The sequence below is a fragment of the Pseudonaja textilis genome, chromosome Z (assembly GCF_049901715.1).
Source record: "Pseudonaja textilis isolate UNSWEBS1 chromosome Z, rPseTex1.2, whole genome shotgun sequence".
Classification (NCBI taxonomy): domain Eukaryota; kingdom Metazoa; phylum Chordata; class Lepidosauria; order Squamata; family Elapidae; genus Pseudonaja; species Pseudonaja textilis.
Window position 1 is genome coordinate 111,929,723 of NC_142008.1, and position 72,089 is coordinate 112,001,811.

General features: G+C 34.9%; 2 protein-coding genes and 1 pseudogene across 2 annotated transcripts; all 3 read right to left on the minus strand.

The window, feature by feature from the left end:
- Positions 1 to 13,162: 13,162 nt before the first annotated feature.
- On the minus strand, positions 13,163 to 28,540 carry LOC148124267 (vomeronasal type-2 receptor 26-like). Its single transcript, XM_087917252.1, has 5 exons — positions 28,404 to 28,540; positions 18,403 to 18,694; positions 17,215 to 18,069; positions 14,307 to 14,433; positions 13,163 to 14,064 (listed from the first exon to the last, which is right to left on the minus strand). Exons 1-5 carry the CDS (start codon positions 28,538 to 28,540, stop codon positions 13,163 to 13,165), a joined length of 2,313 nt encoding a protein of 770 aa, XP_087773378.1.
- Positions 28,541 to 29,619: 1,079 nt separating this feature from the next.
- LOC148124268 (vomeronasal type-2 receptor 26-like) lies at positions 29,620 to 43,028 on the minus strand. Its single transcript, XM_087917253.1, has 6 exons — positions 43,025 to 43,028; positions 41,558 to 41,609; positions 40,441 to 40,732; positions 39,242 to 40,102; positions 30,759 to 30,885; positions 29,620 to 30,515 (listed from the first exon to the last, which is right to left on the minus strand). Exons 1-6 carry the CDS (start codon positions 43,026 to 43,028, stop codon positions 29,620 to 29,622), a joined length of 2,232 nt encoding a protein of 743 aa, XP_087773379.1.
- A 17,669-nt stretch (positions 43,029 to 60,697) lies between these two features.
- Positions 60,698 to 64,839, minus strand: LOC148124269 (vomeronasal type-2 receptor 26-like; annotated as a pseudogene).
- Between the last annotated feature and the right edge of the window lie 7,250 nt (positions 64,840 to 72,089).

Sequence of the window (72,089 nt, forward strand, 5' to 3'; positions counted from 1 at the left end):
ACAAAGAAGAATTAACGGTACATGACCACCAATAGTAGTTAGAACAATAACTAGAATTCCCTAGTTTTTTTTTTATATGTGCTGAGCAGCATCATAATCAGACCAATTATAAAGCCAAGTGTGTTTAGCGTGACAACAGAAACACAGACCCCTTGTAAATTGACTAACTTTCAAGTAACGCCAATACATAGAATTCAATTGCATAGTGGGTTTAGAAAATAGCCAGGAGTGTGGAATAGATTTTAGTTGTGAGACAATAAATGTAAAAGACATGATCAAGTTAGGGGTAAAAGAAATTTGACCAAATGCCATTGGGGGCTCATAGTATAAACTAATATTTGTGCCATGAGTCATAAACATGTATTGGGCATGACAAACCCACAAATAAGGGTTAAGATGAACCACAGAAGTGTCATTTTGAGCAGAAACACCATTAATCATAAACAAGAGAATACAAAGTAAAATTGTAACAGAATTAGCAGTAATAATAGCAAAAACAGCAGCAACAAGATTTTCAGGAGTCTGAGGTAATGAGGCTTGTTGCAGTTGTTGTTGAGCTTGATATGTAGTAGATTTAACCTGTCCCCAAGTGATGGGTTGCGGGCGCTTCAACCTTGGAAGCCGGACTTCTGTGTTCAGATAAAGATTGAAATCCGGAATCGGGTTGTGAAGGCCCTGATGCCATGCCATGCCATGATACAGACAAACACAGCGCACTGGAACCCACACTGTTTGTCTAGTAGAAGGATCTTCCATGGCAGCGTAACCACAACCCCAGGTGATCAGCAGTGTAGGGCCTTTCCAGGTTGGATCTGGAGCTTGGTGATACTTTACCAAAGGACTTGCTAAAGATTCAGTAGTTCGAAAATTTAAATTAACAGGTGAGTCTGCAAGAGAATCTAAAAAGGTTAAATAATTCCAAGTATATAATGCTACAGCAATGAGATTTTGAATCTTTCACAGATGGTAAGAGCCAGACTCAGTTTGTAATTGTTTTTGAAGCAATTCATTAAAAGCATGATGAGCTCGCTCAACTATAGCTTGACCCTGAAAGTTGTAAGGAATTCCGTGCACTAAAGTAATATTCCATTTCTGACAAAAGGTTTGAAATTCCTTACTAATATAAGCTGGGCCATTATCAGTTTTCAACTGAGAAGGCCAAACCATTACAGCAAAATAGGATAGGCAATGAGAAATAACATCTGAAGTATGTTCATGTTTTAACACAGTAACCCAAAGGAAATGTGCATGAGTGTCAATAGACGTGTGTAGATAACAGTATGGCTTAAAAGTTAAAAATTGAGTTACATCCATTTGCCAAATTTGATTAGCTTGGATTCCTCGTGGTTGACACCCACTGGAAAGGGAACTGCCAGTTGCTGACAAGCTGGACAAGCACGGACAATATCCCAGGCTTGAGATAATGAAATTTTAAATTGTTTTGCAAGCAACTTAGCAAAATGACTATCAACAAACAAAGACACAACATCCTTTAAGGATTCATCTGCATTCTGATTTCCTTCAGTCAAGGCATTAGTAAAGAGAGTATGACTTTGAATGTGTTCTACATACAAAGAATACAAGCGAGTTTCCAAACTATTCTTTTAAGATTAAAACAAGGATAACAAATTCTTATCCAGAGAGAGAGCACAATAAGAAAAATGCAGAGATTGCATATCTAAGTACACATATTGAGTATCAACAATCAAGTTAATAGGTTGTTCATTGAACAATTGTAAAGCTAAAATCACAGCAGCCAGCTCAGCATGTTGAGCTGAAGTCTACGTGGCAGTAAATTTAAAATACCATTGTTGTTGAATCTGCCAGACAACCACACCCCTTGTAGGTGAGCCATCAATAAAAACTTTAAGAGCTTTAGAAATAGGATTTCACACAAAAATGGAAGAAAAGGCCAGATTTAAAGTAGTAGTAACCACTATTCTAGGATCTTTGGGTAAAGAATAAAATAAGTTTCCCATATATTGAGAAAAGACTATCTGATATGATTCTGAAATCATCATCAAATGCTCGTGTTCAACTTTTGTACGAGTGAAAGCTATGCTAATGAGATCCTGTCCTGTAAGATGTAAGACTCTTTTACAACCTTTGATGATCAAATCTTCTAATGTTGATTTGATAAGGATAAATGTTTCTAGGTGAAGTAGCTGACAAATTAATCCATTCATGAATGTTGACTGCTTGTGGAAAGGCATTAGAATAAAGACATCCTGTGGTTAAGGGTGCAGTGGGAAGAATAGCTAAATAAAGTCCTATTGTTAAGGATGTTATCCTGTCCACATATTGATGCTTAAACTTATTCAATATTTCTTGAAGGCATGTTCTTTGAAGATCAGTTAATACAACTAGATCTCCTGGTGCTTGTGCTCCCTTCAAAGACTGAAATAAGGGCAACATATCACCAGTTGTAATGTAGAAGAATGAGCACGCCCAATTAATAATGCCAAGTAATTTTTGCCATTGTACTAAAGTATATGATTTCTGTACTTGTAATTCAGGAAGAATTGGAATGGGGCAATTATGCAACATTCTATGTCCTAAGTAGGTATAAGGTTCTACCTTTTGAATTTTTCTGAGGCTATGTACAATCCTTGTTCTGCCACAATATCCATTAACTCTTTTAACAATTTAGATTCATCAAAATCTGGGGCTGCTATCAATATATCATCCATATAATGATAGACTAAATAGGAAGGACATTTATTCCTAAAGGGTTGAAGAGCATTATCCACAAAATATTGACAAAGTGTAGGGGAATTAAGCATTCCCTGAGGCAACATGCACCAATGATTATCATTTTGTGGGCATGCTATTATTAAAAATTTGAACAGTAAATGCAAATTTTTCTTTGTCTTGAGGCTGCAAAGGTATAGTAAAAAAGCAGTCTTTAAGATCAACTACCAATAATTTATAAAAATTAAGAATTAAGTTAGGATTTGGTAGACCACATTGTAAAGGACCCATGGGTTGGATACAATTATTAATTTCTCTTAAATCTTGCAAAAGGCGAAATTTCCCATTTTTCTTTTTTATAACAAAAACAAGAGTATTCCAAAGACTAGTAGAAACTTCTATATGACTAGCAGCCAATTGTTCTTGAATCAATTGTTGTAAAGCAGCAAGTTTTTCCCTTGATAATGGTCATTGTTCCACCCAAACCAGTGTATAACAGAGCCTTTTAAGAGAAAGAGCCATCATCAAGAATCAAATGAGCATTAAGAAGAGAAAGGATATCACGGCCCCAAATATTAGTATGAATATCTAGAATGTATGGTTGCAGGAAAAAAAACCCTTACCATCAGATGTTGTAACATTAATTTCTTGAACATTCTTCCAAGCAGCTGTAGAACCTCCTATTCCCCACAATGAAGAAACTGTCATTTTTGCCACTGCACTGGCCATTGTAAAGAGGAGATGACAGTAACATCTGCTCCAGTGTCCAATAACCCTTGAAATGGTTGTTTATTTAGTAAGAGAGGGGAGTTCAGCTGATGAAGTAAACCTACAGATAAAGAAGTTGATCCAAATCCTGCATCCACACGGTTACCTATACCAGGAGATGGATTTTCATATAGAAGAAGAAACAATTGAACAACAGAAGAATTACAGGAACAACTTGAGGAAGATTCACCCAAATCTGAATCATGAGGAAACCAGTGTAATCTGAATCTATTACACCAGGCACAACAAAACAGCTCTTTTTGTGTGCAGAAGAACGAGGCAAAATTAAGCCAACTAATCCTGAAGGAAGAGGTCCTTTAAATTGAGATGGAACTATTTTAACTTCTAAAGGAATTTCAAACTCAATTACCTCTTGAGTGATTAAATCAATCCCAGCACTACCAGCTGTAGCTTGGGAAGAGTGAGATAGACTGCTGGAGCAGTCAGGTAATATTTGCTTCCCATCTTCAGGAATCTTTGTATAACCATTTTTTATTCCTTCTACAAGTCCTCTTGTAAAATTTCCACTAATCCCATAGTCTGTACCTACCTTTTTAAACTCTCCTAAGATCTGATAAGGCAGACCCTCCCATTCTGCTACTTGCAGTCCAAGCTGTGACTCCTGACCAGGATGATATTGTACTGGACAAACAGACACTAATTTTGCAAGTTCTGTTCCTGAGACAGAGGCATATTTTTTACAATCCTCAACCATTTTCTGAAAAGAAGACTGAACAATAGAGTCAGGAGGCTTTTGCCCTGTATCTGCAGAAGCTGAGGGAATGGAAGACATATATTCAGGTGAAGAAGGAGGATAAATCACAACATTAGTATAAGGTGAAGGTGGAGGTGTTAAAAGAGAAAGTTCATTGTGACCAAATTTTATAATTGCATATCTACATAAATACCACACCTGCAAGACTTCTATTTCTGCTCTAGGTTCAGTATGCAATGTTTTCCCTATACATTCCCAATCAGTTAATTTTAAAGACCCCTCTTCTGGATACCATAAGCACTGAGCTGCAATCTCCTGGACCAGCCTTAAGAAATTTTTCTGTGGTACCTGAGTATTATTTTTCTTCAACAAATAGTCTAATTCATCTACATGCTTCCTTTGTTCCTCTGAAAGTGAGAACCCCATACTTACAAAAACCAATAATGGTTGAGAAACCCCAAAGGGTTGAAGGTGCACCAAATCCTTGCCGGATGAAGTAAGAGGGTCCCTGTTCATGCACCACTTGTTGTAATGACAAGACAGTCGAGGTGTTTGATCATGATCACATGAATCATGATGACTTTATTGGAGTTTAGTCTTGTATTTTTAGTAATACACATTTTTAGTAATCCTCTAACATTGGTTAACTTGGGTTGTTGCTCAACCTTTGTTACTGTCTAGCATAGTAATTAACACAATTAATTATCTCTAGTTAAAGTCTAATCCATGTTTACTTCCTCTCTCTAATCCTTCTTTGCATTAGTGATTTTGTTTGCCTGAGTTGTAATTACATGTAAACATTCCTAATCTGAGGTTTGCCATCCAAGATAAGAGAGTTCCTGCAATTACAACTCTACAGCTACCCCGTAGAGGTAGCTGAAGATAGGGGAGATCCGGTAGGGTTCAGAGGGAATTGCAACTCCCCTCCTCAGCTGGCTTAACTCCCTTTTCCTGAAAGCGGTAGAAGCGGCGGTCAGAAATGGCCACCATAAAGAAGCACTCATCCGGAAAAGAATGTGCAGGAGGAAGCTGAGAAAGTGAAAGTTTTGGCTGACCAGAATAACAAGCAATATTCAAGATACCCTGGAATTTTAATTTTATCAAAGATACATTGCTTCCAAAGAAGATCTGGAAGCAGCGAATGAAAGTGAAAAGGAAAGTTTATTTTTTTCTCACTCTCCTTCCTTACGGTGACAGCAGATGAATGAGAAATTGGAAAAACCCTCTTTGGCATCAGCAGGTAATTAAACTGGAAAATTAAAGCTAAGGGGACCATAAAGATTTTTGAACATTGAAAAAAAAAATTTTTTCTTTGCTGTAGGTGGGAAGGGAGAGGAAAAGAATTAAGATTAAGATTTTGCTGGAGGAGGCTGCTTGGAATTTAAAAGACTACAGCTAAATTGTAACAAGACTTCTAAAAGATACATTTTAATTGGAACTTTGTAACTGAATTGCAACCAAGAAGAGAAAGTGAAAAAAATAAGAAAGTGTTAAATGAAATAGCCTGTATGTATTTGGACTGTTTGGTGACTTTGGGACTTTTGGAAATTATTATTTGAATGATTAAAAACATTTGGGTTGTTTAAAAGTTTTTTCTTACAATGGCATTACTTGTGGAGGAACTGAAAATGGAATTTAAAAAAATATAAAGAAGAGGAACAAGAAGGGAAGGGCTCTTTTGGCTCTGTTTTTTATTTTTTAGAAATGGCGATTTCTACTTATGAGAAACTACAAGAACAAGAAGATTGGGATGATGAAGAAGCCATCTTTAATGAATAAGCAACTTTATCTGGGGAAGAAAGGGGAAATGGGGGGGGAAAGAATGGAGAATTTAAGACTTAAAAAAACAACCAAAAAAGGGAAAAATAAGGTGAAAAGTGGATACAATGTCAGAAAGCAACAGAAAAGAGGAATGCAGAAGAGGGTGGATATCAAGAGACAAGGGGTAAAAAGGGTAGAATGGAGAAGCAAGAGAGGGAGCAAGGGAAGAGAAGCTACAAAGGTCTGAAACAAGATGTAAAGAAACAGGATTTATTTAGAGATAATAGGTAAAAATATAACTGAAAAAGAGATTCTGCAAAGGTACATAAGACTGAATTGCTGTATTTGGATTTGAAATAGTGTTAGAAAATTGTAACAACCTATGACTATAAAATGGGATAAAATATTTAATGTAATTTAGTGAGAAATTTTTTTTATTTTGAATAAAATAAATGAAATGAAATATGAGAAAATTGAACTAAGAAGGAATGGGAACATTTTAACTACATAATATTTTAAAATATATGTGAAATGAGGGGGAAATAACTAAACAAAATTTATAAGTGTTCCTATAGAAGCATGATATCTATCTGAAAAGGAATGTGTAAAATGTTTAACATTTAAATGAATATTAATTTTAACAATACAATTCAATTGTTGTGGATTGTTGTTTTAATTATATATTTATATTTTTTTCTTATTTTAAAATATGGTGTGTAGCTTTAGAATATACTAAGCAGAATCTAAATGAAAATTATGTATTATTTTAAGTGTTAAATTTAAGGGAAAGATACAAAGGCATCATATTCCAACAAATGATTACAGGAGAAATTTTGTGTTAATGAGAGGACAGTAGATGGCTGAAACAGGACAAAGGATATAAGTATAATGATTTGAGTCAAGATGAAACAAATAAAAGAGAATTGAGAGAGTGAAAAGAGGGGAGAAGCTATACAGAAAGTGTAAAATGGTAAATAAGATATGGAATGGTATATAAAGGTGAGCACTAAGTTGAATTTATGTCTGGACAAAGAGATGTAACCCGGGATCAGGCTGCTTTCCAAAAATATGTTTTATGTTTTTATGTTTTGTGTTTTGTTTGTATATGTTTCTTTTTTAAAAATTAATAAAAATTTTTGGGGAAAAAAGAAAGAAACATTTATTACAACACAAAACAATTCAATCCATTTTGCAGTAATTCATTAAGGATTAGATAGCTCAAGATTTTCAGTCGCCATAATACTGATTAAAAATTCAACCCCATTTATATTATTAAATCATCCATATATTCAATATATTCCTTTCCTTACACATTTGGTAAGTTATCTTCCCTTAGGGAAACTGTCTACAGTCATAGCAGCAGGATAATGTCCCTTCTATTTTTACCTTACTGTAGCCAAAAGGACATTTCCCATTACAGATGGAAAGAGGAATTGGAATTCTTTCACATGAAGAGCTTACAGGTTGGAAGTGTTTATTTTATCAGGTATATATACCCTAACTTTTCACATTCTCATCAAAACTAAGTGTCCCATTTCCCCATTTTCTTTTTTTTTAAATTTTAAAAAGAGTATACTCGGAATATTGCATCCAATTTTGGTTGCCCCAATATAAAAAGATGTGGAGAGTATAGAGAGAGTGCAGAGAAGTGCAACCAAGATGATTAGTGATTGGAGGCTAAAATATATGAAGAACGGTTGGAAGCAGTCTTCCAATATCTTAGGGCTTTCTACAAAGAAGAGGCATTCAACCTATTCTCCAAATCACCTGAAGGCAGGATAAGAAGCAATGGGTGGAAACTAATTAAGGAGAGAACCAATTTAGAATTAAGGAGAAATTTCCTGACAGTTAGAACAATTAATGGGTGGAATGGCTTGCTCCAGAAATTCTGAATCCTCCAACAAGAGACATTTTAAAGAAGAGATTGGACAACCATTTGTCTGAACTGGTGTAGAGTTTCCCAAGTAAAGAGGGTTGGACTAGAATACCTCCCAAGTTATTCTGTTATTTCCCCAAACAGCATGCTGAAGTTGGGAGTTGAAATCCACACCTCATAAAACTTGCTGGGTTGAAGAAACACTTGTTTAATTTTTCCTTTTTTTCTTGTTTCAATTGAATTGTAGTCAATTCTGAGAGTCTGTCTGGAGAAGTTTTCTTGCAAAGTTTTTCAGAAGTGATTTGTTATTTCCTCGTTTCTAGAGTCAGAAGATACCCAAAATAATTCAGCTGTGGTTGTGGAAGGACTAGAACCACACCTTCTCCTTAATGATTTGCATTTCTTCTTAATGTGCAATAATATTCCTTCACTTGGATTACCATAACTAGTTATCTGGTTAGGCAGAAAGTCTATGCTAAAAGAATGACTTTTTTTGCATTGGAACTAAATAAATAAATAAATACTATTTCATTACTTCAATACTTAAACACTGATTACTTCATTACCTCAAAACATAACTTTTCTACCTCATGACCTATACCAATGATTAGATAATGATGTCTCTAAAACAATTTCTATAAAATAATTAATTGATCAATTGATTAATTGATAAATTAATCAATTGACTTATTGTTTGATAGATTAGTGTGGTTAGAATGTTTAGTGCAAATAGTGCGATTACCGATCAGTGTAAATGATCAGTGATTTATGTAATTTAATTGATTAGTACAATTAGTGATTTAATGAATTTAACTGATGAGTGTGATTAGCGATTAGTATAATTAATTGATTAGGCTGATTGTGATTAGAGCTTAGTGTAATTAATTGATTAGGCTGATTGTTGTTTAGTGAAATTATTTGATTAGCGTGATTATTGTATTTTATTAATTAGTGTGATATTGGCTATATTGATTACCCAAATATCTTGTTTGATTGAACAATTTTATCAATGTACCATCTCAACAAACCTTCCATGCCAGGAAAAAAACCCAGTGCCAAGCAACAACCCAAAGAGAACGAAATCCCCACCAATGAACCACAAGACTCCGGCCCGTGCCTTATATGTAAAGAAACTCTAAAGGATAATGAAAATTCCACCAATTATGACAATTATGCTCACCATGGCTGCTTGGGATTACCCAAGCAAATGACTCAATTCTTAGAATCATCCAACCATGCATTTCCATATTTAGCCCTGTTGGGCTAAATTGTGGTTGTACATTGAAAACTATTTGTACTGTATATAGCTAGTCCTTACTTACAATCATTGGTAACTTTTGAACCGGCAACTATTCAAAGTTACAAAGGCACTGAAGAAAGTAACTGATTGCTGTTTTTCACATTATGACTATTGCAGAATCCCAATGGTCATGCAATTGAAATTTGGATGGTTGGCAGCTGGTTCATATTTATGGTTCTGTGTCCTGGGGCCATGTGATCATCTTTGGGACCTTCTGACAAGCAAAGTCAATGGGTAAACCAAATTTACTTAAAAACTGAAGTTCCTTACTTAACAACTGCAGCAATTCACTTAACAGTTGTGGCAAGAAAGGTTGTAAAATTAGGCAAATCTCACTTAAAACTATCTTACTTCACAACGTAGATTTTGGGCTCAATTGTGGTCATAGTCAAGGACTTCCTATATAGTCCCTTGTATTATTGACACTGCTCAGAATCACTACATGAGGAGGTGTGTTATAAAAATTTGATAAATAAATAAAGGGGACATTACAAACCAATTAGTAATTTACTTTTACAAATAAATTTCTTTTTCTTTTACTTTATTTTCTCTCTGCCATTTGTAAACAACAATAAATAAGAATTCAGTGAAGATCTTGGTGTAAAGGATTGAACTTAAAAAAAAAAACATTTATTGCCTTATAAAATAAGTTGGGTTTTTTTTAGTTCTTTTTCTTGGACTCTGGCATCTCCTGGTACTGAAATATCAATAAATTGTACTTTTCAGTTTTCGACAACTGTAATATCTGGCATGTTGTGTTCCAAATGGAGATCTGTCTATATTCCAAAGTCCCACAAGATCTTCACCTTCTCATTTTTAATAACTTTTTTCACTTTATGTTCCCATGATTTTTGAAATACAGGTAAGTCGTATTTTTTACATAACAAAAAGTTGATTATTTTAGGAACTTAGTCGCATCTAGCTTTGTAATCAGTTTGTGCAATTTTGCTGCATTTACATATTAAATGTGAAACGGTTTTAACTTTGTCCTTGCAAATGGACCAGCAGCCCCAGCAGCTGGGAGACTAATCAGTCAGTTCAGTCAGAACTTAGAACTTTATTCCCTGGAAACGTTAGAAGTCTGATTGAACTGGTAGTCACACGGTCTTTTTTTGTTGCCCTGCATGAAGGAGAAGAGTGCTGGAAAGCAAGTTAGGGAAGGATTGGTGTGTGCTCTGGAATGGATTTTGCATTATCATTATTTTGAAATGGGGTAGAAATGAGGATATGGCATTATCTTTTCTCTTGGATGGGGTAGAAGTGAAAATTTTGCATTATAATACAAAGTCTCATTTCTACCCCATTTCAAAAAATGAAGTTCTTCAAAAAAAGAAGCACTTCCAAAAAAGAAGCTCCAACTTCTTTTTTGGAAGGTCTGATTGAACCTTTTTTAAACTGATAGTGACATAGTCTTCTTTGGTTGCCCTGCATGGAGGAGAATGGAGCTGGAAATCAGGTTAGTGAGGGGATGGGATGGAAGTGGGGATTTTCTATTATGATTGCTTATAAGTAAGTAAGAACCAGTAAAAGAGGAATAGAAAAATCCCTCTCTGAAGATCAGCATTTTTCAGTCTTCGCAAGTTTAAGATGGGTGAACTACATGCTACCCTGAGAATTCTGAGAATTGAAGTCCATGCACCTTAAAATTGCCAAAGTTGAGACCCTTGAGTCTACACTATTGCTTAGGATTTTCCATTCCTGATTTATTTTGTGGTTTCCTTAACAAATAATGATTAAAGCAATATGAACCATAGATGCAGATGTTTCCTTACCATACTAGGTAACATCATCAGTACTAGAAGGAAGTGGAGTTTGCTCTTCTTTTCATATATTGGTGGCTTACCCTCAGTGTTGATCAGTTGCTTCACAAACAATATTTTGATTGGTGCCAGATCTCTATAACCTCAGGCAGAGAAGAACTATTTTGCACACCTCCTTCAAATGTTCATTAAAATACAGAATTTTCCAACATTCCTTTTGGAAACTCCAACATGCAAACTGTGATTAATCCTCCTAAAATGAATCTTCTTTACCCAGGGCAAGGCAAGGCACCCCTTGACATGAGTGATGTGGAGTTAGTCACATGCGCCCAGTCACATGACTACCCAGGCATGCCCACCCAGTCACATGAACACTAAGCCACACCCACCAAGCCATGTCCAGAGAATTGGCAGTAATTTTTTAAAAATCCCACCACTGATTAGTTTGTAGTTCTTGTCCTTGAGCAGCAAGTATTAAACCTTCCATTTCTTCCTTGATGGAAGAATAAGCCATGCCCATGTCAAGTTGTCATCACATTTTCCTTCAATGTTTTCAAGTGCTGTCCATGCAAAGCTTTGGTTTTCCATCTACTTAATCTATCTTCCACCTGTATTTCCTTATATTCTGCCTCTGCTTCTGTTGTTTTTATAATGTTCTCAGTTTTTACAACTGCAGCAATTTTTCTGTACTTTGGTTCACATAATCATTCTGGTATTGTTATTGTTATTGTTGTTATCATTATTGTTATTGTTATCGTTGAAGCTGTTGTTGTAGCTATTATTATTATTATTATTATTATTATTATTATTATTATTATTATTATTATTATTATCATTATCATTATCATTATCATTATTATTTAAACATGAAACTCAGTCAACTGAACATTTAAAAATGTATCACAAATATCACTGACTGGCTCCAATGAATGATACAGGTTGCTGACAGCATCCTAGGTATCAACAAGAATCTTCTTAAAATGTATGTTGTTTTGAGTAGCACAATCTTTTTCAGCTTGCTGGCATTATAGCAGGAAGCTGCAAATTCTTGACGTACTTTGCAAAATTCTTGGACATTGTACCAAGTACCCCAATGACAATGGGTATCACTGTCACATGTTTCATCCAATAATTGCGTAGTTTTGATATGCAGGTTGTGATATTTCATAATTTTTTCCAGTTCTTTTTCATTAGAATTATGACTGTACATTTTTGTCATTCTAATAAAGGCAGCAAAATGCTTGGGCCTTCTGAAACATTTTGGGATTTGGCTTCTTGAAATTCATTGAAAGCAAGAAACAAAACGCAGATATAAAACCACTATTAGACCAATATCTTTAATGAAGATTTAAGGCAGTTACATGAAGGAAGCTAAGAATTAATTCTCCATTACAACCTTCTCCCAAACTCTTTATTCAATTGCCACAACAACATAACTGTGGATGCTATCATGCTTCAACGGGGACTAGTATTGGTTGTCCAGAATTCCCAATTTCTGGACAATGATCTTATGCATAACACCAACATCTGGGTCTTAACCATCCAGATTTGGAACAGTAGAAATTAGAGGGTATTTTCCTCTATTTTTTTTTAAAAAAAACATACTTCTGAAGAATATTAGGATGGTTGGCAAGATTTTTTTAAATCAAATATATTATCAGGCTTATGGGTTCCAGGACACAAATTCAATAAGTATGAGACAACTGAACATTGTAATATTAAAAACCAATTTTTAAACACAATTATCTTCTTGATTAGCTATTCCCATTTATTCTTATTGGAGCTCAGAATAATGATCTAATAGTTCAAAAAGAAAAGATCCATAGAAACTCTCTAGGTCCTAAAGTTAACTTGGAAATATAATCACAGCTAATGGTTTGAAAGTCGCCTTCTTGTGTGACTCTACCTCAATACCTATCTACACATCCTGAAAATTATGAAAAAGTTGTTATAGAAGAGAAAAATGTCTTAATGTTATATGAGAGTTTGCAATCACACAGGTTCTCTGTATGTTTATTTTTCCAGTACTGTCAAACTTCCTGGTTTGACTTATTTTCATGGGAATCTTCATGCAAAGCAAGAGTGAAATGCTAAATTATCTGTCATAGTTTCACAGAGTGAGTGTAATAGGGACATATATCTGTGTCCCTATATATCAAGGTATTGTCTTATATGTCACATGATATGCTGATATGAGGGAATAACACAGAATCCCCAAAGCACCCCCCAAAACCCAAACCCTTTATATTATATGGAGAATAACCAATTGATCTTCATTCAAGATATAAATATCAGTTTTGTTTTTTTATTAATTGCTCCTTCTTATTCAAATCAGGTCTCAGAATAATGATATAGCACTTGGGAGAAAAAATGCAGCCCAGCAATCCAGCTGCTGAAGCCAAAATGGAGAAGATCTCCACAGCAACCACGTATTTTCCCTTGGTGCTCAAATAGGTGGGAACAAATGACACCCAGACACTGCAAAAGACCAACATGCTGAAGGTGATGAATTTGGCTTCATTAAAGCTGTCAGGTAAATTCCTAGCCAAGAAGGCCACTGTGAAAGTGACAATGGTCAAGAGCCCCATAAAGCCAAGGACAGTATAAAACATTGTGGTTGAACCTTCGTTACATTCCAGGACAATTTCTTCAACCATGGAGTGCATGTCTGAATCTGGAAATGGGGGAGACATTGCCAACCACACTACACAGATGGTGAACTGAACCATGAAGACAGATAGGACAATAGTGTTGGCCATCCTTCTCCCCACCCATTTCCTCATTTTGGAGCCTGGCTTTGTGGCCATGAAAGCAAGAACTACTATGGTTGTTTTACCCAAAATACAAGAAAGAGCTATAGAGAAAGTGATGCCAAAGGTAGTTTGTCGCAAGAGACATTTCACTCGATCAGGTTGCCCAATGAAGAGAAGAGTGCAAAGGAAGGAGAGCAGGAGAGCTATAAGAAGTGTGTAGGTGAGGTTCCTGTTGTTGGCTTTGACAATGGGAGTGTCCTGGTGTTTAATGAAGATTCCCAGGACCGCAGCTGAGACGACAGAAAAGGAGACTGCAATCATTACCAAAGAAATACCCAACAGCTCTTGGAAAGTTAAATAAGTGACAGTTTTTTGAAAGCAATTATCTTGACCCTTGTTTGGATATTGATCCTCTGGACATGGGAAACAGTCATCTAAGTCTGAGGAAAAAGAACGAATAAAACTGTTTCACAGAACCATGATAGGTTTTAAGTATGAAGAATTAATAGCATACTTTGTTTACTAAGATATTATGACTTCATATTATTTTTTTTGAAAATCATATACAAAATGCACTAAAGGGTACAACCTATCAGATAAGATTTTCAGACACCATAATACTTATAATAATAAATTGATATTTATTAAATTATCCATACATTCAACATATTCCTTTGCTTACCCATTTGGTCAGCTATCTTCCCTTCTGGACACTGTCTACAGTCATAGCAGCAGGATAATTTCCCTTCAATTTTTACCTTGCTGGAGCCAGAAGGACATTTCTCATTACAGATGGAAAGAGGCATTGTCTGTTATAAATAAAATGAGATTTCTTTCATATGAAGCATGTATGTGTTGGGAGTGTCCATTTCATCAATTATACATATCCAAACTCTTTCCATCCTCATCAGTCTTTAGTGTCCAATTTTACCATTTTCTTTTGTTTTAAATTCATTAAAATTCAATTAAGTTCAATTAATTTGTTCCTCAATCTTCAGCAAGTAGAAGAGGTGTGAACTTCAACTGCCGAAATTCCCCAGCCAGTATGTTGAAGTTTGGAATTGAAGTCCACACCTCATAAATTTGCTGAGTTTGAGAAACAAGCACCTGCTGTTTTTGATCTGAAATATTCATTTTTAATATATATTTGCATTCTATTTTATAATATACCAATTTATCTTATTGGTTTGTCTTAGCTTATCTCAATTTCATTGCATTGAACTCAATGCTAATGCACTGATATGCTCAACTGACATCGCAAAATCTAGCACTACAATTTCTGTGATGATTTTGCATTGGAGATAATCAAAAGTTATGGGCATTTCAATTTTAAGTCACCCATTTATATTTTAGCAGCTTATGTTTACACCACATATAAAAAATATTGTGGCTGCTAAATCCAAAGGTTGTTGTCATGATAGTCATTTAATCATTTATTTCTGTGGATGAATGAAGACGCGATTTCTTACAAACTGAAAAATGAGACACACCTGGTTAAATACAAGGGGCCAAACAGCATCCATGGTAGAAATGGTGTGGAACTTGTCTGGGGGAGCCATGGGATCAATGCTTCCAATTTGGACTCTTACAAAGGACTTGTTTGGAAATGTGACCCAATTGAAAACATCAAACCCAGTTTCAAATTCTCCATTGGGGCCAAAAGAAACCTGTTCTCCAGCACTGTTGTTAAAAGAGACTTGCTGCAAAAAATGGTGGAGCTGAATGAAAAATCAAAGTAATATAAATATTAACTGGATTCCTTGAAATCATATGAAGAAATCTCAGTTCCTTCTGTTTTGCTTACAGTCAATGGAATGCCATTTTTTTCTTCAATCTACACTGTTTTTAATTGAAAAACAATTAAATAAAAAATAATTTAGAATCGTTTGAACTTGACATTTTCTTCATGCTATTGATTGACAAAGTTTCTAGATTTGAAACTGATTAAATAAAAATCCTTTACATATTATTTCATACATAAAATACATATTCAGAGTTTTGCTGCATTAATTCAGCTCCAGAAAAATAAACATAGATGGCTGCATTTATTTACAGCTCTTGTAAACATAATAAGTAGATTTTATAAACCAGTTGTAGATTTTTCCAACATCCAGCAAACTCAGACAGAAACATATTGCAAGTAAGTTCAGCACACAAGCAAATTAGTTTCTCTTTTACTTTAGTTCAGCAGGCAAGCAGAAGAGAGAACCAGTTCATTTCAATAGACAGATTCAGAACTCAGTGGCTTCAGAGCTGCACAGCTTAACATAGAGCCATGCCTAGGCTACTTCTAGTTTCAGTTTCCATCCTAGGCTATTTCTAGTTTCAGTTTCCAAACTGTCCCCTTTGGCTGATTTAGTTACCATGCCCATTCATTGGCTGACCTTGTTACCAAGCTCTATCCCAGTTCATGAATATACAACATAAATTATATATTTAAACTTTTTCAATATCTTCATTTTATTTTCAAACTTCATCCAATTTTGCATGCACGAACTTTGTTATTCAGATCATTCAGATCATATTTGACAATTAATGATAGTTTTTTTTAAAAAAAATCTTTTCTTCATATAACAAAGCCAATAATTATATGTAAAAGGATGGACCATGAGGGGCGGTATTTCATAAAAAATATGAAATACAAATAAATAAATATTCTTTCATTTTTTAACTGTCCAAAAAAGAAGGAAATGAGAAAAAAATCCAGATTACAAACTGTGGAAAGGGAACTTCATGAGGACAGTGGTGACACACAAGCAGGAAAAGCCCAAAGGGAACATCAGGCCAGCCATAAAACAAACTTGCATAGGAAAAGAGATTTAATAAAAGGTATTGAAAGAAGCCCCCTAGACAAAAGCCAAATAATTAAGAAAGCTAGGGAAACAAGAAAAAGAAATCCCTTACAAACAAAAGGTCATGCCAAATCAGCAAAACAAATAGACAAAAGAAACAAAATAAATTCCATAGCAGACAGGAGATTGCCACCAAACAAATATAAGAAAACATTAGGAAGACAACCCCTGACAGGATTTAAAACATTAAGAAAAACAAACACAAGCACACACACACAAAAGGAGAAAAGGTATAAAAATCAGGGGTTTATTATACTAACTCTTGCCTTCCTGAAAAATAAAAGGAACCCACTTCCAAGCAGTTGTCTGTGTCCTTTACCGGAGCCCTCCTAGCAGGAAAACCGAATCCTCAGAAGAAAGGCATTTTCCAGCCTTTCAACAAAACTAAGCAATGTGGTATATGCAGTACAATGCCGTGAAATATGTGGAGATTTCTTCATTGGGGAAACAAAAGAACTTTTTCATAAAACAGGGCACAACATGAGAAAATAAATCCATGAGGATATCAACAGTTTGCATTTAAAAAACAAATTTTGAAGACAAAGAAGTCCACATTTTGGACAGAGAAGACTGCTGGTTTGAAAGAGGAATCAAAGAGGCCCTATGTCAAAATTGATCAGCTCTCTCTCAACAGAGGGGGAGGGATACCACATCATCTATCTCCAGTCTACTACACAGTCATTTAAATCCAGTAGCTTTATACCTGATCACCCTTTATTTTGCATTAGCAAATGTTACCTGCCACGTTGATTGAATGAAATGCTTCTGCCTCCTCGGATCAAATTTTTGACCATCTTTGAGTTGGGAGGCATGCAAGGCCCTCAGAGCATGTGCCACAGCATAGACTGCATTGTAGATGCTGTAACTAAGTGCACCCATGGTGGTCTCAAAGACAGAATTAGGAAGAGTGTCCAGCTTCTCTTCTCCAGTGCAGATCCTTTCAGCATTCTCATCTGAAATAGCACTAGAAAATGAGCATTCAAATGCATCTTTCCAGAAATCCCTAATAAACCCATTGTCTTTTTCAAAAATTGGGTTTTTCATCTGCATAAATTTTTGGAACCCTATTAGCTCTTTTGAATGAAGTGCAAAGGAAATTGCACCATGGAGAAAATCAATGGGCAATGGTCTTTGTATTAGAATAGAGGTGAATTCCATTTGAGCTGACATGATCCAAACTTTGGCTTTTCTCTCCTTTGGAATATCATCAGAATCTAAAAGAGAAAGCATCATCCTCAATGGCACTGTGTTTTCAGCATTCAAGATCACAGCAATGACTGTACTCCCCATGATTATTCTATATAATTTATCTGCTTCCTCAATCATTTCAGCAGCTTCATTACCGTACATCATTTGGGGAAGACATTCTGTAAAGTCAAAGCAGATTCCTCTCTCTGAAAACATGGAAAGACTCTTTTGAATGAACCTCTCCCTATATTCCTCAAATTGAGAAATCATTCCAACCCAGATCCATCCAAAATGCAACAGTAAGTACAGGATTCCTTTAAATTGGTGGATCTCATCAGGGAACATCCATTTTACAAAAAGTGCTGAATTGTCATTATATGTCAAGGGTGGTGATCCAAATGTGATCTAAGTGGGGAAAAGACAGAAGAACCAGGGCTTTTTAGAAAAAAAATATAAAGGACTAATACATATATCTTTATGTATTAACTGGGCCTGAGTGGGTGTTCCAGGCAAGTTCCTAAAAATGAAATTTTTACCAAATAATGTCTGCAAATATAGTACTGCTCATCAAGCAAAAAGTAGAATCCTTGCTTTGTAATCTTCATACCTATGAACTTCCTCATTAAATAACGCATATTTTTTGCTCCCAGAATCCTTTTCATAGGAGTGATTATCAGGAATAAACATTTGAAAATAATAGACTTGTGGACTTTCCATCTTGCTCCATATTTTACTCACCTGGGAAAATTTATAGTTGCACAGAGTGGTTGCCATATTGAGACAGGTTTTAGTTTGGGGTCCTCCAATGATAGCCACCATATTTGTCTGGTCATCACATTTGTAATTTGGGATAAATTTATCTTTTGTAGATAAAAATTCCATTGCTAAAAGGTAAGTTGTATAATCCTCAAGATAGTTCGTAGCGATGTGGAAACCGAGGCTAACATTGGACAAAATCCCAGAATTTTCATTGATGTCCTTTACAGCAAATGCCAGAGCCAAAGTGTGTTGGTAATTTTGGGTGAGGAAGCTTCAGGGGAAAATTATAAACTGAATGAATATACTTCTGCTTTAGATTCAGACAGTAAATATTTTAAACATGTCTGTGTGTATATATACATGTCTGTATATATACACACATGCATTTAAAATATCTACTGTCTGAAGATATCTACTGTCTGTCATATAGACATATATACACAATGCATACATACTTAATGTGTGCATGTATGTGTGTTTGTACATGCATTCATATAAACTTAAACACTAAAAAGAATATCTGGAAAACCATAATTTGATTATATGATAGGGAATCATAGATAAGCTGGAGCAGTAAGCTAAAATTGAACTGAGAAAGCATTTGTACCCTGCTTTCTTCTGTATTTAAGATTCTTCTTCTGTACTTAAGATTTTAAATTCATGATAAAATGTCTCTTCCAGAATGAATTTGGATGCTAAGGTAATATTTGATTTCAGTTTTGTCTATATTTTGCCCAATTTTTTCTAAGAGCAGGAAGTCAGTTCCATTTTTCCACCATAGAATTATAAAAACTAGAAATGTTTCTCAAAGACATCAGAGGGCTTAGTGTTTTAATTTTTGGGTCAGATGAAATGTGAAGAACCTTGGGATTATACTGAGATCTCCAAGTTTTGAATTTTTCAATCTTTTTAGTGTCCTAGAAAGTTGATTTGTTTCAATTTAACCTCCAGTAATTGAACAAGCTGATTTTCTCCCAGTTATGGAAATAAAAATGGCTAACCATGGACACTGGATTAGCATACTGACCACTAGCACCTGAAATGTTTCAACAGAAAAATGGAACATAGATAATACAGTATAGGTAGAAATAAGGAAAATAAGAAGAGAAGCTGGAGTAGTAGTAACGGGGATACTTACATGTACTGATCAAGTACTTCATGAGAAGGAAGGCTTTGGAAAGTGATCTCATTTGAAAGAAAGAATACTTGATAAATAATTGCAGCAATGATTAAGTCTCCAGACTGATAATACTTGTGAATGACTGGAAGAGGACTACTGAGCTTGCAATTGTAAATAGGAGAAATTAACAGGGTAGGAAAAAAAGATAAAACTACAGTCCTGATCATAACCAACTCAGTGTAATATATAGTCATTAGAGACATTAAAGAGCAACTGCTATGTTACCGTTCAACCAATGCCATGAACTGGGCACTCATTTACATTATGAAAGATAATACAATGAAGGTTATCTGGAATTAAGACTAGGATGTATCACACATCAAACACAAATCCTTCTTTTTCTCCATGCAGGCAGTTCTTTATATTTCTGAACATATGTGAATGCAATATAATGTTTTAATTTTAAGGTCATAATTTTGTCAGTGTCTACTGAAATTCCCTTGAGAGATAGAGTAGAAGGGACACTGACAATACTTAATTAGTAATCAGTACTATTATTTTTTCCATAAGTACAGTCTTTGAAGAATATCAGAAGGAAGCATTTTTACCACATCTCAGTACTCACTGCAGCACTGCTATGAACCTTTGAAACTAATACACAAAGTAGAAAATGGTGCAGTGGGAGGTTATATCCATGAAGAAGAAAGCAAAATACAATTAGAAAGAAAAAGAAACATGTCTGCTGAGGTCATAGTGTTCTCTCTTTTGTTAAATACAGGATCTACCTTATAAAGTGGTACTGTAACAATTATTTAAGCTTTAGAAGGATTTACTGATCCCATATCCCATAAACCTGTGCATTTTGTTAGGAAAGCACTTTCTGCCCTGGCCTTATCTTGGAGATCATTCTTGCTCTCAAGATGTGGCTGGCCCCAATCATGTTATCCTTCTGAAGGCCCTTAAAAGACAGAAAGTCAAATGTCCTGGGGATCATATCTTAGAGGGGATCCCTACTACATCATGTTTTATGACAGAAAAAGGTCTGTCTTGACATGGCACAATATGATATTTAATTGAAGTGCACTGTCTGTTATCCTATTTTGCCATTTAGTTTCTATCTTTGTAATTTAGTATGGATTAAACCAACAAATGGAAATTAAAATCAAATCCTAATCTACTTTTACAAGCAACTGCTATTTTATTTTTTGTTCTTTTTTCTTTATTTTTCTTCTGCCATTTATAAAAAACAATAAGTAGCAATCTAATGGAGATTTAACTTTTTAGTATGTAGCTCAAGAAAGAAACATTTATTACACCACAAAACAATTCCATCCATTTTACAGTTATTTATTAAGAATTAGACAGCTGAAGATTTTCAGTCACCATAATACTGATTAAAAATTCAACCCCATTTATATTATTAAATCATCCACATATTCAATATATTCCTTTCCTTCCCCATTTGGTAAGTTATCTTCCCTTCTGGACACTGTCTACAGTCATAGCGACAGGATAATGTCCCTTCTATTTTTACCTTACTGTAGCCAAAAGGACATTTCCCATTACAGATGGAAAGAGGAATTGGAATTCTTTCACATGAAGAGCTTACAGGTTGGAAGTGTTTATTTTATCAGGTATATATACCCTAACTTTTCACATCCTCATCAAAACTAAATGTCCCATTTCCCCATTTCTTTTGTTTTAAATTTTAAAAAGAGTATACTCAGAATATTGTATCCACTTTTGGTTGCCCCAATATAAAAAGATGTGGAGAATATAGAGAGTGTGCAGAGAAGTGCAACAAAGATGATTAGGGATTGGAGGCTAAAATATATGAAGAACAGTTGCAAGCTGTCTTCCAATATCTTAGGGCCTTCTACAAAGAAGAGGCATTCAACCTAATCTCCAAAGCACCTGAAGGCAGGATAAGAAGCAATGGATGGAAACTAATTAAGGAGAGAAGCAATTTAGAATTAAGAAGAAATTTCCTGACAGTTAGAACAACTAATGGGTGGAATGGCTTGCTCCAGAAATTCTGGATCCTCCAACACTTGACATTTTAAAGAAGAGATTGGACAACCATTTGTCTGAACTGGTGTAGGGTTTCCTGAGTAAAGGGGTTGGACTAGAATACCACCCAAGTTATTCTGTTATCTCCCCAACCAGCATGCTGACATTGGGAGTCGAAATCCACACCTCATAAAACTTGCTGGGTTGAAGAAACACTTGTTTAACTGTTCCTTTTTTCTTGTTTCTATTGAATTGTGGTCAATTCTGAGAGTCTGCCTGGAGAAGTTTTCTTGCAAAGTTTTTCAGAAGTGATTTTTTATTTCCTCATTTCTAGAGTGAGAAGATGCCCAAAATCATTCAGCTGTGGTTGTGGAAGGACTAGAACCACACCTTCTCCTTAATGATTTGCATTAAACATTTGCTGATAATTCCCTCACTCAACTCTTGCTACAAAAATGCTTATTAACTTAATGTTAGCCCTAACCCTTTTTTTGTCCATAAGTCAACAATGTGGGGAAATGTTTCTATGCAATTATTAAGTTGAACTGTGCATGATGCCACTTATAAATAAATTCCCTCTTAGGAACCTGCAATCTAATTACAAAGCAGTTTGCTGTGTCATATTGTTTTCTTCTTTTATTCATATAGGTTATATAATTTTTATAAAAATAATATCTCCTTCCCCCTTTTAATTATTTTATATTTATTTTGTTTGTTAAATTTACATGCTGCCCTACAGCACATAAGTGCTATCAACAGTGAAAGCGTGATTTTTCTGCTTAATGTGCAATCATATTCCTTTACTTGGATTACCATAACTAGATAGCTGGTTAGGCAGAAAATCTATGCTAAAAGAATGACTTTCTGCTGCCTGTTTAATTTCTTTCCGGGAGGCAAATATAAGTTTAAGTTTAAGGAGATTTTACCTAAAACCATGTTCAAGCCATTTTAAAAATAGTTTCATTCTGTTGCAACAAATGGATTCTTTCCATTAAGCTATGAGCATTTCTAGAGTGTCATTATGTGTAGTTAAAGATACCTGAGTACTTCAGATGTCCTAATTACTTGTCCATTATATGGAAGCTCATCAAGGGCTCAATACATAGAGATATTGCTTCACAAAACCGACATACTAGTTTTCAAAGAAACAAACATAAAATAATTCTATTTTGTTCAGGACCCAAATATATATCTAGCCACTTGGACTGTTAAGATGATAGGATATCTTATGCACCACAAATTGAGTTTATATTTAAAAGTAATTAATTCACTTAAGTGCCTACTGTTTCCTATCTCTAGGATAAATTTCGTTATACATCTTGCATTATTTTTTTACCATATCCCATTTTATTTTACTGTTTTATCTCTGCGGCTTTGCTCCGCATTAGGAGGGCTTCTCATTGAGTCCAATGCATCAAGAAAGAGACCAAGCCGGTTCAGTCTTGGATGAGCAGCCCCGAACACGCGCTCAGGGAAGCTCTTTTATTGAACACACATTGTTAAACATCACAAAAGAGAGAGTTCAGTCTACTTTACATGTTAAAAGAGTGGGGGGTCTCAGTGGATACATTGTAGCGCCCCATCACAGTGCTTAAGGGATACAAAGTAACCAATCCGCGCCTGCAGTCCAGCCAGTAGCCCAAGGTGGGCAGCATCCTTTTGTTCCTGATACCTGCTTTCAGCCTACGTGAGGTCTTGCAGGTCAATCTATGAAACAAACCTTTGCCTATGTGAGGCTTGGCATATGCCCAGGCTGTTAGATGTGGATTCGCTGCTGCATATCTCCTATAATTTTATTGTATTTTACTGTGTCTGATCCTCATTTTAATAATATGACCCACTGAGTAATTAGTAGAGATTACTACTATGGTATGTACTGGGATGATTTTGCACTGGAACTAACTAACTAAATAAATACTATTTTATTATTTCAATACTTAACCACTGATTACTTCATTACCCCAAAACATAACTTTTCTACCTCATGACCTATACCAATGATTAGATAATGATGTCTCTAAAACAATTTCTATAAAATAATTAATTGATCAATTGATTAATTGACTTATTGTTTGATAGATTAGTGTGGTTGGAATGTTTAGTGCAAATAGTGTGATTACTGATCAGTGTAAACGATCAGTGATTTATGTAATATACTTGATTAGTAAAATTAGTGATTTAGTGAATTTAATAGACCAGTGTGATTAGTGATTAGTATAATTAATTGATTAGGCTGATTGTGATTAGAGTTTAGTGTAATTAATTGATTAGGCTGATTGTTGCTTAGTGAAATCATTTGACTAGCGTGATTATTGTATTTTATTAATTAGTGTGATATTGGCTATATTGATTACCCAAATATCTTGTTTGATTGTACAATTTTATCAACGTACCATCTCAACAAACCTTCCATGCCAGGAAAAAAGTCCAATGCCAAACAACAACCCAAAGAGAAAGAAATGCCCATCAATGAACCACAAGACTCCGGCACATGCCTTATATGTAAAGAAACTCTAAAGGATAATGAGAATTCAACCAAATGTTCCCTAGGTGACGATTATGCTCACCATGGCTGCTTGGGATTACCCAAGCAAATGATTCAATTCCTAGAATCATCCAACCATGCATTCCAATATTTAGACCTATTGGGCTAAATTGTGGTTGTACATTGAAAAGTATTTGTACTGTATATAGCTAGTCCTTACTTACAATCATTGGTAACTGGTTCAAAATTACAAAGGCACTGAAGAAAGTAACTGATGGCTGTTTTTCACATTATGACTATTGCAGAATCCCAATGGTCATGCAATTGAAATTTGGATGGTTGGCAGCTGGTTCATATTTATGATTCTGTGTCCTGGGGCCATGTGATCATCTTTGGGACCTTCTGATAAGCAAAGTCAATGGGAAAACCAAATTCATTTAAAAACTTGTTAAGTTCCTTACTTAACAACTGCAACAATTCATTTAAGAGCTGTGGCAGGAAAGGTTGTAAAATTAGGCAAATCTCACTTAAAACTATTTTGTTTCACAACATAGATTTTGGGCTCAATTGTGGTCATAGTCAAGGACTTCCTATATAGTGTCTTGTATTATGAACACTGCTCAGAATCACTACATGAGGAGGTGTGTTATAAAAATTTGATAAGTAAATAAAGGGGATATTACAAACCAAATAGTAATTTACTTTTACAAATAAATGTCTTTTTCTTCCTTTTTGTTTATTTTCTCTCTGCCATTTGTAAACAACAATAAATAAGAATTCAGTGAAGACCTCAGTGTTAAGGATTGAACTTAAGATAAAAAACATTTATTGCATTATAAAATAAGTTCATCCATTTCACAATTGTCCACCAAGCCACATTTAATGTACAATTTAAACAACCCTTTATTCGTTAGTGTTCCAGAAACCATAGTTCATATTTACATTATTTTCCCCTTATCTTTAAAATTTTAAATGATGTAAATCATCCTAGGGTTAACTTTTTATAATTACTACTGGATTGATGCCAATACAACTGAATATGTGCTTTTTATTAGAAGACAATATATTTAAGAAGTAAAAAAAAATGCTACACTCATCAATATAAAAAAACCAGCCTCCCCTACATTTTAGCTTAATTCCAATTATGATTATCATTTTTTAATCTATTTTATTTTTTTCCAGATTTTGTTCTATTGTACTTTATTAATTTATTTGATTCTTTTTGTTAGATTTTATTGTTTTTTTAAAATTTTAAATATGGTTTGACACTTTGTAAGCTGCTTCGAGTCACCATGGGCGAATAGACAGCAATATAAAATAAGTAAATAAATATATTTTATTCATTAACCATGAAATTCAGTCAATTAAACATTCAAAAATGCAGCACAAGTACCATTGACTAATGCTAATGGTTGATACGGGTTGCTGTTAGCATCCCAGGTATCAACTAAGTGCCTTTTAAAGATGTACGATGTTCTGATTAGCAGTTTTTTGCAATTCCGCTGGTGATAATGCAGGAGGCAGGAATTTCTTGATGTATTTTGTAAAATTCTTGGACACGTGCCAAGTGCCCCAATGACAATGGGTATCACTGTTACATGTTTCATTCCTAATTGCATAGTTTTGATGGCCAGGTTGTGATATTTCATGTTTTTTTTAGTTCTTTTTTCTTGGACTCTGGCATCTCCTAGTACTGAATATCAATAAATTGTACTTTTCAGTTTTCGACAACTGTAATATCTGGCATGTTGTGTTCCAAATGGAGATCTTTCTATATTCGAAAGTCCCACAAGATCTTCACCTTCTCATTTTTAATAACTTTTTTCACTTTATGTTCCCATGATTTTTCAAATACAGGTAAGTCGTATTTTTTACAGATCGAAAAGTTGATTAATTTAGCAACTTAGTCATGTCTAGCTTTGTAATCAATTTGTGCAATTTTGCTGCATTTACATATTAAATGTGAAACGGTTTTAACTTTGTCCTTGCAAATGGACCAGCAGCCCAAGCAGCTGGGAGACTAATCAGTCAGTTCAGTCAGAACTTAGAACTTTATTCCCTGGAGATGTTAGAAGTCTGATTGAACTGGTACTCACAGGCTCTTTTTTTCTTACCCTGCATGGAGGAGAAGATTGCTGGAAAGCAAGTGAGGGATTGGTTTGTGATCTGGAATGGATTTTGCATTATCATTATTTTGAAATGGGGTAGAAATGAGGATATGGCATTATCTTTTCTCTTGGATGGGATGGAAGTGAGGATTTTGTATTATAATGCAAAATCTCATTTCCACCTCATTTCAAAAAATGAAGTTCTTCAAAAAAAGAAGCACTTCCAAAAAAGAAGCTCCAACTTCTTTTTTGGAAGGTCTCATTGAACGTCTTTTAAACTAATAGTGACATAGACTTCTTTGGTTGCCCTGCATGGAGAAGAATGGAGCTGGAAATCAGGTTAGTGAGGGAATGAGATGGAACTGAGGATTTTGCGTTATGATTGCTTATAAGTAAGTAAGAACCAGTAATAGAGGAATGGAAAAATCCCTCTCTGAAGATCAGCATTTTTCAGTCTTGGCAAGTTTAAGATGGGTGAACTACATGCTACCTTGAGAATTCTGGGAATTGAAGTCCATGCACCTTAAAATTGCCAAAGTTGAGACCCTTGAGTCTACATTATTGCTTAGGATTTTCCATTCCTGATTTATTTAGAGTTTGGTGCAATTAAATAAATCAGTTGTGGTTTCCTTAACAAATAATGATTAAAGCAATATGAACCATAGATGCAGATGTTTCCTTACCATACTAGGTAACATCATCAGTACTAGAAGGGACTGGAGTTTGCTCTTCATTTCATATATTGGTGGCTTACCCTCAGTGTTGATCAGTTGCTTCACAAACAATATTTTGATTGGTGCCAGATCTCTATAGCCTCAGGCAGAGAAGAACTATTTTGCACACCTCCTTCAAATGTTCATTAAAATACAGAATTTCCCAACATTCCTTTTGGAAACTCCAACATGCAAACTGTGATTACTCCTCCTAAAATGAATCTTCTTTACCCAGAGCTTCAACACTTGCTGTTTGGTGGGAAGATATGTAGCTAAAACTCATTCTACATTGAGTGTACATCTGATTTTGGGTTCCAATTTTAGGTTACATTTTTGGCTGATTATTTTATTTCTACTATTAGTAAGGAAATGAATGAGAAATCATCATTTTTATAATTACTCCTGAAGTGTGTGTGCATAAAAGGCAGCACTGATCACTGATCATAACAGCACAATACAGGCACGAAGCACCAGATCTATAGTAGCAGGGATTTATCACACTAGGTGGAACCCAAGGGCTAGATCATTGTCACACAGCTGAAAGATGTATGGATTTTAACCTCCAGAATTCTCTAGCCAATTTCCACAGAAGATTGTGGAGAATTATAGAGCTAAGAATATCTGAGAGTTCCAGATTCAGAAGAACAGGCAGGCATTAGATAATATACCAGACACTGTAGTAGTAGACAGATTAATAGACCAAGACCAGAAGAGCGCAGGAGGCCAGGCAAGCCGGGCAAGGCAAGGCACCCCTTGACATGAGTGATGTGGAATTAGTCATGTGCCCCCAGTCACATGACTACCCATCCATGCCCACCCAGTCACATGACCACTAAGCCAGGCCCACCAAGCCATGCCCAGAGAATTGGCAGTAAATTGTTTGAATCCCACCACTGATTAGTTTGTAGTTCTTGTGCTTGAGCAGCAAGTATTAAACCTTCGATTTCTTCCTTGATGGAAGAATAAGCCATGCCCATGTCAAGCTGTCATTACATTTTCCTTCAATGTTTTTTAAGTGCTGTCCATGCAAAGGTTTGGTTTTCTATCTATTTAATCTATCTTCCACCTGTATTTCCTTATATTCTGCCTCTGCTTCTGTTGTTTTTATAATGTTCTCAGTTTTTACAACTTGCAGCAATTTTTCTGTACTTTGGTTCACACAATCATTCTGGTATTGTTATTGTTATTGTTGTTGTTGTAGTTGTTGTCGTCGTCGTTGTCATTATCGTTATCGTTATCATTATCGTTAAAACTGTTGCTGTTGCTATTATTATTATTATTATTATTATTATTATTATTATTATTATTATTATTATTATTTTTTAAACATGAAACTCAGTCAACTGAACATTTAAAAATGTATCACAAATATCACTGACTGGCTCCAATAGTTGATACATGTTGCTGACAGCATCCTAGGTATCAACAAGAATCTTCCTAAAATGTATGGTGTTTTGAGTAGCACAATCTTTTTCAGCTTGCTGGCATTATAGCAGGAAGCTGCGAATTCTTGATGTATTTTTCAAAATTCTTGAACATTGTACCAAGTATCCCGATGACAATGGGTATCACTGTTACATCTTTCATCCAATAATTGCGTAGTTTCGATATCCAGGTTGTGATATTTCATAATTTTTTCCAGCTCTTTTTCATTAGAATTATGATTATACGTTTTTGTCATTCTAATAAAGGCAGCAAAATGCTTAGGCCTTCTGAAACATTTTGGGATTTGGCTTCTTGAAATTCATTGAAAGCAAGAAACAAAACGCAGATATAAAACCACTATTAGACCAATACCTTTAAGAAAAATTTAAGGCAGTTACATGAAGGAAGCTAAGAAGTAATTCTGCATGACAATCGTCTTCCATACTCTTTATTCAATTGCCACAACAACATAACTGTGGATGCTATCATGCTTCAAGGGGGACTAGTATTGGTTGTCCAGAATTCCTAATTTCTGGACAACGATCTTATGCATAACACCAACATCTGGGTCTCAACCATCCAGATTTGGAACAGTAGAAATTAGTGGGTATTTTCCTCTATTATATATTTTTTAAAATATACTTCTGAAAAATATTAGGATGGTTGGCAAGTTTTTTTTTTAACTCAAATATATTATGAGGCTTATTGGTTCCAGAAGAAAAATTCAATAAGTATGAGACAACTTGGCATTGTAATATTAAAAACCAATTTTTAAACACAATTATCTTCTTGATTAGCTATTCCCATTTATTCCTTATTGGAGTCAGAATAATGATCTAATAGTTCAAAAAGAAAAGATTCATGGAAACTCTCTAGGTCCTAAAGTTAACTTGGAAATATAATCACAGCTAATGCTTTGAAAGTTGCCTTCTTGTGTGACCCTACCTCAATACCTATCTACACATCCTGAAAATTATGAAAAAGTTGTTATAGAAGAGAAAAATGTCTGAATGTTAAATGAGAGTTTGCAATCATGCAGGTTCTCTGTATGTTTATTTTTCCAGTACTGTCTAACTTCCTGGTTTGTCTTATTTTCATGGGAATCTTCATGCAAAGCAAAGGTGATGTGCTAAATTATCAGTTATAGTTTCACAATGAGTGTAATAGGGACATATATCTGTATCCCTATATATCAAGGTATTGTCTTATAGGTCACATTTATATGAGGATATGAGGGAATAACACAGAATCCCCAAAGCACCCCACAAAACCCAAAGCCATTATATTATATGGAGAATAACCAATTTATCTTCATTCAAGATATAAATATCAGTTTTATTTTTTTATTAATTGCTCCTTCTTATTCAAATCAGGTCTCAGAATAATGATATAGCACTTGGGAGAAAAAATGCAGCCCAGCAATCCAGCTGCTGAAGCCAAAATGGAGAAGGTCTCCACAGCAACCACATATTTTCCCTTGGTGCTCAAATAGGTGGGAACAAATGACACCCAGACACTGCAAAAGACCAACATGCTGAAGGTGATGAATTTGGCTTCGTTGAAGCTGTCAGGTAAATTCCTAGCCAAGAAGGCCACTGTGAAAGTGACAGTGGTCAAGAGCCCCATAAAGCCAAGGACAGTATAAAACATTGTGGTTGAACCTTCGTTACATTCCAGGACAATTTCTTCAATCATGGAGTGCATGTCTGAATCTGGAAATGGGGGAGACATGGCCAACCACACTACACAGATGGTGAACTGAACTGTGAAGACAGATAGGACAATAGTGTTGGCCATCCTTCTCCCCACCCATTTCCTCATTTTGGAGCCTGGCTTTGTGGCCATGAAAGCAAGAACTACTATGGTTGTTTTACCCAAAATACAAGAAAGAGCTATAGAGAAAGTGATGCCAAAGATAGTTTGTCGCAAGAGACATTTTACTCGATCAGGTTTCCCAATAAAGAGCTGAGTGCAAAGGAAGGAGAGCAGGAGAGCAATAAGAAGTGTGTAGGTGAGGTTCCTGTTGTTGGCTTTGACAATGGGAGTGTCCTGGTGTTTAATGAAGATTCCCAGGACCACAGCTGAGACGACAGAAAAGGAGACTGCAATCATTACCAAAGAAATACCCAACAGCTCTTGGAAAGTCAAATAAGTGACAGTTTTTTGAAGGCAATTATCTTGACACTTGTTTGGATATTGATCCTCTGGACATGGGAAACAGTCATCTAAGTCTGGGGAAAAAGAACGAATAAAACTGTTTCACAGAACCATGATAGGTTTTAAGCATGGAGAATTAATAGCATACTTTGTTTACTGAGATATTATGACTTCATATTATTTTCTTTGAAAATCATATACAAAATGCACTAAAGGGTACAACCTATCAGATAAGATTTTCAGACACCATAATACTTATACTTAATAAATTTATATTTATTAATTTATCCATATATTCAACATATTCCTTTGCTTACCCATTTGGTCAGCTATCTTCCCTTCTGGACACTGCCTACAGTCATAGCAGCAGGATAATCTCCCTTCAATTTTTACCTTGCTGGAGCCAGAAGGACATTTCTCATTACAGATGGAAAGAGGCATTGTCTATTATAAATAAAATGAGATTTCTTTCATATGAAGCATATATGTGTTGGGAGTGTCCATTTCATCAATTATACACACCCAAACTCTTCCCATCCTCATCAACCTTAGTGTCCAAGTTTACCATTTTCTTTTGTTTCAAATTCATTAAAATTCAATTCAATGCAATTAATTTGTTCCTCAATCTTCAGCAAGTAGAAGAGGTGTGAACTTCAACTGCCAAAATTCCCCAGCCAGTATATTCAAGTTTGGAATTGAAGTCGACACCTCATAAATTTGCTAAGTTTGAGAAACAAGCACATCCTTTTTTTGATCTGAAATATTCATTTTTAATATATATTTGCATTTTGTTTTATCATATACCAATTTATCTTATTGCTTTGTCTTAGCTTATCTCAATTTCATTGCATTGAACTCAATGCTAATGCACTGATATGCTCAACTGTCTAATCCCAAAATCTAGTACTACAATTATTGTGATGATTTTGCATTGGAGATAATCAAAACTTATGGGCATTTCAATTTTAAGTCATCCATTTATATTTTAGCAGTTTATGTTCACATCACATAGAAAATTTTTTGAGGCTGCTAAATGCAAAGGTTGTTATCATGATAGTCATTTAATCATTTATTTCTGTGGATGAATGAAGACGCGATTTGTTAAAAACTGAAAAACGAAACACACCTGGTTAAATACAAGAGGCCAAACAGCATCCATGGTAGAAAAGGTGTGGAACTTGTCTGCGGGAACCATGGGATTAATGCTTCCAATTTGGACTCTTAGAAAGGACTTGTTTGGAAATGTGACCCAATTGAAAACATCAAACCCAGTTTCAAATTCTCCATTGGGGCCAAAAGAAACCTGTTCTCCAGCACTGTTGTTAAAAGAGACTTGCTGCAAAAAATGGTGGAGCTGAATGAAAAATCAAAGTAATATAAATATTAACAGGATTCCTTGAAATCATATGGAGAAACCTAAACTCCTTCTGTTTTGCTTACAGTCAATGGAATGCCATTTTTTAAATCAATCTACACTGTTTTTAATTGAAAAACAAATAAAAAATTATTTAGAACCATTTAAATTTGAAATTTTCTTCATGCTATTGATTTACAAACTTTTACATTTGAAACTGTTAAATATACAGGTTGTAGATTAAATAGCAAGCTTTACATATTATTTCATACATAAAGTACATATTCAGAGTTTTGCAGCATTAATTCAGCTCCACAAAAATAAACATAGATGGTTGTGTTTATTTACAGCACTTATTATGTTTATAATAAGTAGATTTTATAAACCAGTTGTAGATTTTTCCAACATGCAGCAAACTCAGACAGAAATATATTGAAAGGCACTTCTGCAGACAAGCAAATTAGTTTTGCATTTACTTTAGTTCAGCAGACAAGCAGAAGAGAGAAGCAGTTCATTTCAATAGACAGATTCAGAACTCAATGGCTTCAAAGCTGCACAGCTTAACATAGAGCCATGCCTAGGCTACTTCTAGTTTCAATTTCCATCCTAGGCTATTTCTAGTTTCAGTTTCCAAATTGTCCCCATTGGCTAATTTAGTTACCATGCATATTCTTTGGCTGACCTTGTTACCAAGCTCTATCCCAGTTCATGAATATACAACATAAGTTATATATTTAAACTTTTTCAATATCTTCATCTCATTTTCAAACTACATCCAATTTTGCATGAAAGATCTTTGTTATTCATATCATTCAGATCATATTTGAAAACTAATGGTAGTTTTTTTTTTTAAAAAAAATCTTTTCTTCATATAACAAAGCCAATAATTATATGTAAAAGGGTGGTCCATGAGGGGCGGTATTTCATAAAAATATGAAATACAAATAAATAAATATTCTTTCATTTTTTAACTGTCCAAAAAAGAAGGAAATGAGAAAAAAAATCCAGATTACAAACTAAGCAATGTGGCATATCCAATACAATGCCGTGAAATATGTGGAGATTTCTTCACTGGGGAAACAAAAAAATTCCTTCATAAAACATTACAAGATATTTTTACTTGAAGTCAAAAGAATCATCAAACTATATGTACCAATAATAACTCCCAAAACCAGATAAAACAGATTACCCATAACAATAAGGCAGCTTCAATCCAAAAAGATATAACTTTGGCAGAAAAACAAATCTGATCATGTTTCCAAGTTCAAAAGCCGATAAAAAAATGTATGCCACCAAGTAAAGACTGAATGCACCAATTATTACATTAAACAAGAGGAAAACCTTCTATGCACCAATTCTACCCATACTTTCTTCAACAAACTAAAAGACTCAAGGTCCATCCCACCCCTGAAAGGATCTAAAGGTAAAGACTGCAATGATGACACTATTAAAGCCAACCCCTTTAACACATTCTTTGGCTCTCTATTTATAAACAGGAATGGATCTTGCCCAGTATTTCCCAGATGAACTTCAGATAACCACAATGATCTAATACATATTGATTTTACAGAAGACAATGTTGAAAAAGGACTGCGCAATCTAAAACCATCCCTATCTATTGGACCGGATGGAATAAGTGCCTACTTCTTAAAAAAGCTATCTACTCCCATAGGCGAACCTCTAAGCCTAATCTTTGAAAAATCTTTCAGAATGATCTCCTTGCGAAAACAGGAAATTACATAAGAAAATAATTGATCTGGATTATGCTAATATCTGTCTGATGGGAGATTTTACTGGAATAATAAATGACAAATTGGACTATAAAACACAAAAAAACAGCAAAGAAAGCTAGAAAGACATTTCCAAAATCCTTCTTTCAAATGGTAGGTAAGATAAACTTAAAAGATGCATGGAGAGAGAGAAATGTGGAAAATAAACAATATACCTTTTATTCAAATAGACATGCATCCTAGTCTAGAATAGATATGATACGGATGTCAACAGAATTGCTTTCTAACACACAAGACAATGAAATAGAAGCAAGTATCTGGGCAGATCACAATCCAATAACACTTGTATGGAAATTACAAAAAAGGAGATCTAGATGGATTTTCAATAATACGATATTAAAGGAAAAAGACTTTAAATAGAAAATTGAGAGAGAATTGACTTTTTTCTTTGAAGAAAACACAAAAGAGGATACATCATTAGAGAACCTCTGGGACATGATGAAAGCTTATACAAGAGGCTTGATAATGGACAATACAAGGAAAAGAAATATCAAACAGAAAAAAAAATGTTTAAAACATTGGAAGATGACTACAAGAAGTTGGAAAAAGAACTACAGAAATTTCCACAAAAAAGGACATTAAAATTAAAATGGACATAACTAAAAATAAAACGGGGCTAATGGAAAAAGAAGAAATAGCACAAAAAATTAAAAATGCCAAGCAGAACTATTTTGAAGATGCAAAAAAACTAGGCAGATGGCTAGCATATACATTGAGAAAGGAAAGAGACTCGAGAAGGATAAATCAACTGATAAATAAACAAGGACATGTATTCTATGGAAATGCAGAGTAGAAAAAAATTATTCAAGATTATTACTGTACCATCAAGAGAATGTTCAGGAAGAAAGAATTCAACAATATTTACAAAAACAAATTTGCCTCAGATACCTAAAGAAATTGAAATAACGTTAGAACATTACATAACAATGATGGAATTAACAGAAGCTTTAAAAAAGCAAAACATTGGGAAAGCACCAGGTCTGGACGGTTTGCTAGTGGAATTTTTTAAGACATTCCAGGAAACATTGAATCTTCACTTATTAGAAGTTATGAATGAAGTTATGACAAAGAAGAGAATACCCAAAATATGGTCAGATGCATATATCACACTTGCACTGAAGGAGGACACAGACCCACAGCAAGTTAAAAACTACAGACCAATATCACTATTAAATTCAGATTATAAAATTTTTCTTCAATTCTGGCAGAAAGACTGAAAAGATACTTAAACAATTTTATTCACCCTGATCAAAATGGATTTCTGCCAAAGAGACAGATTAAATATAATATGAGAATAATTTTAGATACACTGGAATACTATGAGGCACATTCCGAAAAACAAATGGCTCTGATGTTTTTTAGATGCACAAAAAGCTTTTGATAATGTGAATTGGTGTTTTATGCTGTTACAATTGGACCAAATGGGCTTTGCTAAAAAATTTACTCAAGCCATAGAAACAATATATCATAAACAAACTGCAAAGGTTATGATCAATGGAGAATTAATAGACTTTAGATATAAGAAAAGGGACTAGACAAGGCTGTCCACTGTCGCCTCTGTTGCTTGTGTTAACACTGGAAGTGCTGAATAGGAACATCAGAGAAGAAAAAGAAATAAAAGGAATGAAAATTAAAAAAGAAGAGTATAAATTACAAGCTTTTGCAGATTTATATTAGAGGATCCATTGGCATCAGCACCTAAACTGTTAGAAAAGGAAGAAGAATATGGGAAAGTATCAGGAAAATAAACAAAGATAAAACAAAGATTTTATCAAAGAACGTGTTAGTAAGACAAAAGAAAGAATTGGAGGATGTTTGGGGGATCCAGGTCACAAATAAGGTTAAGTATTTAGGGATACACATAACACCAAGATGTAGCACACATAAGGAGGATAAGTATCTTAAACTTAAACAACAGATGTTGACAGATTGGATAAAATGGGAAAATTTATAATTATCACTGATTGGGAGAATATCTACAATTAAGATTAATGTATTGCCTAGAATCTTATATTTATTTGGATTAGGAAAGAATTTTTTGAAGATTTAAACAAAATAATGCTAAAATACATTTGGTAGGAAGAAAATGAGAATCAAACTTAAATTGCTACAAGATGCAAGAATAAGAGGAGGATTCACTTTGCCCAATTGGGAATTATACTACCAAGCAACGAGTTTGATGTGGGTAAAGGAATGGATAACATGAAAGAACTTTTGAATTTAGAAGGACATGACTTGCTGTTAGGAGAGTATGCCTTCCTCTGGTATAAGGGAACTAAAACACAGGGGTATTTTAGAACCCATTATATTTGAGAAGCATTGTTTCTAAACTGGTAGAAGATATTAATATTAGTATAAAAATATTAATATTATTTAAAAATTCCACTATGGATATCTGCTATTGAAGCTTTTTCCTATCCAATGATATATAAAAAGGAACAAACAGTTAGATTTGGTGAGATATTGAATAAAAAGGGTGAACTTAAATCTATACAAGCATTGGTAGAACAAGATGTAAAAATAAATTGGTTTTCATAACTGCAAATACAATCCAGATTTGATAAAGATGTTAAAACAGAAGGTATCTATGATAAGTTGACTGATTTAAATAAAATTTTTGACAGGTATTGATGAAAAAGTAATCAAAAAACTCTATGGATATTTGCTAGAGTTTAAATTAGAGGAAGAACAAGTAAAAGTAACAATCATTGCATGGGGGGAAAAATTTGGATATGGGATTGACTTAGATAAATGGCAAAAATTGTGGTCTCAAAATTATAAAATGACAATGTCAACTGCATATAAAGAAAATTTGTATAAGATGTTTTACAGGTGGCACTTACCCCTGACAAGAATTGAGAGGATGTTCAAGAATAAATTGGATAAATGTTGGAAATGTCATCAGATACCTGGTTTGTATTACAATATATGCTCAGATGCAAAAAAATATTGGACTATATCCACACATTGTTGGAAAAAATGACAAAACAACACATAGACTTTAAACCTGAGATATTTTTATTGGAAATTATACCGGAGATATATAGTAAAGAATTGAAATATTTGATTGTAAATTTTTTAACAGTGGCTAGAATTGTATTTTCTAAGAATTGGAAAAATGAAAAAATACCTATGCAGGAGGAAATTACTAAAAAAAATCATGGACTGTGCCAAAATGAGTGAATTGACATTTGAAATTATAGAACAAGAGGATAAACAATTTTATATGATATGGGAATCATTTTATTAATGGTTAGATAAAAAGATATGATAAAGAAATAGATGAGTAAGCCTTACAATAAAAGTTAATAGATTGATATAGAATGCAATATAGAATATATAACAATTGGATGAATGTATGATTAAATCATAATTAAAATTAGAATAATTTGTATAAAATGATGGAAAAATAATTTAGTCAAATGAATGTTTAATAATTGATATTACATAAGCACAAGCTAGATTGATAAGGTGACAGTTTGTATAACTTGTGAGTAATGGTAAGAAAAGGATAGCACAAAAGATTGTAACCAACTGACACACTGTATGTATACAATTGAAAGAGGGTTTTATGTATTTCTTTTGTATGTTTGTTGTAAAAAATAAAAACTTTTTTTAAAAAATGACCTAATACATATTGATTTTACAGTAGACAATGTTGAAAAAGCACTACACAATCTAAAACCATCTTTATCGATTGGACCAGATGGAATATGTGCCTACTTCTTAAAAGAGCTATCCATTGCCATAGCCAAACCTCTAAGCATAATCCTTGACAAATCTTTCAGGACCAGCTCCTTTCCAAATCTATGGTCACAAGCCACAGTCATCCTCATCTTCAAAAAGGGAGACCACAGCCTAGCTGAAAATTACAGAGCAATCTCTTTAGGCTGCGCCACCTGTAAAGTCATGGAATCAATTACTAACCAATACATTATCCTCCACTCAGACACAAACAACCTACTCTCTAATAAACAATTTGGTTTAAATAAAAAGCTATCCTGTAATCTGCAACTCTTACACTGAAAAAACACATGGACTACACAACTCAGATCAAAGCAATAGATTTAATCTACATGGACTTCTGTAAAGCCTTTGATTCAGTGGTACACGACAAACTACTCCTCAAACTAAAATCTTATGGTATCTCTGGACACTTGCATAACTGGATAGAAGCATTCCTGTCAAACAGAGAACAAATGGTCAAAATTGGGAGCATCTTATCAAATTCTGTACCTGTCAACAGTGGTGTCCCCCAAAGTAGTGTTCTAGGACCAACTCTCTTCTTACTTTACATAAATGACCTCTGTGATCATATTAAGAGTAACTGTGTTCTCTTTGCTGATGATGTAAAGCAATTCAGCACCACAGACAATACTGCTACCATTCAAAAAGACCTTGACTATGTCAGAATGGTGAATCAAATGGCAACTTCAAATCTCAACAAATAAATGCTCTGTCTTACATATTGGCCAAAAAAAACCACCAGAAAATAAAATACAGGCTGAATAGTCAAGACCTTGTCAACCTGTCAAGGATTTTGGAGTACTCATCTCTATCATCTGTAATGATAGCCAAAAAGGCATTAAGAGTGGTTAACCGAATCTTACATAGCTTTTTCTATGGTAATATCTAACTAGAGGACACAAAACATTTGCTAGACCAATACGCGAATACAGCTCATCAGTCCGGAACCCACATTACGTATTTGATATTAGCACAGTTGAGAAAGTCCAGAAATATTTCACAAGAAGAGTTCACCACTCCTCTACTTGTTGCAGAATACCTTATGCCACCAGACTTGAAATTCTAGACCTAGTCAACCTAGAACTATGTTGCCTTCAGTCTGATCAAAGTATAGAACATAAAATTATTTACTGTAATGTCCTACCAGCTTCAACCATAACAATACAAGAGCACACAACAGATACAAACTCAAGGTAAAAATGCACCAAACTTGATTGCAGGAAATACGACTTCAGCAACAGAGTATTCAATGTCTGTAATAATCTACCTGATTCTGTGGTTTCTTCCCCAAACCCCCAAAACTTTAACCTTAGACTTTCTACAATTGACCTCACTCCTTTCCTAAGAGGTCTGTACGGGGCGTGCAAAAGTGCACCAATATGCCTCCCGTATATTGTTTCTTTTATTTTTCTTATATGTTTACATGTATTCATAACTGTCATGCCCCTGGTGGAGACTGACTCTGAGGAAGAGGAGGAACAGCCAACAGGGAGTGGGAGTGTGGCTCCAGAGATGGTGGAGGAGGTTGGGGAAGGGCAGAGGCCAGCTGAACAGTCAGACCCATCCCCTATCCATCCTAGGTTATCCCAGGCCCATCCCCTATCCATCCTAGGTCATGCAGGGAGGAGAGGATCAGGGAAAATGAGGTCTATTCAGGAGGACATTACCATGATCCTCGTGGCTTGAGGCTGGGAGCTACAAATTTTGAAGACATCGAAGTCCACATTTTGGACCGAGAAAACTGCTGGTTTGAAAGAGGGATCAAACAGACCCTATGTCAAAATTGATCAGCTCTCTCTCAACAGAGGGGGAGGGATACCACATCATCTATCTCCAGTCTACTACACAGTCCTTTAAAGCCAGTACTTTTATACCTGATCATCCTTTATTTTGCATTAGCAAATATTACCTGCCACGTTGATTGAATGAAATGCTTCTGCCTCCTCTGATCAAATTTTTGACCATCTTTGAGTTGGGAGGCATGCAAGGCCCTCACAGCATGTGCCACAGCATACACTGCATTGTAGATGCTGTAACTAAGTGCACCCATGGTGGTATCAAAGACAGAATTAGGAAGAGTGTCCAGCTTCTCTTCTCCAGTGCAGATCCTTTCAGCATTCTCAGCTGAAATATCACTAGAAAATGAGCATTCAAATGCATCTTTCCAGAAATCCCTAATAAATCCATTGTCTTTTTCAAAAATTGGGTTTTTCGTCTGCATAAATTGTTGGAATCCTATTAGCTTTTTTGAATGAAGTGCAAAGGAAATTGCACCATGGAGGAAATCAATGGGCAATGGTCTTTGCATTAGAATAGAGGTGAATTCCATTTGAGCTGGCATGATCCAAACTTTGGCTTTTCTCTCCTTTGGAATATCATCAGAATCTAAAACAGAGAGCATCAACCTCAATGTCACTATGCTTGAAGTTTGAGTATTCAAAATCACAGCAATGACTGTACTCCCCATGATTATTCTATATAATTTATCTGCTTCCTCCAACATTTCAGCAGCTTCATTACCATACATCTGTTGGGGAAGACATTCTATAAAGTCAAAGCAGATTCCTCTCTCCGAAAACATGGAAATACTCTTTTGAATGAACCTCTCTCTATCTTCCTCTAACCGATAAATCATTCCAACCCAGATCCATCCAAAATGCAACAGTAAGTACAGGATTCCTTTAAATTGGTGGATCTCGTCAGGGAACATCCATTTTACAAAAAGTGCTGAATTGTCATTATATGTCAAGGATGGTGATCCAAATGTGATCTAAGTGGGAAAAAGACAGAAAACCCAGTGTTTTTTTAGAAAAAAAAATATAAAGGACTAATGCATATATCTTTATGTATTGACTGGGCCTGAGTGGGTGTTCCAGGCAAGTTCCTAAATATAAAAATTTTACCAAATAATGCCTGCAAATTTAGTACTGCTCATCAAGCAAAAAGTAGAATCCTTTCTTCATAATCTTCATATCTACTAACTTCCTCATAATTAAATGACACATATTTTTTGCTTCCAAAATCATTTTTATAGGAGTGATTATCAGGACTGAACATTTGAAAATAATTCACTTGTGGACTTTCCATGTTGATCCATATTTTACTTACCTGGGGAAATTTATAGTTGCACAGAGTGGTTGCCATATTGAGACAGGTTTTAGTCTGGGGTCCTCCAATGATGGCCACCATATTTGTCTGGTCAATACATTTGTAATTTGGGATGAATTTATCTTTTGTAGATAGAAATTCCATTGCTAAAAGGTAAGTTGTATAATCCTCAGGATAGTTGGTAGCAATGTGGAAACCGAGGCTAACATTGGACAAAATCCCAGAATTTTCATTGATGTCCTTTACAGCAAATGCCAGAGCCAATGTGTATTGGTAATTTTGGGTGAGGAACCTTCAGTGAGAATTATAAATTGAATGAATATACTTCTGTTTTAGATTCGGACAGTAAATATTTTAAACATATTTCTGTGTGTATATACATATATACACGCACACATTTAAAATATCTACTGTCTGAAGATATATAGTGTCTGTCATACAGACACATATACACAATACATACATACTTAGTGGGTGCATATATGTCTGTTTGGACATGCATACATATATACTTACATACCGAAACAAATATCTGGAAAACCATAATTTGATTATATGATGGAGAATCACATATAGGGTGGAACAGTATGCTAAAATCAAACTGAGAAAGCATTTGTACCCTGCTTTCTTCTGTATTTAAGATTCTTCTTCTGTACTTAAGATTTTAAATTCATGATAAAATATCTCTTCCAGAATGAATTTGGATGCTAAGGTAATTTTTGATTTCAGTTTTGTCTATATTTTGCCCAATTTTTTCTAAAAGCAGGAAGTCAGTTGTATTTCTCAAACACATCAGAGGGCTTAGTGTTTTACTTTTTGGTTGAGATGAAATAGGAAAAGCTTGGGATTATACTGAGATCTCCAAGTTTTGAATTTTTCAATCTTTTTAGTGTCCTAGAAAGTTGATTTGTCTCAATTTAACCTCCAGTGATTGAACAAGTGGATTTTCTCCCAGTTATGGAATGAAAAATGGCTAACCATAGACACTGGATTAGCATATTGACCACTAGCAACTGAAATATTTCAACAGAAAAATGGAACATAGATAATACAGTATAGGTAGAAATAAGGAAAATAAGAAGAGGAGCTGGAGGAGTAGTGACAGGGGGATACTTACATGTACTGATCAAGTACTTCATGAGAAGGAAGGCTTTGGAAAGTGATCTCATCTGAAAGAAAGAAGACTTGAAAAATAATTGCAGCAATGATTAAGTCTCCAGACTGATAATACTTGTGAATGACTGGAAGAGGACTACTGAGCTTGCAGTTATAAATAGGGGAAATTAACAGGGTAGGAAAAAAACATAAAACTACGGTCCTGATCATAACCAACTCAGTGTAATACATAGTCATTATGGACATTAAAGGGCCACTGCTATGTTACCATTCAACCAAAGCCATGGGTTGGGCACTCATTTACATTACTAAAGATAGTACAATGAAGGTTATCTGGAATTAAGACAAGGATGTATCACAGAACAAACACAAATCCTTCTTTTTCTCCATGCAGGCAGCTCTTTATATTTCTGAGCAGATGTGAATGCTATGTAATGTCTTAATCTTAGGGTCATAATTTTGTCAGTGTCTACTGAAATTCCCTTGAGAGATAGAGTAGAAGGGACACTGACTATACTTAATTAGTAATCAGTACTATTATTTTTTCCAAAAGTACTGTCTTTGAAGAATATCACAAGGAAACATGTTTACCACATCTCAGTACTCACTGCAACACTCCTATGAACCTTTGAAACTAATACACAAAGTAGAAAATGGTGCAGTGGGAGGTTATATCCATGAAGAAGAAAGCAAAATACAATTAGAAAGAAAAAGAAATATGTCTGATGAGGTCATAGTGTTCTCTCCTTTGTTAAATACAGGATCTACCTTGTAAAGTAGTACTGTAACAATTACTTAAGCTTTAGAAGGATTTACTGATCCCATATCCCATAAGCCTGTGCATTTTGTTAGGTGGGACCTAGCAGGAAAGCACTTTCTGCCCTGGCCTTATCTTGAAGATCATTCTTGCTCTCAAGATGTGGCTGGCCCCAATCAAGTCATCCTTCTGGAAGGCCTTTTAAAGACCAGAAAGTCAAATGTCCTGGGGAATCATATCTTAGAGGGGATCCTACTACATGACATTATATGACAGAAAATGCTCTGTCTTGACATGACACAATATGATGTTTAATTGAAATGCACTGTCTGTTATCCTTTTTTTCCATTTAGTTTCTATCTTTGTAATTTAGTATGGAATAAATCAACAAATGGAAGTTAAAATCAAATACTAATCGACTTTTACAAACAACTACTATTTTTACTTTTTGTTCTTTTTTGTTCATTTTTCTTTATTTTTCTTCTGCCATTTATAAAAAACAATAAATAGCAATTTAATGGAGATTTCACTTTTTAGTATGTAGCTCAAGAAAGAAACATTTATTACACCACAAAACAATTCCATCCATTTTACAGTTATTTATTATGGATTAGATAGCTCAAGATTTTCAGTCACCATAATACCGATTAAAAATTTAACCCCGTTTATATTATTAAATCTCCCATATATTCAATATATTCCTTTCCTTACCCATTTGGTAAGTTATCTTTCCTTCTGGACACTGTCTACAGTCATAGGATCAGGATAATGTCCCTTCTATTTTTACTTTACTGTAGCCAAAAGGACATTTCCCATTACAGATGGAAAGAGGAATTGGAATTCTTTCACATGAAGAGCTTAAAGGTTGGAAGTGTTTATTTCATCAGGTATATATACGCTAACTTTTCACATTCTCATCAAAACTAAGTGTCCCATTTCGCCATTTTCTTTTGTTTTAAATTTTAAAAAGAGTATACTCGGAATATTGCATCCAATTTTGGTTGCCCCAATGTAAAAAGATGTGGAGAGTTTAGAGAGAGTGCAGAGAAGTACAACCAAGATGATTAGTAATTGGAGGCTAAAATATATGAAGAACGATTGGAAGCAGTCTTGCAATATCTTAGGGCTTTCTACAAAGAAGAGGCATTCAACCTAAACTCCAAATCACTTGAACGCAGGATAAGAAGCAATGGGTGGAAACTAATTAAGGAGAGAACCAATTTAGAATTAAGGAGAAATTTCCTGACAGTTAGAACAATTAATGGGTGGAATGGCTTGCTCAAGAAATTCTGAATCCTCCAACACGAGACATTTTAAAGAAGAGATTGGACAACCATTTGTCTGAACTGGTGTAGGGTTTCCTGAGTAAAGGGGTTGGACTAGAATACCACCCAAGTTATTCTGTTATCTCCCCGAACCAGCATGCTGAAGTTGGGAGATGAAATCCACACCTCATAAAATTTGCTGGCTTGAAGAAACACTTGTTTAACTGTTCCTTTTTTTCTTGTTTCCATTGAATTGTGGTCAATTGTGAGAGTCTGCCTGGAGAAGTTTTCTTGCAAATTTTTTTAGAAGTGATTTGTTATTTTCTCGTTTCTAGAGTGAGAAGAGGCCTCAAATCATTCAGCTGTGGTTGTGGAAGGACTAGAAGCACACCTTCTCCTTAATGATTTGCATTAAAGATTTGCTGATAATTCCCTCACTCAACTCTTGTCACCAAAATGCTTATTAACTTAATGTTAGCCCTAACCCTTTTTCTGTCCATAAGTGAACAATGTAGGGAAAATGTTTCTATGCAATTATTAAGTTCAACTGTGCATGATGCCACTTATAAATAAATTCCCTCTTAGGAACCTGCAATCTAATTACAAAGCAGTTTTCTGTGTCATATTGTTTTCCTCTTTTATTCATATAGGTTATATCATTTTTATAAAAATAATATCTCCTTCCCCTTTTCAATTATTTTTATTTATTTTATTTGTTAAATTTACATGCTGCCCTATAGCACATAAATGCTATCTACAGTGAAAGGGTGATTTTTCTGCTTAATGTGCAATCATATTCCTTTACTTGGATTACCATAACTAGTTAGCTGGTTAGGCAGAAAGTCTATGCTAAAAGAATGACTTTCTGCTCCCTGTTTAATTTCTTTCAGGGAGGCAAATATAAATTTAAGTTTAAGGAGATTTCACCAAAAACCATGTTCAAGCCATTTTAAAAATAGTTTCACTCTGTTGCAACAAATGTATTCTTTCCATTAAGCTATGAGCATTTCTAGAGTGTCATTTATTGTATTTTACTGTGTCTGATCCTCATTTTAATAATATGACCCACTGAGTAATTAGTAGAGATTACTACTATGGTTTGTACTGGGATGATTTTGCACTGGAACTAAATAAATAAATAAATACTGTTTCATTACTTCAATACTTAAGCACTGATTACTTCATTACCTCAAAACATAACTTTTCTACCTCATAACCTATACCAATGATTAGATAATGATGTCTCTAAAACAATTTCTATAAAATAATTAATTGATCAATTGATTAATTGACTTATTGTTTGATTGATTAATGTGGTTGGAATGTTTAGTGCAAATAGTGTGATTACTGATCAGTGTAAATGATCAGTGATTTATGTAATTTAACTTGATTAGTAAAATTAGTGATTTAGTGAATTTAATTGACCAGTGTGATTAGCGATTAGTATAATTAATTGATTAGGCTGATTGTGATTAGAGCTTAGTGTAATTAATTGATTAGGCTGATTGTTGCTTAGTGAAATTATTTGACATGGGTGATTATTGTATTTTATTAATTAGTGTGATATTTGCAGCTTTGCTCCGCATTAGGAGGGCTTCTCATTGAATCCAATGCATCAAGAAAGAGACCAAGCCGGTTCAGTCTTGGATGAGCAGCCCCGAACACGCGCTCAGGGAAGCTCTTTTATTCAACACACATTGTTAAACGTCACAAAAGAGAAAGTCCAGTCTACTTTACATGTTAAAAGAGTGGGGGGTCTCAGTGGATACATTGTAGCGCCCAATCACAGTGCTTAAGGGATACAGTGTAATCAATCCGCGCCTGCAGTCCAGCCAGTAGCCCAAGGTGGGCAGCATCCTTTTGTTCCTGATACCTGCTTTCAGCCTACGTGAGGTCTTGCAGGTATCGAAACTCCTTTGCCTACGTGAAGCTTGGCATATATCAAAACTCCTTTGCCTACGTGAGGCTTTGGCAAATGCCCAGGCTGTTAGATGTGGATTCGCTGCTGCAATATTGGCTATATTGATTACCCAAATATCTTGTTTGCTTGAACAATTTTATCAATGTACCATCTCAACAAACCTTCCATGCCAGGAAAAAAACCCAATGCCAAATACCAACCCAAAGAGAAAGAAAAAAATTGTGGTCTCAAAATTATAAAATGACAATGTCAACAGCATATAAAGAAAATTTGTATAAGATGTTTTACAGGTGGAATTTCCCGCTGACAAGAATAGCAAGAATGTTCAAGAATAAATTGGATAAATGTTGGAAATGTCACCAGATACCTGGCTCATATTACCATATGTGGTGGACTTGCGAGGACGCTAGAAAATATTGGACTAGAATTCGCATATGGTTGGAAAAAATGACAAAGAAACATATAGATTTGAAGCCAGATATTTTTTTATTGGGAATCTTACCTGATACATATAATAAAAATTTGAAGTATTTGATTATAAATGTATTAACAGCGGCTAGGATTGTATTTGCCAAAAATTGGAAGAGTGAGAAAATATCATCAGAGGAAGAAATTATTAAGAAAATATTGGAATGTGCTGAAATGAGTAGATTGACATTTGAAATCAGAGAGCAAGAAGATAAACAATTTTATAAAATTTGGGACCTTTTCTATCATTGGCTAGATAACATCTGGAACATCTGAAGATGGCGGCTCCCAACTAGGAAGGTGAAGCTCTCACTCCTGGAGCACTATCTCCCTATAAAGCCACCAACTGAACCAGAAATCACTTTTAAAGCTGCTGCTTGCACCAGTAACCGTGAGTAAACCTGATCCCAAAAAACAAGCCCAAAAACGCTGGATTCTGAAGCCATGGAGCCCAAATAATGCTAGCAGAGCTCCTGCTAATTGATCTGGAGCTCTCCTCTCCTTCCCCAGAGAAGTGAAGCTCTTTCCATCGAGCCCTATTAACCACACTGGTGGATCTCTTGAACTAGATCACTTGGAGCCTGAGGAGTGCAAACAACGTACCTTCATTTAAATCCCTCACATAGCTGATAGAAGTATCTTCCAAGCCAGACAACGCGTTTCCATTAATATCCCCCACACAGTTTCCCTGGAGCCACATCGGACAGCTGGCAGGGAAAAACAAGGAGGGAGGAGAAAGCCCTGAGGCTCTTAGGAGCCAAAAGTTACCCTGGATGGCAGAGGAATGCTTCGGTTGTTGAGAGGAGAGGACAGTCTCCTTGACTGACCCAAAGAAAACCCCTCCATCCGAACTAAAAAGAGAATTGCCTGCATAGCTAAATCAAAACCAGTAAGTCAGCTGAGACAGAAGTGAAAAAGAAAGGAAAGATCTTGTAACAGCGTGCTTAGTCTTGGTTAGAATCACTCAAATTTCTGCAGTGGAATTTTCCTTGGAAAGTGGGACTCAAAGGAGGAAAATAACTGTGATTAATGATCTGGAGTGACTGTCAGATTTAGTTTAAAAAAAAGGTATTGCAACTAGAAGTAACTTTAAAAGTAAAGGACAGATTGGATTAGTTAACCCAAATTTCTGGACTGTATTTTTAGTACTACTCAACTTGAAGAACTTTAGGAAACTATTGCAAAACAATCTTATTCAGAGACATATTGATTGTAGTTAAAGTGTTTTAATTCAGTGAGTTTTGCTCTCTTTCAAAAACCCAGTGTGCTTTGAACACCCTGTTACAGCCTTTTGTTTACAGAGCAATAACAGCAGCAATCAGAGCAATAAATTCCTCTTACCCAGTCTATCACAGCTGCTAGAAAAACAAACAACCCTTTCCTTAAAGACTCTCAATACTACCTCATTACTTTAATCAAACACCCATTAATTCATTACCTCAAAACTTACAACTTTTCTACCTCATCACCCACATCAATGATTAGATAATCAATTTCTATAAAATATTTTATTAATGGTTTAATTGATTTATTGTATTAATTGATTAGTGTGATTAGAGTGTTTAGTGCAAAGAGTGTGATTACTGTTTAAAAGATCAAGATTCATGTAATTTAATTGATTAGTAAAATCAGTGATTTAGTGAATTTAATTGAACAGTGTGACTAATGATTAGTGTAATTAATTGATTAGGTTGATTGTTGCTTGGGAATTTATCTGACTAGAGTGATTACTGCAATTGATTGATTGGTGTGATATTGGCTATATTGATTACCCAAAATTGTTCCATTAATTAATTCAATCAACGTACTATCTTAACAAACCTACCATGCCAAGAAAAAAGTCCAATGCCAAACCACAACCTAAAGAGAAATTAATCCCCAACAATGAACCACAAGACTCCTGCACATGCCTTAAATGCTACAAAACTCTAAAGGATAATGAAAACTCCATCAAATGTTCTCTGTGTAACAAATACGCTCATCATGACTGCTTGGGATTACCCAAGCAAATGATTCAATACCTAGAATCATCCAATGAGTTTCCATATCTCTGCAAATCATGCAGACCCAAACTGGATCTGTTGGAAAGAGTTGATACCATTGAAACACGATTAACATCCCTTGACACCATAGTAGCATCCCTGGACGCCTTAAAAGAAAGATTATCCAACCTCGAAAAAAAAGACACAACGCAAAAACCTGAACATCCAATAGCTACAAACCACATCTCTACTCAACAACCACAACCCAATCCACAACCCAATCCACAAAAAACATAACCCAGACAAATATTGATATCCCAATACTCATCAGAGAAGCTGTTGAGCGTGAACGGAAAGGTCCAAATGCCATCTTATTTGGTCTAGAGGGCATCAATGATAATGATGACATCACAACTGTCCGAAACATCATCAGTGATTATCAAGCATCAACCATCTCCCCTGATGAAATACTTGACATTTCCCACATTGGCCGAGAGCTCAAAAACAGAGACGGCTCTGTGACCCCACGCTTCTGCAGGGTCATTTGCAAAAATGAATCAAGTAAACGCAAATTCATTTACACTATAAATTCACTCACCAAAACCAACACCAACCATAAGAACCTCCGTTGTCGCCCTGACTTAACCATACAGCGACGTGCCCGCTCCCGTGTACTCCGCACTGAACTCAAAAAACGTCTAGACAATGGAGAGAAGGGCCTGTACATTGACTACCATGCTGACTGTATCAAAAGTAAGTCACACATCCCGCAACTCAGCTTTAAACTTCAACCACAACCCTACCTCAACCAATCCACAATCACCCAAGACTAGGCACGCACGCCCCTAACTACCTCAATTCCAACTACTGCTGGCCTTAAATGCAAGCTACTCAATGCAAGAAGCCTTGTAAATAAAATACCTGAATTTTTCCTCCTACTAAATATGGCTAAATTCGACATTATATTTGTCTGTGAAACATGGCTCAACGCATCTCTCCATGACTCCATTACCACAGTAAGAGACTATCATGTTTACCGATCAGATCGTGAAATTTGTAGAGGAGGTGGGGTTGCTATCTTCTATAAAAAGTCCTTACATCTAAAAAATATCCAAGTTACCCAGGAGCTTGCTCTTCCTGAGACCATTATCTGTGAACTATCCTTAAATATCACAATTCGATTCTTACTGTGTTACAGAGCACCTGATTATGACATCGAACATGTAAACAACCTAAATACACTACTAACATGGGCAGCATCCTGCCCATATCCTTTTATCTTTCTTGGTGATTTCAATCTGCCTCATATTGACTGGACCCTAAATGAATGTACAACTGAAACCATACATGCAACCTTTTACAATGCTGTTACAAATCTGGGGCTGGAACAACTAGTAACCAACAACACTAGACTAAACAACTGCCTCGATCTCATCTTCTGCAATAGTTTGAATTTAATTTATGGAATACAAACTAAAGAACCCTTTTCCAGCAGTGACCACAATATGATTGACTTTTGTCTCAACATACATCCACACAAAAACCACCACAATGATGTAATCCCCAATTATAATTTCAAAAAAGGCAACTATGATCTTATAAACAACGATCCCTCATCCCTTGATTGGCAATCTCTATTCACTGGATGCAATACTGTTGAAGACCATTACAACATATTTTTACTTGAAGTCAAAAGAGTCATCAAACTATATGTACCAACAACAACTCCCAAAACAAAACAAAAAACAGATTGCCCATAACAATAAGGAAACTTCAATCCAAAAAGAGATCACTCTGGCGGAAAAACAAATCTGGTCACGTTGCCAATTTCAAAAGCCGATACAAAAATTTATGCCACCAAATAAAGACCAAATGCACCAATTATCACATTAAACAAGAGGAAAACCTTCTAAGCACCAATTCCACCAGTGCTTTTTACAATTTTGTAAACAACAAACTAAAAGATTCAAGGTCCATCCCACCCCTGATAGGACCTAATGGTAAAGACTGCAACGACGACACCATTAAAGCCAACATCTTTAACACATTTTTTGGCTCAGTATTTGTAAACAGAAATGGATCATGCCCAGTATTTCCTAGCCAAACCACAGATAACTACAATGATCTAATACATATCTATTTTACAGAAGACAATGTTGAAAAAGCACTACGCAATCTAAAACCATCTCTATCTACTGGACCAGATGGAATATGTGCCTACTTCTTAAAAAAGTTATCCACTGCCATAGCCAAACCTCTAAGCATAATCTTTGAAAAATCTTTCAGGACCAGCTCCTTGCCTAACCTATGGTCACAAGCCACAGTCATCCCCATCTTCAAAAAGGGAGACCCCAGCCTAGTTGAAAATTACAGAACAATCTCCTTATGCTGCGTCTCCTGTAAAGTCATGGAATCAATTATTAACCAATCCATCATCCTCCACTTAGAGACAAACAACCTACTCTCCAATAAACAATTTGGTTTCAGAAAAAAACTATCCTGTAATCTGCAACTCTTGCACTGCAAAAACATATGGACTACACAACTTGATCAGGGCAAAACAATAGATGCAATCTACATAGACTTCTGTAAAGCCTTTGATTCAGTGGTACATGACAAACTACTACTAAAAATAAAATCCTATGGGATCTCTGGACAACTGCATAACTGGATAGAAGCAATCCTGTCAAACAGACAACAAATGGTCAAAATTGGGAGCGTCCTATCAAATTCTGTACCTGTCAATAGTGGTGTCCCCCAAGGCAGTGTTCTAGGACCAACTCTCTTCATACCCTACATAAATGACCTCTGTGATCATATTAAGAGCAACTGCGTTCTTTTCGCTGATGATGTAAAGCTGTTCAATACCACAGACAATACTGCTACCCTTCAAAAAGATCTTGACTGTGTATCAGAATGGTCAAACAAATGGCAACTTCAAATCTGAACAAATAAATGCTCTGTCTTACATATTGGCAAAAAAAATCCAAAAATAAAATACAAGCTGAATAGTCAAGATCTTGTTGATGATCCAAGCTCTGTAAAGGACCTTGGAATACTCACCTCTAATGATCTAAGTGCTAGAGCCCACTGCAACTACATAGCCAAAAAGGCATTAAGAGTTGTTAACCTAATCTTACGTAGCTTTTTCTCTGGTAATATCACACTACTAACTAGAGCATACAAAACATTTGCTAGACCAATACTCGAATACAGCTCATCAGTCTGGAACCCACATTACGTATCTGATATTAGCACAATTGAGAAAGTCCAGAAATATTTCACAAGGAGAGTTCTCCACTCTTCTACTCATTGTAGAATACCTTATGCCACCAGACTTGAAATTCTAGAACTAGAAAACCTTGAATTACGCCGTCTTCGGTCTGACTTAAGCATGGTATATAAAATCATACATTGCAATGTCCTACCTGTCAATGAATACTTCAGCTTCAACCATAACAACACAAGAGCACACAACAGATACAAACTCAAGGTTAACCGCACCAAGCTTGATTGCAGGAAATACGACTTCAGCAACAGAGTGATCAATGTCTGGAATACTCTACCTGACTCTGTAGTTTCTTCCCCAAACCCCAAAAACTTTAACCTTAGACTGTCTACTATTGACCTCACCCCTTTCCTAAGAGGTCTGTAGGGGGCGTGCATAAGCGCACCAACGTGCCTACCGTCCCTGTCCTATTGTTTCTTTTATTTTTATTTTATTTTTCTTATATGTACCCATTTCATGTATTCATAACTATGTATACACTTATACTTATCTTGTAAACAATTGACAAATAAAATAAAAATAAAATAAAATAAATAAAATAATAAAATATAATAATAGAATATTTAGAAATTTAGGATACAATGAATATATACTTCTTTTTCTTTTTTTCCTTTTCTTTGATACTGTTTTTATAAAATTCTATTAATATAGACTTGGTATGACTTGTTGATTCATTGTAAAATAAATTAAGTAAATTATAGTTATCTCGTTAAAGTATGAATTAACAAAATTATAGTCAAATGATTGTTTAGTAATGATATCAGGCTATACAATTGTTGATTGATAATATGAGTTATTATGTAACATAATTACAATGGAGACTATGAAAGGGATGCACAAAAAAAAGTGGTAAACCAACCGATACACTGTCTGTAAATTTATGAAGGAGGAGGATGTTTTTATGTTTTATGTGTTTTTGTTTGTGGTTAAAATTAATAAAACTTTTTTTTCAAAAAAACAACAGCAACCCAAAGAGAAAGAAATCCCCACCAATGAACCACAAGACTCCGGCACATGCCTTATATGTAAAGAAACTCTAAAGGATAATGAAAATTCCACAAAATGTTCCCTAGGTGACAATTATGCTCACCATCGCTGCTTGGGATTACCCAAGCAAATGACTCAATTCCTAGAATCATCCAACCATGCATTTCCATATTTAGCCCTGTTGGGCTAAATTGTGGTTGTACATTGAAAACTTTTTGTAATGTATATAGCTAGTCCTTACTTACAATCATTGGTAACTTTTGAACTGGCAACTATTCAAAGTTACAAAGGCACTGAAGAAAGTAACTGATGGCTGTTTTACACATTATGACTATTGCAGGATCCCAATGAAATTTGGTTGCTTGGCAGCTGGTTCATATTTATGATGCTGTGTCCTGGGGCCATGTGATCATCTTTGGGACCTTCTGACAAGAAAAGTCAATGGGAAAACCAAATTGACTTAAAAACTGAAGTTCCTTACTTAACAACTGCAGCAATTCATTTAACAGTTGTGCCAAGAAAGGTTGTAAAATTAGGCAAATCTCACTTAAAACTATCTAGTTTCACAACATAGATTTTGGGCTCAATTGTGGTCATAGTCAAGGACTTCCTATATGGTCTCTTGTATTATGAACACTGCTCAGAATCACTACATGAGTTGGTGTGTTATAAAAATTTGATAAGTAAATAAAGGGGACATTACAAACCAAATAGTAATTTACTTTTACAAATAAAGGTCTTTTTATTTTTCTTCCTTTTTCTTTATTTTCTCTCTGCCATTCGTAAACAACAATAAATAAGAATTCAGTGAAGATCTCGGTGTTAAGGATTGAACATAAGATAAAAAACATTTCTTGCATTATAAATTAAGATAATCCATTTCGCAATTGTCAACCAAGCCACATTTAGCTTTAAATATACAATTTAAACAACCCTTTATTTATTAGCCTTCCAGAAACCATAGTTCATATTGACATTATTTTCCCCTTATCTTTAACATTTTAAATTATCTAAATCATCCCAGGGTTAATTTTTTATAATTACTACTGGATTGATGCCAATGTGGCTGCTGTAATACAACTTAATATTTGCTTTTTATAACAAGACAATATATTTAAGAAGTAAAAGAAATGCCACACTCATCAATATAAAAAAACCAGCCTCCCCTACATTTTAGCTTAATTCCAATTATGATTATGATTTTTTATCTATTTTACTTTTTTCCAGATTTTGTTCTATTGTACTTTATTAATTTATTTGATTCTTTTTGTTAGATTTTATTGTTTTTTATTTTTATTTTAAATATGGTTTTACACTATGTAAGCTGCTTCGAGTCCTCATGGGCGAATAGACAGCAATATAAATTAAATAAATAAATATGCATTATTCATTAATCATGAAATTCAGTCAATTAAACATTCAAAAATGCATCACAAATAACATTGACTATTGCTAATGGTTGATACCGGTTTCTTCCACCATCCCAGGTATCAACTAAGTACCTTTTAAAGATGTACGATGTTCTGAGTAGCAGTTTTTGGTAATTCCGCTAGTGATAGTGCAGGAAACTGGAATTTCTTGATGTATTTTGTAAAATTCTTGAACACGTGCCAAGTGCCCCAATGACAATGAGTATCATTGTTACATGTTTCATTCCTAATTGCATAGTTTCGATGGCCAGGTTGTGATATTAAATGGTTTTTTTAGTTCTTTTTCTTGGACTCTGGCATCTCCTGGTACTGAAATATCAATAAATTGTACTTTTCAGTTTTCAACAACTGTAATATCTGGCAGGTTATGTTCCAAATGGCGATCTGTCTATATTCGAAAGTCCCACAAGATCTTCACCTTCTCATTTTTAATAACTTTTTTCACTTCATGTTCCCATGATTTTTCAAATACAGGTAAGTCGTATTTTTTACAGAATTAAAATTTGATTAATTTAGCAACTTAGTCGTGTCTAGCTTTGTAATCAGTTTGTGCAATTTTGCTGCATTTACATATTAAATGTGAAACGGTTTTAACTTTGTCCTTGCAAATGGACCAGCAGCCCCAGTAGCTGGGAGACTAATCAGTCAGTTCAGTCAGAACTTAGAACTTTATTCCCCGGAGACGTTAGAAGTCTGATTGAACTGGTAGTCACAGGGGTTTTTTTTTTTTTGTTACCCTGCATGGAGGAGAAGAGTGCTGGAAAGCAAGTGAGGGATTGGTGTGTGTTCTGGAATGGAATTTGCATTATCATTACTTTGAAATGGGGTAGAAATGAGGATATGGCATTATCTTTTGCCCTTGGCAAAGAGGGTAGAAGTGAGGATTTTGCATTATAATGCAAAGTCTCATTTCCACCCCATTTCCAAAAAAATGAAGTTCTTCAAAAAAAGAAACTCTTCCCCCAGAAAAGCTCCAACTTCTTTTTTGGAAGGTCTGATTGAACCTTTTTTAAACTGATAGTCACATAGTCTTCTTTGGTTGCCCTGCATGGAGGAGTATGGAGCTGGAAATCAGGTTAGTGAGGGAATGAGATGGAACTGAGGATTTTGCGTTATGATTGCTTATAAATAAGTAAGAACCAGTAATAGAGGAATGGAAAAATCTCTCTCTGAAGATCAGCATTTTTCAGTCTTGGCAAGTTTAAGATGGGTGAACTACATGCTACCTTGAGAATTCTGGGAATTGAAGTCCATGCACCTTAAAATTGCCAAAATTGAGACACATGAGTCTATACTATAGCTTAGGATTTTCCATTCCTGATTTATTTAGAGTCTGGTGCAATTAAATAAATCAGTTGTGGTTTCCTAACAAATAGTGATTAAAGCAATATGAACCATAGATGCAGATGTTTCATTACCAAACTAGGTAACATCATCAGTACTAGAAGGGAGTGGAGTTTGCTCTTATTTTCATATATTGGTGGCTTACCATTAGTGTTGATCAGTTGCTTCACAATCAATATTTTGATTGGTGCCAGATCTCTATAGCCTCAGGCAGAGAAGAACTATTTTGCACACCCTCTTCAAATGTTCTTTAAAATACAGAATTTCCCAACATTCCTTTTGGAAACTCCAACATGCAAACTGTGATTACTTCTCCTAAAATGAATCTTCTTTACCTGGAGCTTCAAAATTTGCTGTTTGCTGGGGAGAGCTAAAAATGAGACTACATGTAGTATACATCTGATTTTGGGTTCCAACTTTAGGTTACATTTTTGGCTGATTATTTTATTTCTACTATGAGTAAGGAAATGAATGAGAAATCATCATTTTTATAATTACTCCTGAAGTGTGTGTGCATAAAAGGCAGCACTGATCACTGATCATAACAGGACAAGAACAGGCACGAAGCACCAGATCTATAGTAGTAGGGATTTACCACACTAGATGGAACCCAAGGGCTAGATCAGTGTCGCTCAGCTGAAAGATGTATGGATTTTAACTCCCAGAATTCACTAGCCAGTCATCAAGGAGTTTCCACAGAAGATTGTGGAGAATAATAGAGCTAAGAATCTGTGAGAGTTCCAGATTCAGAAGGACAGGCAGGCATTAGATAATCTACCAGACACTGTAGTAGTAGACAGATTAACAGACAAAGACTAGAAGAGCTCAGGAGGCCAGGCAAGCCGCGTGAGGCAAGGCACCCCTTGACATGAGTGATGTGGAGTTAGTCACGTGTCCCCAGTCACATGACTACACAGCCATGACCACCCAGTCACATGACCACCAAGCCACGCCCACCTAGCCATGCGCACAGAATTGGCAGTAAAAAATTTTGAATTCCACCACTGAATAGTTTGTAGTTCTTGTTCTTGAGCAGCAAGTATTAAACTTTCCATTTCTTCCTTGCTGGAAGAATAAGCCATGCCCATGTCAAGCTGTCATCACATTTTCCTTCAATGGTTTTCCATCTATTTAATCTATCTTAATCTATCTTCCAGCTGTATTTCCTTATATTCTGCCTCTGCTTCTTTTGTTTTTATAATGTTCTCAGTTTTTACAGCCTGCAGCAATTTTTCTGTACTTTGGTTCACATAATCATTCTGTTATTAGTATTGTTGTTGTTGTTGTTACTTAAACATGAAACTCAGTCAACTGAACATTTAAAAATGTATCACAAATATCACTGACTGGCTCCAAGGGTTGATACAGGTTGCTGACAGCATCCTAGGTATCAACAAGAATCTTCTTAAAATGCATGTTCTTTTGAGTAGCAAAATCTTTTGCAGCTTGCTGGTATTATAGCAGGAAGCTGCAAATTCTTGATTCATTTTGCAAAATTCTTGGACATTGTAACAAGTACCCCAATAACAATGGCTATCACTGTTACATGTTTCATCCAATAATTGCCTAGTTTCGATATCCAGGTCATGATATTTCCATAATTTTTTCCAGTTCTTTTGCATTAGAATTATGATTATACATTTTTGTCATTCTAATAATTCAGAAAAATACTTAGGCCTTCTGAAACATTTTGGGATTTGGCTTCTTGAAATTCATTGAAAGCAAGAAACAAAACACAGATTTAAAACCACTATTAGACCAATATCTTTAAAGAAAATTTAAGGCAGTTACATGAGGGAAGCTAAGAAGTAATTCTCCATTACAATCTTCTTCCAAACTCTTTATTCAATTCCCACAACAACATAACTGTGGATGCTATCATGCTTCAAAAGAGACTAGTATTGATTTCTGGACAACCATCTTATCCATAACACCAACATCTGGGTCTCAACCATCCAGATTTGGAACAGTAGAAATTAGTGGGTATTTTCCTCTATATTTTTAAAAAATATAGTTTATTTATTTTTAGAATTAAAACCAGTCTCAATACATACACAAATAAGCAAAAGAAGAAAAAAAAGAAAGAAAAGAGGAGAGGAAGAGAGGGAAAGATTTTTGAGAAAAGAAAGAAAAAGAAAGGGGGAAGAAAGAAAGAAAGAGGTTACAAGGTAAATATTATTCTTATTTTAACAGTTTGCAAGATCTTCTTTTATTTTCATAACCTTAACTTGTGTCATATAACCACACCTGTTTTTAGCTTATATCGCTACCTCGTTATTATGGGTTGATACTTTCCTTTTATGCCTTATGATATATAATTTATCTTTGGTCAATCCAATTATACCAACAATTCCAGCTATCATAGTATTAGTGAAGTGTCTTTGTTTTTTTTGCGCCAAAGTCAATGGATAACATTTCAAAGTCAAAGTCAATGGATAACATTTCTGTGCATTTTGAGATTTTTCCAATAATCATTTCTTCTGATGGAATTTGATGTTGTTTCCAGTGTTGAGCGAAGGTTAATCTGGCTGCTGTTAAAATAGGTTTTGTTATGTATTTGGCTTTTTTGGAAATTTGCTTATCAAAAATCCCTAGTTGGAAGGACTCTGGTTTGTATTCGATCTTGTCTTTGGTGATTTCTTCCAACCAAGTTTTGATTTTCTTCCAATACTTTTGGGTTTCTGCACAAGACCACCACATATGGAAAAAGGTTCCTTCTTTTTTCCTACATTTCCAGCGATGCGGACTCATGCTGGGGTGCATCTTCACTAACCTCGAAGTGGGGAGATGCCATCTATAAAACACTTTATAAAGATTTTCCTTGTATGCTGCCGATTTTGTAATCTTAGTGTTTCTGCCCCAAACTTTCTCCCATTCCGCTAATGTGATGCTGCGCCCTACGTTCTTACTCCAAGCAATCATATTTCCTTTTACAATTTCTTCCTCTAGTTCTGTTTCTAATAAGTTGTTATAAAATTTTGTTATTTTTTTTCATTTGATCCTAATAAAATTTTATCTAATTGTTGCAGTTTGTTATTAATTCTGAATTCTTTTTTGTCTTGTTTGTATCTGCTTTGAATCTGAAGGTAAACCCATTGATCAATTTTATGTCCCTGCTCCTGAAGATCCGGCCTCGGTTTCAAATTTCCTTGTGGGTCTAATAAGTCTTTGTATTTAATCATTTTGGTAAGCTCCAAATTGTTTGGGTGAATCATTGCCTCCATTGTTGAAATCCATAGTGGTACTTTTGTATAATGTTTTTTCCTTATTTTCCTCCAAATTGTTAATAGTGCATCTCTAATTAAATGTCTATGGAAATATTTTTGACAGGTTTTCCCTAGGTCCCATAGAAAAGCGTGCCACCCCCTTTGTAAATCATGGCCTTCTAGAAATAGTATTCTTTTATTGGTTAAATTCACCCAATCCTTCAATCAAACTAACAAGGTGGCAATATGGTATAACTCCCAGTTTGGAAATGCTAACCCACCCCTGCTCTTCGTATCCTGCATTGCTTTTACATTTATTCTGGGTTTTTTCTCTTGCCAAATAAATTTCAGGGTTATTCTATTGAGTTCTTCAAAAAACTATTTATGTAATTTAATTGGGATCGTTTGGAATAGGTACAAGAATTTGGGGAAAATGTTCATTTTAATAGTAGTAATTTGGCCTAGTAGTGAGACTTGAAGTTTCCCCCACAATTCTAAATCTTTCTTTACCTGGTGTATCAGTTTATCATAATTGTTTTCTTTAAGTGTCTTACAGTGTGGTGTTAGCCAAATTCCTAAGTATTTCACTTTCTTTGTCACTTGTATATGCATTATTTCTTCTAGTTCTATTTCCTATTTTTCTGTTAGTTTTTTGGTCATTAATTTGGTTTTTTTAATTTATTTTAAGTCCAGCTACTGCTCCAAATTTCTCTAATTCACTCATCAATTTTGGTCGCCTGTCTTTTGGTTCTTCAATGAAGAAAATTATGTCGTCCGCAAATGCTTGGAATTTATATTCCTCTTCCTTAACTGTTAATCCCTTTATATCTGAATTCCGCCTAATTCGTGTTAATAATGTCTCTAATGCTAATATGAAGAGCAGGGGAGAGAGTGGACAACCTTGTCTCACTCCTTTTTCTATCTTTATTGGGCGGGTGCATTCTCCATTCACTATTATATTAGCTTGTTGTGTATCATATATAGTTGTTATAATATTTTCAAATTTGGTGCCCAAATTCAAATTATAATTTTTTTGAATTAAAAATTGCCAATTTAGATTGTCGAAAGCCTTCTCTGCGTCTAGGAACATAAGTGCTACGTGTTTCTCAGGGTGGACTTCATAAAATTCTAGTACTTCTAATACTATTCTTAAATTGTTCTTTATTTGCCTAGTTGGGAGAAATCCGTTTTGGTCTACATGTATATACAAGTTTAAGATCCTTTTTAATCTGTTTGATATAATAAGTGTGAATATTTTGTAATCAGTATTTAAAAGTGAAATCGGCCTGTAATTATTTATATATCTGGGATCTGTATCTTCCTTTGGGACCAGTGAGATCAATGCCCCCCTCCATGAGTCCGGCATCCTGGCTGCCAGTAAACATCATTAAAGACTTCCAGCATAAGTGGTCCGATTTGATCTGCTATTGCCTTGTATAGCTCCGCTGGTATCCCTTCTGGGCCCAGGGGTTTTATTATTTTTCTGGCTCTCTATTGCTGATTTCAATTCTGATTCAGTAATGTCTTTATTTAATAGTTCAGCCATTTCTTCCCCAATTGCCTTAACCTTTACTTCATCTAGATAACTCCTTATTCTATCTTCACTGATGGCCTCTCTTTTGTATAAATATTCAAAGGATTTATGAATGTTTTCTTTTTTCTGTTCTATTTCCTGGTATGTATCTCCCTTGCTATCTATTAACTGGTATATCAATCTCTTCTCTTTCTTTTCTTTTAAGTTATAGGATAGCCATCTTCCTGGCTTGTTGACATGTTCCTCTATTTTTTTTTAAAACATACTTCTGAAGAATATTAGGATGGTTGTCAAGATTTTTTTTTATTCAAATATATTATGAGACTTATGGGTTTCAGATCACAAATGCAATAAGTATGAGACCACTGAACATTATAATATTTAAAACCATTTTTTAAACACAATTATCTTCTTGATTAGCTATTCCCATTTATTCTTATTGGAGCTCAGAATAATGATCTAATAGTTCAAAAAGAAAAGATTCATGGAAACTCTCTAGGTCCTAAAGTTAACTTTGAAATATAATCAAAGCTAATGCTTTGAAAGTTGCCTTCTTGTGTGACCCTACCTCAATACCTATCTACACATCCTGAAAATTATGAAAAAGTTGTTATAGAAGAGAAAAATGTCTGAATGTTAAATGAGAGTTTGCAGTCACACGGGTTCTATGTATGTTTATTTTTCCAGTACTGTCTAACTTCCTGGTTTGTTGTACTTTTACAGGAATATTCATACAAAGCAAGAGTGATATGCTAAATTATCTGTCAGTTTTAAAGAGTGAGTGTAATAGGAACATATATCTGTGTCCCTATATATCAAGGTATTGTCTTATATGTCACATTGTTATGCTGATATGAGGGAATAACGCAGAATCCCCAAAGCACCCCCCAAAACCCAAACCCTTTATATTATATGGAGAATAACCAATTTATCTTCATTCAAGATATAAATATCAGTTTTATTTTTTTATTAATTGCTCCTTCTTATTCAAATCAGGTCTCAGAATAATGATATAGCACTTGGGAGAAAAAATGCAGCCCAGCAATCCAGCTGCTGAAGCCAAAATGGAGATCTCCACAGCAACCACGTATTTTCCCTTGGTGCTCAAATAGGTGGGAACAAATGACACCCAGACACTGCAAAAGACCAACATGCTGAAGGTGATGAATTTGGTTTCGTTGAAGCTGTCAGGTAAATTCCTAGCCAAGAAGGCCACTGTGAAAGTGACAGCGGTCAAGAGCCCCATAAAGCCAAGGACAGTATAAAACATTGTGGTTGAACCTTCGTTACATTCCAGGACAATTTCTTAAATCATGGAGTGCATGTCTGAATCTGGAAATGGGGGAGACATTGCCAACCACACTACACAGATGGTGAACTGAACTGTGAAGACAGATAGGACAATAGTGTTGGCCATCCTTCTCCCCACCCATTTCCTCATTTTGGAGCCTGGCTTTGTGGCCATGAAAGCAAGAACTACTATGGTTGTTTTACCCAAAATACAAGAAAGGGCTATAGAGAAAGTGATGCCAAATGTAGTTTGTCGCAAGAGACATTTCACTCGTCAGGTTGCCCAATGAAGAGCAGAGTGCAAAGGAAGGAGAGCAGGAGAGCAATGAGAAGTATGTAGGTGAGGTTCCTGTTGTTGGCTTTGACAATGGGAGTGTCCTGGTGTTTAATGAAGATTCCTAGGACCGCAGCTGAGATGACAGAAAAGGAGACTGCAATCATTACCAAAGAAATACCCAACAGCTCTTGGAAAGTTAAATAAGTTACAGCTTTTTGAAGGCAATTATTTTGACCCTTGTTTGGATATTGATCCTCTGGACATGGGAAACAGTCATCTAAGTCTGAGGAAAAAGAACGAACAAAATTGTTTCACAGAACCATGATAGGTTTTAAGTATGAAGAATTAATAGCATACTTTATTTACTAAGATATTATGACTTCATTTTTTTTTGAAAATAATATACAAAATGCACTAAAGGATACAAACTATCAGAGAAGATTTTCAGGCACCATAATACTTATACTTAATAAATTTATATTTATTAAATTATCCATACATTCAACATATTCCTTTGCTTACCCATTTGGTCAGCTATCTTCCCTTCTGGACACTGTCTACAGTCATAGCAGCAGGATAATTTCCCTTCAATTTTTACCTTGCTGGAGCCAGAAGGACATTTCTCATTACAGATGGAAAGAGGCATTGTCTGTTATAAATAAAGTGGGATTTCCTTCATATGAAGAATGTATGTGTTGGGAGTGTCCATTTCATCAATTATATATACCCAAACTCATCCCATCCTCATCAGTCCTTAGTGTCCAATTTCATCATTTTCTTTTGTTCTAACTTCATTAAAATTAAATTAAGTTCAATTAATTTGTTCCTCAATCTTCAGCAAGTAGAAGAGGTGTGAACTTCAACTGCCAGAATTCCCCAGCCAGTATGTTGAAGTTTGGAATTGAAGTCCAAACCTCATAAATTTGCTGAGTTTGATAAAAAAAAGCACCTGCTGATTTTGATCTAAAATATACAGTTTTAATATATATTTGCATTTTATTTTATCTTATACCAATTTATCTTATTGCTTTGTCTTAGCTTATCTCAATTTCATTGCATTGAACTCAATGCTAATGCACTGATATGCTCAACTGACTAATCGCAAAATCTAGTACTACAATTACTGTGATGATTTTGCATTGGAGATAATCAAAGGTTATGGGCATTTCAATTTTAGGTCATCCGTTTATATTTTAGCAACTTATGTTTACACCACATATAAAAAATATTGTGGCTGCTAAATCCAAAGGTTGTTGTCGTGATAGTCATTTAATCATTTATTTCTGTGGATGAATGAAGACGCGATTTCTTAAAAACTGAAAAATGAAACACACTTCGTTAAATACAAGGGGCCAAACAGCATCTATGGTAGAAATGGTGTGGAACTTGTCTGGGGGAGCCATGGGATCAATGCTTCCAATTTGGACTCTTAGAAAGGACTTGTTTGGAAATGTGACCCAATTGAAAACATCAAATCCAGTTTCAAATTCTCCATTGGGGCCAAAAGAAACCTGTTCTCCAACACTGTTGTTAAAAGAGACTTACTGCAAAAAATGGTGGAGCTGAATGAAAAATCAATGTAATATACATATTAACTGGATTCCTTGAAATCATATGGGGAAATCTCAGTTCCTTCTGTTTTGCTTACAGTGAATGGAATGCCATTTTTTAATCAATATACACTGTTTTTAATTGAAAAACAAATAACTAAAAATAATTGAGAACCATTTAAATTTGAAATTTTCTTCATACTATTGATTGACAAAATTTTTACATTTGAAACTATATATACAGGTTGTAGATTAAATAAGATCCTTTACATATTATTTCATACATAAAGTACATATTCAGAGTTTTGCAGCATTAATTCAGCTCCAGGAAAATAAACACAGATGGCTCTGTTTATTTACAGCACTTGTAAACATAATAAGTAGATTTTATAAGCCAGTTGTAGATTTTGCCAAGATGCAGCAAACTCAGATAGAAACATATTGCAAGTAACTTCAGCACACAAGCAAATTAGTTTCTCTTTTACTTTAGTTCAGCAGGTAAGCAGAAGAGAGAACCAGTTCATTTCAATAGACAGATTCAGAACTCAATGGCTTCACAGCTTAACATATAGCCATGCCTAGGTTTCTTCTAGTTTCAGTTTCCATCCTAGGCTATTTCTAGTTTCAGTTTCCAAACTGTCCCAATTGGCTGGTTTAGTTACTATGCCTATTCATTGTTACCAAGGTCTATCCCAGTTCATGAATATACAACATAAGTTATATATTTAAACTTTTTCAATATCTTCATTTTATTTTCAAACTTCATCCAATTTTGCATGCAAGATCTTTGTTATTCAGATCATTCAGATCATATTTGAAAATAATGATAGTTTTTAAAAAAGTTTTAAGTTTTATTTCTTTTCTCCAAATAACAAAGCCAATAATTATATGTAAAAGGATGGACCATGAGGGGAGGTATTTCATAAAAAATATGAAATACAAATAAATAAATATTCTTTCATTTTTTAACTGTCCAAACAAGAAGGAAATTAGAAAGAAAAATCCAGATTACAAACTAAGCAATGTGGTATACGCAGTACAATGCCGTGAAATATGTGGAGATTTATTCATTGGAGAAACAAAACAACTCCTTCATAAAACATGGCACAACATGAGGAAGCAAATCCATGAGGATATCAACAGTTTGCATTTAAAAAACAAATTTTGAAGACAAAGAAGTCCACATTTTGGACAGAGAAGACTGCTGGTTTGAAAGGGGGAACAAAGAGACCCTATGTCAAAACTGATCAGCTCTCTCTCTCAACAGAGCGGGAGGGATACCACATCATCTATCTCCAGTCTACTAAACAGTCCATTAAAGCCAGTACTTTTATACCTGATCATCCTTTATTTTGCATTAGCAAAAGTTACCTGCCACATTGATTGAATGAAATGCTTCTGCCTCCTCTGATCGAATTTTCGACCATCTTTGAGTTGGGACGCATGCAAGGCCCTCAGAGCATGTGCCACAGCATAGACTGCATTGTAGATGCTGTAACTAAGTGCACCCATGGTGGTCTCAAAGACAGAATTAGGAAGAGTGTCCAGCTTCTCTTCTCCAGTGCAGATCCTTTCAGCATTCTCATCTGAAATATCACTAGAAAATGAGCATTCAAATGTATCTTTCCAGAAATCCCTAAAAAACCCATTGTCTTTTTCAAAAATTGGGTTTTTCATCTGCATAAATTTTTGGAATCCTATTAGCTCTTTTGAATGAAGTGCAAAGGAAATTGCACCATGGAGAAAATCAATGGGCAATCGTCTTTGCATTAGAATAGAGGTAAATTCCATTTGAGCTGTCATGATCCAAACTTTGGCTTTTCTCTCCTTTGGAATATCATCAGAATCTAAAAGAGAGAGCATCATCTTCAATGGCATTATGCTTTCAGCATTCAAGATCACAGCAATGACTGTACTCCCCATTATTATTCTATATAATTTATCTGCTTCCTCCACCATTTCAGCAGCTTCATTACCATACATCATTTGGGGAAGACATTCTATAAAGTCAAAGCAGATTCCTCTCTCTGAAAACATGGAAAGACCCTTTTGAATGAACCTCTCTCTATCTTCCTCTAACCAATAAATCATTCCAATCCAGATCCATCCAAAATGCAACAGTAAGTGCAGGATTCCTTTAAATTGGTGGATCTCATCAGGGAACATCCATTTTACAAAAAGTGCTGAATTGTCACTATATGTCAAGGGTGGTGATCCAAATGTGGTCTAAGTGGGGAAAAGACAGAAGAACCAGAGTTTTTTTAGAAAAAAATATATAAAGGACTAATGCATATATCTTTATGTACTAACTGGGCCTGAATGTGTGCTCCAGGCAAGTTCCTAAAAATGAAATTTTTACCAAATAATGTCTGCAAATGTAGTACTGCTCATCAAGCAAAAAGTAGAATCCTTTCTTCGTAATCTTCATATCTATGAACTTCCTCATCATTAAATAACACATATTTTTTGCTTCCAAAATCCTTTTCATAAGTGTGATTATCAGGACTCAACATTTGAAAATAATACACTTCTGGACTTTCCATGTTGATCCATATTTTACTTACCTGGGGAAATTTATAGTTGCACAGAGTGGTTGCCATATTGAGACAGATTTTAGTCTGGGGTCCTCCAATAATGTCCACCATATTTGTCTGGTCATTACATTTGTAATTTGGGATAAATTTATCTTTTGTGGATAGAAATTCCATTGCTAAAAGGTAAGTTGTATAATCCTCAAGATACTTGGTAGCGATGTGGAAACCGAGGCTAACATTGACAAAATCCCAGAATTTTCATTGATGTCCTTTACAGCAAATGCCAGAGCCAAAGTGTGTTGGTAATTTTGTGTGAGGAACCTGCAGTGAGAATTATAAAATGAATGAATATACTTCTGCTTTAGATTCAGACAGTAAATATTTTAAATATATGTCTGTGTGTATATACATATATACATGCACACATTTAAAATATCTACTGTCTGAAGATATCTACTTAGTGTGTGCATATGTTTGTATTTATACATGCATTCATATATACTTACACACAAAAACAAATATCTGAAAAAACAATAATTTGATTATATGATAGGGAATCATACATAGGATGGCGCAGTAAGCTAAAATCGAACCGAGAAAGCATTTGTACCCTGCTTTCTTCTGTATTTAAGATTCTTCTTCTGTACTTAAGATTTTGAATTCATGATAAAATATCTCTTCCAGAATGAATTTGGATGCTAAGGTAGTATTTGATTTCAGTTTTGTCTATATATTGCCCAATTTTTTCTAAAAGCAGGAAGTCAGTTCCATTTTTCCACCATTGAACTGTAAAATCTAGAAATGTTTCGCAAACACATCAGAGGGCTCAGTGTTTTAATTTTTGGTTGAGATGAAATGTGAAGAAGCTTGGGATTATACTGAGGAGATCTCCAAGTTTTGAATTTTTCAATCTTTTTGGTGTCCTAGAAAGTTGATTTGTCTCAATTTAACTTCCAGTGATTGAACAAGCTGATTTTCTCCCAGTTATGGAATGAAAAATGGCTAACCATGGACACTGGATTAGCATACTGACCACTAGCAACTGAAATATTTCAACAGAAAAAATGGAACATAGATAATACAGTATAGGTAGAAATAAGGAAAATAAGAAGAGGAGCTGGAGGAGTAGTGACAGGGGGATACTTACATGTACTGATCAAGTACTTCATGAGAAGGAAGGCTTTGGAAAGTGATCTCATTTGAAAGAAAGAAGACTTGAAAAATAATTGCAGCAATGATTAAGTCTCCAGACTGATAATACTTGTGAATGACTGGAAGAGGACTACTGAGCTTGCAGTTATAAATAGGGGAAATTAACAGGGTAGGAAAAAAAGATAAAACTACTCCTGATCATAACCAACTCAGTGTAATATATAGTCATTAGAGACATTAGAGAGCAACAGCTATGTTACCATTCAAACAAAGCCATGGGTTGGGCACTCATTTACGTTACGAAAGATAATGCAATGAAGGTTATCTGGAATTAAGACAAGGATGTATCACAGATCAAACAGAAATCCTTCTTTTTCTACATGCAGGCAGTTCTTTATATTTCTGAACAGATGTAATGTCTTAATCTTAGGGTCATAATTTTGTCAGTGTCTACTGAAATTCCCTTGAGAGATAGAGTAGAAGGGACACTGACAATACTTAATTAGTAATCAGTATTATAATTTTTTCCAAAAGTACTGTCTTTGAAGAATATCAGAAGGAAGCATGTTTACCACATCTCAGTACTCACTGCAACATTGCTATGAATCTTTGAAACTAATACCCAAAGTAGAAAATGGTGCAGTGGGAGGTTATATCCACGAAGAAGAAAGCAAAATACAATTAGAAAGAAAAAGAAACATGTCTGTTGAGGTCATAGTGTTCTCTCCTTTGTTAAATACAGGATCTACCTTATAAAGTGGTACTGTAACAATTACTTAAGCTTTAGAAGGATTTAATGATCCCATATCCCATAAGCCTGTGCATTTTGTTAAGTGGGACCTAGCAGGAAAGCACTTTCTGCCCTGGCATTATCTTGGAGATTATTCTTGCTCTCAAGATGTGGCTGGCCCCAATCAAGTCATCCTTCTGGAAGGCCCTTAAAGGAACATAAAGTCAAATGTCCTGGGGATCATATCTTAGAGGGGATCCTACTATATCATGTTATATGACAGAAAATGGTCTGTCTTGACATGACACAATATGATATTTAATTGAAGTGCACTGTCTGTTATCTTTTTTGCCATTTAGTTTCTATCTTTGTAATTTAGTATGGAATAAACCAACAAATGGAAGTTAAAATCAAATACTAGTCTACTTTTACAAACAACTGCTATTTTTATTTTTTGTTCGTTTTTTTTATTTTTCTTCTGCCATTTATAAAAAACAATAAGTAGCAATCTAATGGAGATTTCACTTTTTAGTATATAGCTCAAGAAAGAAACATTTATTACACCACAAAACAATTCCACCCATTTTACAGTTATTTATTAAGGATTAGATAGATCAAGATTTTCAGTCACCATAATACCGATTAAAAATTCAACCCCATTTATATTATTAAATCATCCATATATTCAATATATTCCTTTCCTTACCCATTTGGTAAGTTATCTTCCCTTCTGGACACTGTCTACAGTCATAGCGGCACGATAGTGTCCCTTCTATTTTTACCTTACTGTAGCCAAAAGGACATTTCCCATTACAGATGGAAAGAGGAACTGGAATTCTTTCACATGAAGAGCTTACAGGTTGGAAGTGTTTATTTTATCAGGTATATATACCCTAACTTTTCATATTCTCATCAGAACTAAGTGTCCCATTTCCCCATTTTGTTTTGTTTTAAATTTTAAAAAGAGTATACTCAGGATATTGCATCCAATTTTGGTTGCCACTTACAATCATTTGTAACTTTTGAATTGGTAACTATTCAAAGTTACAAAGGCACTGAAGAAAGTAACTTATGGCTGTTTTTCACATTATGACTATTGCAGAATCCCAATGGTCATGCAATTGAAGTTTGGATGCTTGGCAGCTGGTTCATATTTATGATGCTGAGTCCTGGGGCCATGTGATCATCTTTGGGACCTTCTGACAAGCAAAGTCAATGGGAAAACCAAATTCATTTAAAAACTGAAGTTCCTTACTTAACAACTACAGCAATTCATTTAACAGTTGTGGCAAGAAAGGTTGTAAAATTACATGAGGAGGTATGTTATAAAAATTTGATAAATAAATAAAGGGGACATTACAAACCAAATAGTAATTTACTTTTACAAATAAATTTCTTTTTCTTTTTCTTCCTTTTTTAATTTTCTCTCTGCCATTTGTAAACAACAATAAATAAGAATTCAGTGAAGATCTCGGTGTTAAGGATTGAACATAAGATAAAAAACATTTCTTGCATTATAAAATAAGTTCATCCATTTTGCAATTGTCAACCAAGCCACATTTAGCTTTAAATGTACAATTTAAAACACCCTTTATTTATTAGCATTCCAGAAACCATAATTCATATTGACATTATTTCCCCCTTATCTTTAAAATTTTAAATTATCTAAATCATCCTAGGATTAACTTTTTATAATTACTACTGGATTGATGCCAATGTGGCTGCTGTAATACAACTGAATATTTGCTTTTTATAACAAGACAATATATTTAAGAAGTACAAAAAAAATGCCACACTCATCAATATAAAAAGACCAGTCTCCCCTACATTTTAGCTTAATTCCAATTATGATTATTATTTTTATCTATTTTATTTTTTCCAGATTTTGTTCTACTATACTTTATAAATTTATTTGATTCTTTTTGTAAGATTTTATTGTTTTTTATTTTTATTTTAAATATGTTTACATATTTAATATTGTCTATATTCGAAAGTCCCACAGGATCTTCACCCTCTCATTTTTAATAACTTTTTTCACTTTATGTTCCCATGATTTTTCAAATACAGGTAAGTCGTATTTTTTACAGAATGAAAAGTTGATTAATTTAGCAACTTAGTCGTGTCTAGCTTTGTAATCAGTTTGTGCAATTTTGCTGCATTTACATATAAAATGTGAAACGGTTTCCCAGCAGCTGGGAGACTAATCAGTCCATTCAGTCAGAACTTAGAACTTTATTCCCTGGAGACCTTAGAAGTCTGATTGAACTGGTAGTCACAGGGTCTTTTTTTGTTGCCCTGCATGGAGGAGAAGAGTGCTGGAAAGCAAGTTAGTGAGGGATTGGTGTGTGTATGGTTTTTGCATTATCATTATTTTGAAATGGGGTAGAAATGAGGATATGGCATTATCTTTTGCCCTTGGCAAAAGGAGTAGAAGTGAGGATTTTGCATTATAATGCAAAGTCTCATTTCCACCCCTTTTCAAAAAATGAAGTTCTTCAAAAAAAAAAAAAAAAAAGCTCTTTCCCTCCAAAAAGCTCCAACTTCTTTTTTGAAAGGTCTGATTGAACATTTTTTTAAACTGATAGTCACATAGTCTTCTTTGGTTGCCCTGCATGGAGGAGTATGGAGCTGGATATCAGGTTAGTGAGGGAATGAGATGGAACTGAGGATTTTGCATTATGATTGCTTATAAGTAAGTAAGAACCAGTAATAGAGGAATGGAAAAATCCCTCTCTGAAGATCAGCATTTTTCAATCTTGGCAAGTTTAAGATGGGTGAACTACATGTTACCTTGAGAATTCTGGGAATTGAAGTCCATGCACCTTAAAATTGCCAAAATTGAGACGCATGAGTCTACACTATAGCTTAGGATTTTCCATTCCTGATTTATTTAGAGTCTGGTGCAATTAAATAAATCAGTTGTGGTTTCCTTAACAAATAATGATTAAAGCAATATGAACCATAGATGCAGATGTTTCATTACCAAACTAGGTAACATCATCAGTACTAGAAGGGAGTGGAGTTTGCTCTTATTTTCATATATTAATGGCTTACCCTCAGTGTTGATCAGTTGCTTCACAAACAATATTTTGATTGGTGCCAGATCTCTATAGCCTCAGGCAGAGAAGAACTATTTTGCACACCTTCTTCAAATGTTCTTTAAAATACAGAATTTCCCAACATTTCTTTTGGAAACTCCAACATGAAAACTGTGATTATTCCTCCTAAAATGAATCTTCTTTACCTGGAGCTTCAAAATTTGCTGTTTGCTGGGGAGAGCTAAAAATGAGACTACATTTAGTGTACTTCTGATTTTGGGTTCCAACTTTAGCTTACATTTTTGGCTGATTATTTTATTTCTACTATGAATAAGGAAATGAATGAGAAATCATCATTTTTATAGTTACTCCTGAAGTGTTTGTGCATAAAAGGCAGCACTGATCACTGATCATAACAGGACAAGAACAGGCACTAAGCACCAGATCTATAGTAGCAGGGATTTACCACACTAGATGGAACCCAAGGGCTAGATCAGTGTCGCTCAGCTGAAAGATGTATGGATTTTAACTCCCAGAATTCACTAGCCAGTCATCAAGGAGTTTCCACAGAAGATTGTGGAGAATAATAGAGCTAGGAATCTGTGGGAGTTCCAGATTCAGAAGGACAGGCAGGCATTAGGTAATCTACCAGACACTGTAGTAGTAGACAGATTAACAGACAAAGACTAGAAGAGTTCAGGAGGCAAGGCAAGCCGGGTGAGGCAAGGCACCCCTTGACATGAGTGATGTGGAGTTAGTCATGTGTTCCTAGTCACATGACCACTAAGCCATGCCCACCAAGCCATGCCCACAGAATTGGCAGTAAAATTTTTTGAATCCCACCACTGAATAGTTTGTAGTGCTTCTTCTTGAGCAGCAAGTATTAAACTTTCCATTTCTTCCTTGATGGAAAAATAAGCCATACCCATGTCAAGCTGTCATCACATTTTCCTTCAATGTTTTTCAAGTGCTATCCATGCAAATCCTTGGTTTTCCATCTATTTAATCTATCTTCCAGCTGTATTTCCTTATATTCTGCCTCTGCTTCTGTTGTTTTTATAATGTTCTCTGTTTTCACAGACAGCAGCAATTTTTCTGTACTTTGGTTCACATAATCATTCTGTTATTGTTATTGTTATTTAAACATGAAACTCAGTCAACTGAACATTTAAAAATGTATCACAAATATCACTGACTGGCTCCAAGAGTTGATACAGGTTGCTGACAGCATCCTCGGTATCAACAAGAATCTTCTTAAAATGTATGTTGTTTGGAGTAGTACAATCTTTTGCAGCTTGCTTGCATTCTAGCAGGAAGTTGCAAATTCTTGATGTATTTTTCAAAATTCTTGGACACTGTAGCAAGTACCCCAATGACAATGGGTATCACTGTTACATGTTTCATCCAATAATTGCATAGTTTTGATATCCAGGTCGTGATATTTCATATTTTTTTCCGGTTCTTTTTCATTAGAATTATGATTATACATTTTTGTCATTCCAATAAATGCAGCAAAATACTTAGGCCTTCTGAAACATTTTGGGATTTGGCATTTTGAAATTCATTGAAAGCAAGAAACAAAACACAGATATAAAACCACTATTACACCAATATCTTTAAGGAAAATTTCAGGCAGTTACATGAGGGAAGCTAAGAAGTAATTCTCCATGACAATCTTCTTCCAAACTCTTTATTCAATTGCCACAACAACATAACTGTGGATGCTTTCATGCTTCAAGGGGGACTAGTATTGATTTCCCAATTTCTGGACAACCATCT

Coding starts and splice junctions, on each gene's coding strand:
- LOC148124268 (XM_087917253.1), bottom strand. Junction 40,733..41,557: donor GAAGTACTTGATCAGTACAT/GTAAGTATCCCC, acceptor TTCTCACTGAAG/GTTCCTCACCCAAAATTACC. Junction 30,516..30,758: donor GAAGATAGCTGACCAAATGG/GTAAGCAAAGGA, acceptor CTTTTTCCCCAG/ACTTAGATGACTGTTTCCCA.
- LOC148124267 (XM_087917252.1), bottom strand. CDS start 28,540: ATGACAAAAACGTATAATCATAATTCTAATGAAAAAGAGCTGGAAAAA. Junction 14,434..17,214: donor TCATTCAATCAACGTGGCAG/GTAACATTTGCT, acceptor TATTTATAACAG/ACAATGCCTCTTTCCATCTG. Junction 14,065..14,306: donor GAAGATAGCTGACCAAATGG/GTAAGCAAAGGA, acceptor CTTTTTCCTCAG/ACTTAGATGACTGTTTCCCA.